We start from the raw sequence: 72,089 nt of genomic DNA, 5'->3' as shown, positions 1-72,089 counted from the left end.
TCATCACCCAGAGACTCCCTACACTATGGAACAGAATCCCAGTCCATGTGAGGCAGAGCCCCTCACTGACTCTGTTCAAGAGAAATCTTGACGAGTGGATGGGTGATCGTAGGTTTACCCCGGGAATCATCTCTGTATCACTGCTGGACAGAGGCACAGCAAACTAATGGGTATAGTATTCTCATCCTAAGGGGTGGTGAAAGCCACACACACTCTGGATAGGCTTATAAATGCCCTAGGGCAGATAGCCTAGTATGAACCTATGAACCTATGAACCTAAGTGAGCAGAGGTAAGGAAGCTTCTTGATTAGTAAACTAAGTGAGCAGGGGAAGGACGCTGCATGATTAGTAAACTAAGTGAGCAGAAGTAAGGACGCTGCTTATTTGGTTGGATGTTTAATTCAATAAGTGGGAAATGCAAGTGAGCGGTGGGATGCTGCTTGATTAGTAAACTAAGTGAGCAGGGGAGGGACGCTGCTTGATTAGTAAACTAAGTGAGCAGGGGAAGGACACTGCTTGATTAGTAAACTAAGTGAGCAGGGGAAGGACGCTGCTTGATTAGTAAACTAAGTGAGCAGGGGAAGGACGCTGCTTGATTAGTAAACTAAGTGAGCAGGGGAAGGATGCTGCTTGATTAGTAAACTAAGTGAGCAGAGGTAAGGACACTGCTTATTTGGTTGGATGTTTAATTCAATAAGTGGGAAATGCAAGTGAGCAGTGGGATGCTGCTTGATAAGTAAAAGAAGTGAGTGGGGTAAGGATGCTGCTTATTTGCTCAGGGTGAGTGAAGTCATGCTGCCCTAGTCTACAGTTATATGGATGGTTATGCTGTGATTAATAAATTGAAATACTGGTCAATAGTTATGTTTATGGAAGTTTAATAAAGGTTGCCAAACATCATTTGGTGCAGAGTGCTTATTGAAGAGGACTGGGGCAATATTAATTCAACAATATTAGTAAGAAAATTATTTACAGTGTTGTATGTTTAGGGAAACCGATTGCTTCGGAAACTAATAGAAAATGAAACATAGTGGATGTTTTTTGTGTTCCTAAGAAAATAACTGTTACTCCATGGCAAGTTCTGCAGTCCTTAATGTGCTGTGATCAAGGGGTTAAAAGGGTTACATTACTACTAGATAATTCTGTCAAACTGAAGTCTAAACCAGAAAATTAATAGATTATATGGAGCCAAAACAGTCAATATGTAAAACTCATTGGAGTGATTCATTCAGTGGGAAAAACTGCAGAAGTAATGTGGTATGCTTGAAAGGGAAATGGTTTGCATGTAAAAAATCAAAAACAACAACAAAAATGATTAACATCAGAAACTAGGAACACAAGGTCAGAAGGATATATTTCCATAAAAACAAGATACTTAAGACAAGAGACAAAAATATAAGAAATGGAAACAAGGTCCACCTTTAACATTGAAAAATAAAATAATCAAGCTGAACAGACAAATCAAACATAATGTGAGACAATAGCAAGAAAAAGTTGAAGAAAATGTGTATAAAGTTATTGAGTATAATAGGAAACCATTTTAAAGATACATAGAATATGTTAGAAGTAAAAATATACAAACCAATAAATTGCATGTAGATTCTAAAATTTATTCTCAAATATAAGAGTTTATAGATATGTTTAGAAGATCTTAGGCAAAAAAGTTTGGCTCCACAAATGGGACGATAAATTGTAGTAACATCCAGTTAACATCAGATACTGAAATTAGTTTAGATTATGTTAAAAATAATGCAAATTAAACCCAAACAAAGCACAGATTGGATACAAATAGTAATACTGACCTGAGAATACTTTGTCATGAGTATACAGTACCATTATATCTGTTTTTCACTAGGTTATTTAACTACGGGGAGATTCTCCTAGATTGGACACCTGTACTTGTTAAACCTGTCCTAAAGGAAAAGGGGAATAGAACAAACCCAGCGTCATACAGGCCCATATGTTTTCTTGTTGAGAAAAAATAATGGAAAATGTTATTTTAGATACATTTTAGTCAGAATTGGAAAGGAGTGGGTTTGAAACCATATAGCAGCATGCATATGTTGACATTCAGTAGCCGCTTGTATTGTAGTTAAATGTATTCCAAGCAGTAGAAGATCCAGGACTGAGCCCTGTTGAACACTGCTGCTTACAGATCAGTTATTGGAGGTGAATGTCCCTGTGTTGAGTATGTGCCACTTAGTGACCCCTACAATGACAGTAACATGGATGCCTAAGTGCATGCTTTGTAAATGTTGCCTGAGCAAGGGATATTGTCAGATGTCTTGGTTCAGTCTAAGGGGTTGTATGCCCTGATGTCCCCTCACCCAGGTCCATGGTGACTGCCTCAGAAATGTCCACTACATGTAACAGTCATGATCCCTCTGTCACACATCCAAACTGTGTACAGTCAACTGTGTGTAAAACATATATATGTGTGCTGATCATCTCCATGATGATTTACCTCTGGGCATACAGATATGGATACTTAGACAAATAACTCTATAGTTATATTGGTTAGTGGATGCACCACCTCTGTGGAAGGGTATAACAGTTGCCGTTTTCCACTCAGCTTGGGTGCAGCCAGTGGTTTCACTATGACTGTAAAGTTTTCCCAATGGAGTTAGTAATCCTTATCAGATCCCATGTAGGATGCAGCCTGGAATGTTAGCATGTATAATAGATGGTGTGTATCCTCCATTGAGAAGCCAGTTATGAACTCCTCGGTAAATATAAGTTATGTGACAGGTTGCATGAATTTCATGTATTGCATGTGGTGGGGACAAGGGAGTGTAGTTGATGTAGAAAGTGTGGGATTACAGGTTAGCTATGAGTGTAGACCCATTATATGTGGCATCATTATGTATGACTTTACCAACAATCTTGGCCTTTAATTTGAGGTTACACATGTAACTACACTGCAGGTTGTGGTTCTGCTTTGTGTGTGTGGCTAATATTGTCACATACCATGCTACACAACATCACAACAACACTATATGCTTCTTTTAGCTGAGGAGGTTGTGCCTCCATTTTAGGGGGGCACACTCACTCCAACGGTCACACAGCAATGTCCACCTCTTATTGTACAGCCTGCTAAAGACAGTTGTCTACCAGTCAGGTTTGCTATGCCATGAGGAGCCTGTGTCCTGTCATGTACAGCTAAGTTCATGCAGTTGTAATGCTGCAGGCATAATGCATGGGTATAGAGCTCTGCATACTTGCCTGTCCCATCTGAGGGGAGAGGTGCAGTCAAGTTATGTAAACCATCCCACAGGAGATAATAAATGGATTTGTTGAAAATTATGACTGTATTGTCTGCAAGGGGGGATACTGCTGGTAGTTTTAATGAAACTTATCTGTGGCCAGATCCCACATTGGGGGGGGGGGCTGTAATGGTCACCCATACTGGTAAACACATGATCCAATACATTGGTTCCCCATGTGGGAATGTCACAGCACTGCTCCAGGGAATTGTAGTTAAGGACTTGGACAAACCTTTGGACAAGTGAGCTGCAGCACAACTAATCAACACAGTTAGTAGTCACATAATGCCACCCCAAACCATGGTGTAATGATATATCTTGATAAACACATACATACAAATATGCACAATTTGTGTTTGGATTCATGGATCTGTTCCTGTAGCTGGCTATTGTTTCATTATGTGCCCATCCAGTACTGGGTGGTATCTGCTGTGTTCTCCAGGAATCACAGTGTTTTACAAAATCTAGATGTTTATCTATCCTTAATGAATATGTATACATGACCTACATTACCTAGAATATTGTCATTTTGATCTCTGAAGATGTGGATGGATGTGTAGTCTGGTATGGCTGTGGTGCTGTCCACAGCCTTTAACCAGATGTTCTTGACTACAGACATGTCTGCATAATCCAGGGTGGGGACACCATCCACAGTGTGGTGTTCAGTGTTGCAATACTCGGTCTGTAGCAGCATAACCATGATGTCATATACAGAAGATGTTCTCATTGCCAACATTACCCTCAACAGTCCATCTAACATGCACTGTGGGGGTGTCAGCAGCCTTGGGTGGTATGCCACATCAAAGGAGTGAGAGATGAAGACCATCGCTGGTGAAGCATTGATGTCTGTTGAGCAAGGCATCCCAGGCAGACATGCAGTCGATCGCTTTACAGTGACAGCACACTCTAATGCAATTGCTGACTTCTATCACTGTCTGTGTGTATGGAACTATCATCCTAAATGAGGGTCAACTGCAGCTGAAAGCTATGCGCATACCTGCAAGAGACACAGTCTGGCTAAGCTCAGTCATGTGTCTGCATAAAGGCTAGAGACATATGTTCCCAGTCGTACACATGTGCAGGAACTATGTTGTCAACATTATGTTAACTGATATTCTGTGATTTGCGGCAATGTGTTGTAAGGCCTATTGTGTCAACCCAGAGACAACTTTCTGTGATCTTTCCCATATGTAGCCACTTGACACAGACATCAATGTGTTTCATGAGGAAACCACCTATGACAAAGAGGTGTGATGTGTTTTGCCTCAGGTGTTTGACCAGTGAGAGATTAGTGCATGCAATATTATTGTACAGTGCACTCCAGATGAAAGGTTCTCTGAGGTATCTGTGTCTGGCAATGTGTCTGGTAAAGAGCTGCACACATGTAGGAGTGCATGATGTGGGTGTAGGTGGTGCAGGATGTGAACTGTGAATGTTGGCATATGCTCATTGCCATATGTAATGACTGCTGTTGGAAACACCATGATAGCAGGGTTTGAAATGCAGTCACACTGTTTATTTTGCTCCAGGCCAAATCATGCTTACTGACTGTAACTGGCAGAGTCCATTGACTGTTACACTATGCAATGGATGATAGAAATATGACTCACTCCACCTACCATGGCCTGACAAGGTTGTTGTGTCTTTCAGCTTTTCCTGGTTAGGGGACGCCACAGTGGAACTCTGGTCCGCTAATGATTGGCAGTGGATTTTTACGTGTCGAGTTGCCAGCCTGATGCACAACCTTCAACGAAGGTACGTCCACTCACGCATGTCTCCACACAGAAGACACTGTAGCTGAGAATCGAACAGGACAATGTCTTACTGTGAGTATTAGATCAACAAGCCTTACTGGAAACTGTGTAGGTTATCTACAGAGTGTTATGTCAGCTGGTGGATAGGCAAGTGTCTGACAGTCATAATCTGGGAAGATAGCATTGGGAGACCTATGCTGCAATGACACCAGACACCAGTGGATTTCACCAGTCATCATTAATGGCATACCTCTTCTAGCCATTCCCTCTCTGCAGTCACAGCCACTGTCAGTGACTTCTGACTGATTACATTAGCAGGTGATTGTGAATTAGGAGTTGTCACTGAATCCCACACAGAAACAACAGTTATCCAGGATGACCTAAAACACACATTCAGTTGTTGTCTGAGCCACTGACAAATACTAAATGCCAATGACTGCACAATACTATCCTTTAGGAATTCATCTGCCCCTGGAAAATATTGTAGTGTCCACACACTTCACAAAGTTGAGCCATTACTCATGCAGTTATGGAAACAGAAAGTAATGTAGCCTTTGACTTTCATTGGTCGGTAAGATGTGAGGTTCCATTCAATTTTGTACAACCTATACAGAAAGGTATGCCATGTAAATCCCAGACTGTCATTGTTATACTGAATGTGGCACTCATCACACCTATCATTGTGTACAATGGCACCCTTGCTACATCACTACACAGGCATATCTTACAACTGTAGCAGGCACACAGGTTCCATGGTACACCAGTACACAGTGTAGATACCATGTCCTATGGAGTCTGTGTCAAGACTGTACATGTGTAGTCTGCCTCCTAAATGCATTTGAGGGGATGTGTGTGGCTGCTATAGAGGGAGGTGTCAGATCCCGTGTATCCATGACAGGACTAGCACATGTCTTACCTGTTCCACACACCTACAACATCATTGTGGTATAAATAGTACATGTTGGAGAGACAGGCATGTAACACAAAGAGTACACCCTATAGGAAACAGCCCCCCCATGCATGTGAAGCACACATCTGGTGTGACACACATGTTTGGGTTACACAATGGGATGCAGAACAAGACAATCATAAGTGGTGTTGGACAAATGTCTGTACTGGACACAGGAAATTTATAGATCGGTCATCTCCACCACCACGGGTTGTAGATGTGTTGCCTCCCAAAACTCTGGTGACACTCAAGGGTATCAGACCTTTTCACAGATTAGGGATAAAAGAGTAGGCTGAATGGTGCCATTGTCCTTGTTAGCCTGTTATAGACATATGAACCAATGGAGCCATGCACCTATAGTGCTGTACCTTGCTGAAGACATATTTCTGCTGTGCTGACTTTCCATCCTGTGCTGTGAAATGTATGGCTTTATTGCCACTACGTATCCATAAGTTTTCCCAACAGAGTCATGAAACAGAAACATAAACTGGTCCGTAGCACACCTTTCATTGTGTAAGTATACAGCCATTACAACATCATACAACATAAGGTACACAAAGTAATGTGGCGTGCTCATGACAAATGTCAGTATACAGTATCTGTCAGTAACCACTACAAGTGGCATGGCAAAACAACAATGCATTACACAAGTACATGTTAATTTACATAGTAACCCTGTGCATCAGACACATAGCTTCTTTTCCCTGCATTGATGGTGAGGATGACAGAGATGTGGCACAGGTATCACCACTTACACATGTTTTTGTGTGGGGCTGCAGGAGGCCTAGGCTGACCCAAAGGTTTGACAGCATGTGTGTGAGTCAGGAAGGGAAGCATGTCAGATGGACAATGGAAAGGTGTCATGTGTGTCTGTAGGTGACCTTCATTTGACAGTGGTGTGTGAGTGTCTGCATGTACACAGTCAAGCTCAGTGCTAGCCCTACATGTGTGTATGTTGGACAGCTTTGAACCATGCATGGGAAAGCTGACAGTTCACTGTCTCTGACCCTGAACATGGGAACTGGCTTCGCCAGGAGTTGCACTACCACCTCCAGGCCCAATGTCAGAAGCGGTGCTAGTATCTGATAGTGACTGCTGCCTGCTGGGACCATGTCCTCCATGGGAATACTCAGGACCACAATCCCATGGCTGCCATGTCTTGGGGTAGACAGCACACTCCTCTGTGTATCATTGAATTTACTGCCACTATGGGAGCATGATTGTGCACAACCACGTGGCCTGTCAGAAGATGAAGTTGCTGACCTATGTCCACAAGTCCAACACTCAACTCCAACCACATGTTCCAGCACAGAAACTGTGCATTCCAAGACAGACACTGTCTCAGCCCACTTTCTGTCCACTGCATCAGTGAACCAATCCAGGGTGTCATCAATGCGGTGGAGGCAGTCACAAATGTCAGACTGTGCTGCATCCATAACCCTAAGCATACATCTGGAGTTCCATTCAGAATGTGCCTGTGTCTCCATGATGGCCTGAATCATGCACTGAATGACCCGTGATCTGACACCTGCAACAGGTGGTGGGCAGACAGCAGGCTTCCTACAAGCCCCCTAGCAATCCACCTGTGTGGAACCTTGCAAGCTCTCTAGCTATGGCCAATGTGTACACTCATTGGATCCATAGTTGCCACACTTTCCTGTTCAATGTCCACACCCTCTGAACATCCAATATCTGTGGCATCCTGGTACTAGGTATGTGTGGGCATACTGACTGTGTGCAGTGACAATGAGGGCAGAAGAGGAATGTCAACCTCTGGGACAGATTTAGCCCCCAAAACCCCCATCTGTGCCCTCACTGTGGCCATCAACATCAGACTCTGAGGACACAATTGACATCAGCTTGTGTAGAGGACAGACACCAACCCCCCCCGGTCACCTGTGATAAGAAAGAAAAAAGTAGTACATTAATACCTGCACTATTATGTCTTGCAGTACTATGTTGCAATACATGTAAAGATCTATACATTTTCGTCACTATAACTGACCTGTTGAAAACCCGTTCGTATGTAGTAAGACATGAGGACATCACTCTTCTCACTAGCAGCTGTAATTACTTCTAAATAAGAGAAGCTCTTTACACAGCAATTTCATCAGCAACAATGAGATACACTGTTGACGTTTGTGAAGACTCTGCACAGTTGACACATATGACACTCTGTAATGTCCTGACAATACTGTCACATCTGTCAGTATGGTCACACCTACAAGGCATAGGTATGAGTCTAACGTGTGCAGTCAGAAAATATCTGTGCAGTGACAATCATGTAATCCAGACAGCAGGCCTGGGATGATGCTTTAGAGAATACATTGCTGTAAATGTAGATATGTAACAAAGCAGTATCATGCTTACCAGGAGCAGGACCACAGCCTTGTCCAGTACCTGACAGACCTGTGAAAACTTCAGAGAGAGGTAATGTCAGTACCACTGTATGTTCCACCGCCACAAGATAACATGTCCATGTATTTCACATTTACAGTAGTTACTGTGTTAGTTGCTATATTGGTCAAAATCTGAGCATGACAGTCAAACTGCAATTAAACCCTTCTCTCCCCAAACGATAAAGACCTGACACACACATAAAATTATGTACACCTGACATACTAAATGCTACAGTATTGTAGTGCTGATCAAACTAAGCTTACCTGCACACTCCTCTGCTATAGAAACTGTGGCACCCACATCCACGATGGATGCCTGGGAGCTGTTGTGTGAGCCTAGATACACTAGGAATTCCTCAGTGTCTGGGAGTGGTTGGTCCACTGCAGTCTCTCCAGTGGTAATGCCACGATCCCTGGCTACATTTGCTGCTCTTCTGTATGCCTAATTGATCATGCCCATTGTGTGGTGTCGAACCTGCTTATATGTCTTACTCTGATAACCTGTGGCATTCACATCATAGACAAGGTCAGCCCGCAATGTCTCCTGCTGTTCCCTGTTGTGTCTCCCCTGGACAGTAGGAGATCATGGTGTTGACTGAGGCCTTCCAGTATTATCTCATTCTCTGCATCCATGAAAGATGCATAGTGTCTTGGATACATATTTCCTGAAAGACAACAACATGTGAACATGTCAGGATCACATATATGGAAATGCACTATGAAGAGACACAACAAGGACAGAATGCTGGCAGTATCCACTGCATGATCACACATGTCATATTCCACAGTGTGAAAACATACTAAGCATGCGGATGCAACTAAGATACTAGCAATAGTCAGGTATTCCAATGTGTGCCATGACAGATACTGCTGTATGATCATCCAGCTGACAGTGGAGTCTATTGTAATGTATCCCAAAGGGCCACTCCTCCTGATAATATGTCAAAACCACTGTGCCAGACAAATAGCAATGTGTTATTACAACCACTATAAAGGGGCAATCCCATGAGCCCAATATGCCGCATTGGCAATAAACATTCCATCCTTGATGTTCTGCACATCCTCTGTATGTGTAACAAATCTGGAGATCATTGACATGTCATTATCACAGTTCTAAGAAATGCTTAATGCTGTAATCCCTATTCCCCATAAGTATATTCCCACATCTGCATCCTGCTGTAAACAAAAAGGTTACATACCTGATGGAGTGCAATACTCCTCTGTTGATATGTGGTGATATTTAAGTTTTTGCAAACCTGTCGTCTGTGTGAGAAAAGTCTCATACAGAATGGTTCCCTATAACCAGTTGTTCGCCTTTTTAACATGCTTGTCATCAGCAGGTGATTGCCTCTTAACCAGTCTGTGGTTCTGAAATGCTAATTGAAGCAAATGCAGCTGATTTGCACTATCATCAGCCAATGACATACAACCACTGTAGAAAATATAAGGCCTTTATGTAGATTAGGGCCCTTTTCTGATATGTTGTGCTGAACATTACTGGGGTGATGAGAGTACATTGTCGCAGAGGGTAGGTCTGCAGCAGACACCTTTACGTAGAGATGGGTGTGCTATAGGCTGCAGCCACTGCTGCAGGTAATAAGCACAGGCAGAGAGTGTGAACACTTTGGAGGACAACAAGCTGTAGGAGTAACTGTGTGAGATGTGTCAGCCTTGTTGTAGAGGCAGAGCCAGAGTGAGGCTACCCTTTCCACTCCAATTAAGGCATGTCTTTAAGGTAAGTATGTTAGGCAGTGGTATCAGTAACAGAGTACTCGGCAGCATATTTTTTGTGTCCTTGAGCAACATGGGGGATAAATATAAGAATACATACACCATTTGGGCAACTGTCAGGCCATGTGTTACAGTCTGGTAATAATTTGGAGTATGTAAGAGGGCAGGCCTTGTTACAAGCAGGGCTTCCAATGTGTATGTTACTTGTGCAGCTGTTCTAATCTGCACTGTGAATTTGAAAGGATATTAGTGATCCTCATTTGCAGTGCCTCAGTTGAAATTCTCTGTGAATGCATATTAATGCATGACGTAACACTTTATGCACTTATAGTTTTGCCACAGGAATATGTGGTGTGTTCATATCTGCAGGACTGTGACTTCCGTCAGTGAAAAGCAGACATTTCATTTGAAATGCATTATGTGGATAAAGAGGGCATGACTCAGTCATTCATTCCTGGCTTCACAATAATATATTTTAATGGCTACACACCATTGCATTTGAACCCAGGAATGTGTGTGTGTGGCACAATGTACTGTTTGCAACACAGTTAACAGATTGAGCTACTGAGTCACTTGCACAGTAGGTATATTAGTAAGCCATAAGTGCACACATACAGGCTGTGACATAAGTTTTTTACATCCATCACTATGTGCATGGCTTTATATGGATGTATTTCTGCATCAAGGTCCCAGTTGAACATGTATTTTGCCATTAATGGCTTAGCAGGTATATTTATAAATGTTGCTGATAAAAGGGCACATTTACCTGCTATCACAGACCTCACTTACATCCAATATTATGTGTTTGGCTTTCAAGTGGTGTAGTCTTGCACCAGAGTCCAGGCTACACTCCCATTTTTTCATTACTTTTTAATGAAGTTTATGTGACACAGAGTGATCTGCAGCTCCACTGAAACATGCTTAATGACTGTAGCTTGCAAGTACTATGTTTTGTTTAAGCCACCTGTTTTAATTAACACCTATGTGGCATGGTAGATTAATACAGTGGTCTGCAGGTGCGATGGTCTTGGGCCCAAAATAGAGAATAGGTGTTTAGTTTGTATGTGTTTATTATAATTTAACAACACATATATCAATAGAGTTCCATTTAGCTGAGCTTAGTGAAGCTGCATGACATGGAGCGTCGCACAGCATCTCGCAAAAAAATATAAAGAAACAAAAAATGGGTATATAGGAAAGTGAGGAAATGGGCTGCAAGCAGCGGTAAAAACATAGTGAAAAGCAGGTAGGGCTGTGGAGGAAGGGTATAGGAAAGAACCATAGTTACTGATTTCTTGTACAGCAACAACTGTCCAATATGATGGAATTTGTATATGACTTTGTAGTCTGACCCCCAGAGAAAGGGGTGAGGACAACATAACTGTGTTGTCAAGCCACCTAGACCAAATTACGTGTGTTCAGTGTATATGTGTGTGAAAAAGAGAGCCATGTATGGGATGATTTTTTTTTTTTTTTTTTTGGGACAGGTGCCCATTATTTTTAAGGTGAGAGTGAAGTGTTGGGAAAGGGACATAGGTATGTGTAGGGAGGTAAGTTGGGTAGGTGAGGAAGCTTTTGCAGACAGACAAGACAGCAGGCAGGGGTGGTGTGTGACACATGAGGGAGGTGAACACCTTGGATGCGGAGGGTGTTGTGGAATCTCAGTACCATGTGCCTCCACAAGGTAGCAGCATGACACACATCTCCATCCATGGGACTGTCGGCACTGCTCTGTCACTGCCCTGAGGGTGGCAGTGGTGGAGGCTAGTCTCATGGGCAAGCCTGCCCCACCAGGGTGGCCAGCATGATCCAGCACACCAAAACCAGCAGTTCATCACAGGTGACAACTCCACCTTCACCACTACTCTCAGTGGGGGGGCCCAGCCCTGTCTTGTGGAACTACCCAACGCCACAGGTAGTGCAGTGGCAGCAGAGGGGACACCACCAGTCTGGGTCCCAGATTTGTTGGGACCAGGGGCCATGGCTGGAGGAAGCAAAGTTGGCAGATCAACCAGGACTGGCCTACTTTGATGCACTGTGGTATATTAGTTATGACAGTAAGTTAAGGTTACTAATAACCAAACCAATGTTAGTATTAACAGAATGGAACATAATATTTATTAATCTAAAAACATATTAAGGTATATTATGTGTAACACAACATTAAGTAACATAACAGTCAATATGTTAACAGCAAGCCAGTTTGAATTAAACCATAAGACCAACAAAACAGTTAGTTTAACAAAATATGTTAATATTGAATCATAAGAATAAATAATGATAAATTAAAGTTTAAAGAATATTATTAGTTTAACAAAATATATTAATATTAAATCATAATAATGAATAATAATAATAAATTAAACATTAGTGACAACACGGATGATATCCCTGAAAGCACTGATAATATATACTCTACAGGTGTGTGGTGTCAGTTTGGGCACGGTGACTACAATTCTTCTATAGCTGATGTAGCATGTACATACCTGTCAAGCTGATAGCATGGGGCAGTATGGGCCAAGCACTAACAAATGGATGTACACATCTACACAGAACAATTTCACATAATGTGGACTTATATAACTACCAAGGTGTTCTGTTAATGGATCTGGCAATACATTGCATTCCAGGTAATCATTTATCTGGTAATCATGTGACAGACAGATTAGGCAGTTCTAATTACATTACAAAAAATTGTGACACTTGAGAGGCATGTTTGTGTACATTAAAACTTCACCTCCCTCTCACTTTCAAAAGGGCCCACAACAATACCAAAAAAGTGTAGTGTCCCGGAAATCACAGAAGCACAGGTGAAAACAGCCCTTTCAAAAGCCAAAAACACAGCATCAATGGGGCCAGATGGTGTCAAAGGCTGCATCTTGCACAAACTACAGAACGAATTAACCCCCCCCACCTAAACACGCTGTTCAATCTCAGCCTCTCCACAGGCTACGTGCCCATAGAATGGCACACAGCAATGGTTATTCCGCTCCACAAAGGAGGAGCCACAACTGACCCTGGTAACTATCGCCCCATAAGCCTGACTAGCCTGGTCTGCAAGGCTATGGAGCACATCATCACGGAACTCATTAACAAAGACATTGGGAACCTCCAAACACTTGATCCGACCCAGTTTGGCTTTGTTAAGGGCAGATCATGCCTATTAAACCTGGTTGACTTCTTCGAGACAGTTACCAAGGCCATAGATGAGGGAAAGGTGGTTCACACAGCCTACCTTGATTTCACCAAGGAGTTTGACACCATTCCTCACTCAGGTATTATAGAAAAACTCACCAGTGTGAACATCAACCCCTACATTACAAGATGGGTTGCCAACTGGCTTACAGACAGAACTCACACTGTACGAATAGCGGGCTCCAGGTCTGACTCTAAACCAGTCACAAGTGGTGTCCCGCAAGGCTCAGTTCTGGGACCCCTACTGTTCGGCATATATTTCTCAGAAATACAGGCAAACACAGGAGGACTATGGCTAACCAAGTTCGCTGATGACTGCAAACTGGGAGCCATACATGACTCTCCGGCTGACACGGACATCCTCCAAAAAGGCCTTTCTGAGACAGACACCTGGTGTCAAAGTCATGGCCTCAAGCTAAATGTCAAAAAATGCATAGTCATCCCATTTGGGAAAAACAAAACACCCACAAATTACCATGTAGGCAGCAGCCCCCTTAATACAGAAGAGGTAATAAGAGATCTGGGGACCCAGGTAGATAGTAATCTCTCCTTTGACAATCATATTGCCATAGTAGTTAGGAAATCCTTCTATGTGGCCCATCTAATTACTAAGGGGTTTGCATCTAGAAATAAAGAGGTTATAGTGCCCCTCTACTCATCACTCATCAGACCCATCATAGAGTACAATGCCTCATTTGGGATGTACCTCACAAGACACTTCCAACAGCTTGAAAGACCACAAAAGCACCTCACCAAGAGGATTACTGGCCTCAAACATATGTCCTATTCAGCCCAACTGAAAAAACTCTGGCTGTACTCAGTGGCATATTGCTTACTCAGAGGTGATCTCTGCCTGACTTACAAAGCCATGTCCAACTCAGTATTGATGGACATGCTCCACCTAAAGAAATCCAAGTCACTCCGAGCCATGCTCTCTAGTGAGCTAAACCTCACCACAACAATAAATAGAACATGCATTGAGGGATAGATTCCTGTCACAGAGACTCCCCATGCTTTGGAACAAAATTCTTAACTACATTAGGCAGAGACCCTCACTAACACTCTTCAAGAGAAGCCTTGACGAGTGGATGTGTAACAGAAAGTAAACTCCTAGGATCACTTCATTGGCTCTGCTTGACAGAGGCTCAGTTAATTAATCAATGGGGGGCGAAAGCTGACACACTCTGGCTAGGCTTATAAATGCCCTCGGGCAGATAGCCTAGTACCTACCTATGAACCTATGAACCTATAAATAAACTAGACAGCCGTCATGTCTTAATTGGCTGGCGTGAGAGTAGAACCCAATAGCTCTAACTGCAGGGGACATCTGCAAATAATGTAACAATTGACTGCAGCAACTTAGAACAGACATGCAATGAATACAGCCCTACTGCAAATATTAAGACATATTTATTTAAGAAACCACTATGCTGCTTAACACTTTATTGGTATTGGTGATGATTCTCTGTGAACTCTACACACAGTATCTGCTCATAACATGAGCTAGCTCACCCATATACCTTTTTATTCCTAGACTGGAAGAAAATTAGAACATTATGTGACTGAAATTGGCCTGGAAACAACCTTGAACAATACTATGAGTTGAGCAATACATTTTTCAGGACATTCCTTTTGCATTCTAGAGCTATTACATTTTTACACTTGACTGCAGTGACAGTAGAACACACATGCAATGAATACAGCCGTACTGCAAATATTAAAATAGATTTATGTGGGAATCCACAATGCTGTCTAACACTTTACTGGTATTGCTGATAATTCTCTGTGAAGTCCACACAGAATATCTGCTCATAAAGTGGGCTACCACACCCATAGGATCATAGGAGGTTACTAGGCTAATGGCCCTGGGGTCATTACAAGCCTAGCCGAGAGTTTATTCCCAAAAAAGAAACCTCAGTCAGCACCTGTCACCCTGTCAATCAGGGAGAAAGGTGGAACACCTGGAACAGATTTGTGGTTTCCCATCCACTCATTAAGGTTATACTTGAAGAGGGTCAGCAAGGTACTCTGTTTGACATGCATGGGAAATCTATTCCAGAAAAGGGGCAGCCTCTGGGAGGCAAACCTGTCTCTTTAGCAGGTTTTGTTGATGTCGCATACTAGATTTAGGCATATTGAGCGGGTAATGCGTGAGGAGTTAGACTTACAGATATGGAGCATCTCTAGTAGGGCGGGGTTTGATATTGCCTTGCAGGCGAGACACAGATCACCTCTGAGCAATCTGTATGATACCCATTAAAGTGATAGTGATTTGAGCCTGTCTGCATAGGACAGGTGTTGGAGACCATGGAGTCTCTTTGTGAGGTATTTCTGTGGCCTTTCCAGTTGGTGCAGGTGTTAGGAGAGGTACATACCAAACAGGATCTCATACTCAATTATAAGTCTAATGAGGGGGGAGGAGTACAGAGAGGTAATAACCTCCTTTTTTCTGTTTGCAATCCCTTAACTTATGAGATGAACCAAGTAAAAGGATTTTCTGACCACTACTGTCACATGATGGTTGAAAGTGAGATTGTTGTCAACCTGAGTACCCAGGTCTCTCACCACAGGTTGTGTGTTTAGGGGATTGCAGTTGATATGGTAATCAGTAGGGGCTGTGTTTTTGCCGAATGATATCATAATACATTTTTTTTGCGTTTAACTTAAGGCCATGACTTTGGCACCAGTTATTTGTAGCTGTGAGACCCTATTGCAGTATGTTAACATCATTTGGGGAGTCAGTGGCAACACCCAACTTACAGTTATCCACAAACTTGGTCATCCTCAGGCCCTTGGTCTTTATCTGGACCTCTGGGAAGTAGATGCCAAATAGTAGGGGGTCCCAGGACAGATCCCTGGGGAATACCACTAGTGACATGTCTGCTGTCAGAGATGGTGACACCTATTTTGACCTTGTGGGTCCTATCTGTGAGCCAGTTGGCCACCCATCTGATGAGATAGGTATTACCACCAAGCTGTGTTAGCTTTTCAATGATGCCTGAGTGGGAGATTGTGTCAAAGGCCTTGGCCAGGTCAAGGTAAGCTGTATGTATTGACTTTCCCTCATCCAGGGCTTTGGTGACAGTCTCAAAGAAGTCAACTAGGTTCAGTAGGTAAGATCTGCTCCTGACAAATCTGAATTGGGTGGGATTGAGTGTTTGGAGATTGACTATGTCCTTGTTTATGAGATCCATAATAGTAATACGCTCCATGGCTTTACAGATCAGACTTGTCAAGCTAATGGGGTGATAGTTTCCTTATCAGTGGTGGTTCTCCACTCTGCTGGAATGAAACCTGTAATTAGGCTGTGGTTGAATAGAGTGCTCAGTGGCAAAGCTAGTTCTTGCGGGAGATGGTGCAGAATGCAGCCTGGGATATTATCAGGTCCCATGGAAGCTGTGTTCTTTGCCTTGGATAAGGCCTTTAACACTTAATCTATGGAGATGTGAGGTGTGGAACAAGTATCAGGGATGTCGACTGGGCCTTTGGGGGGCAATAAGGGGGTGAAGGTTGTGCTGAACCTATCAGCTAGTAGGTTGGCTAAGTCTGCAGTATCAGTGTAAGTGGTACCATTAAGTACTAATTTGGAACAAACTTGGGCTTTGCCATGGCGGTTCCTAACATAACTGAAGAAGGACTTGTGGTTTCCTTTTGTTTCAGAGGATAGTTTCAACTCATAATTGGCTCTAGAGTTTTTCACTAGTGATCTATTTTGCTTGTTGAGGCAGAGGAGGGAGCTTTTTCCAATGTGAAATTTGTTCATTTTTTTCACTTGGACAACAGTTTCTTCCTTTTGTTGTAAAGCCTGTTGATAGAGGATGTCCACCAGACAGGTCTGTGTTTCCTTGAGGAGCAGGTTTTAGTTCTGTTGCATATGGCTGAGTCCATGAGTTGTACAGGTGCTTGTATACTGTACTGGCGTACTGTTCAGCATAGTTGCCTGCATCCTCAGAGTGGGGCGGTGGTATGAAGCTGCTGATACCCTCCCTTAGGAGGGTGCAGTCAGCTTCTTGAGAAGTTTTGTAGCCTGGTTACAGCTGGGGAGGGGTTAGGTAGGATAGAAACTTCGAATGAGACAGACTGATGATCTGATCTCACTGGGGAAGAACATACAATGAGAGTGGTGCAGTGGTGGTCACCCATGTTGGTGAGAACCAAGTCCAGTATGTTATCTATCTCCTCTTGTGGGGGATGAGACCATCTGGTTGAGTGCGTTAGAGTTGATGAAGTCAAGGAATTTTTGGGTGAGTGCATTAGAGCAGGAATAGTTCACCCACTCTATGGTGGGGTAGTTGAAGTCACCAAGGATCAGGGTGTTAGAGGGTACCTTGATGGAGTCAAGTAGGTCAAGGCAGGAGGAGTGGGTGCCCTGAGACATGGATGGGTGTCTTGTCTTGGCTATAACTTGGATCAGTGTCTTGTCAACTGTCATTTGCACCTGGAGCAATTCCAGTGTGTGTCATGCTGGTAAACCAGTCTGGAGGTGTGCCTGTCTTTAATGAAGACAGAGACTCCACCACCCTTAGTCTTTCTAACCTTATTTTGGGGTTGGAAAGTGTGGAATGAGATATAGCCTGGTAAGGCAGTGGTGCCCTATTCAGCCCTGAACCAAGTTTCCATGACTGCACAGACATCCGCATCTTCTAGTGTGAGGAGAACCTCCAGTGAGTGCATTTTCAGATTAAGACTCCTCGCATTGAGAAGCATGACCTTAAATTTGCTTTTTTGATGGATCTTTCATGTTGGAAGGTTAGTCTTTGGGACATAGCCTAAAAAAGGCACAATGGGGATGGCAAGAGCCTTGGCCAAGATCCAGAACCCCAGGGGTGACTGGTGGAGGCTATCTCTAGCAAAGCAATGAGACCTGTCAACCATGTCATCCCAGGCAGACAGATACTGGTTCCCCTTGGAAAGACACCAGAAACTAAGCCAATTGTTGAAGTCAATCATTTTTTGTTCCTGGAGTGGGAGGAACAGAGAGCATTATATGACTGAAATTGGCCTGGAGACAGCCTTGAACAATACTATGAGTTGAGCAATACATTTTTCAAGCCATTAGTTTTGCATTCTACAGCTATTACAGTTTTACACTTGACTGCAGCACCCCGCCATAGACATCCAATGCATACAGCTCTAGTGCAATTATGTTATGACACCACAATCCTGCTTTACACCTATTTGTTTACTGTTATTGTCATTGTTTATTGTTTATTGCAATACAGTTATTGTTCATTTATTGCACTACAGCTCTAATCACCCATTTATTGCACTACAGTTTTTATTTTTCATTCTTTATTACAGTACATTTTTTAGTCTTTATTGCTTATTGCACTACAGTTAGCATAATATATCCATACTTACCACACTCACAGCACAACCTGTCCAGGCATGCAGCATGGGACAAAATGCTTCAAGTCCTCTCAGCTGCAGCTGTTGGGAGAGAAGCATACCATTATGTGTTGCAGTTTTGCACACATTCAGCTTGCATTTTATTAAAATAGTGGAAGATATACTTACATATCTGTCGGGCATGCCCATCCCAGACTTCTTGGATCCAGGTGTCCAAAGTTTCCCTCTTTCTATGCTTCAGGTTACTGTAGTGGTTATGACACCACTCACCAGTGCAGGGGGTACCAGTAGCACTAGTAAGTTCCCTGGCCAACTGATCCCAGGCCTCAGTCTTACATTCTGAGGCCTAGTAACCTCCATGCAACAGACTAGGTTCATAGTTGCATATCAGGAGCCCAACACAAACCCTGGTTTCCTGCACACCCCATCTCTGCACACAAAAGCATGCACCTTCTCTAACACCACTTGGCATACCGACAGTTAGAAAAACTCCAACAGATGGTGGAGACTTCCTGCCTATTAGCCTTAATATAGGCTGTTTTCCCACCGTTACACATTATTGAGCAACATTCAAAAAAGCGCGGTGTTGCTTAGCATCACTCAAACCAGCTAAATGCAGCTGGGCATCATGAAAACTCACACAAGTATGATTTTAGTGAAGGTTAGCAATGCGCAAAAAGTGGTAGATGTTCGTATGTTTAAGCAGTGTTTAGCACCATGGAGCACTGCCAGATATAACAATTTTGTTTTTAAGTTCAATGAAAAATTAAATTAAATTACAGACATGGTATGACTGCTACAGACTCGAACCCAAGACCTACTAAGCATTAGGCTGTAACTTTACCCATTTAGCTACTTGGATATTATGAAAGCTAGTATACCTTCACATATACTACTAAGCTACCTGTTAGCATTGTTAAGCACCCTGCAGTGCCACACAAACAGGCATAAATATAACCAGAAATAAATAATTAATTATATCTGGTTTCTCTTTTTAGATGTCTGGCAGGTGTCAGCTATGTATGTATAAACGTAGCTCAGCTTTGCTGCGCTCCTTGCCACACCAAGCAAGCGGCAATTAAAAATAAATAAATAAATAAAACACAAAACCAAAAACCCAAATATGATAATTAATTACATCTGGTTTCTATTTTGAGATGCGTAGAGCTGTCAGTTGACTATAATTAAACACAGCTTGGCATTACTACGCTCCATGCTGCACAAACAAGCAAGAAAAAAAATATATATAAAAAAAAAAAAATTACACATTTAAAAAAATTAACAGAATTTCAACAGTAGCGGGGAACATTACGGGGAGCCTCACCTTGTACATAACATCTGACCTTGCATCCACAACCATGGGATAGCCTCTACACTTCTGCCTACATGGATACAATATCCCTGTTCATATGCTCTCCCTCGGCAGTGCACCATGATTAATATGCATGGCGTGCTGCTGAGGGGGAACCGTGGTCATGTACATGGGTATATTCCATGTAGACTTTATTAAATCCTGGGATGTATCTAAGATTATACTTCCAATTACAGAATGTGATTTATTTACATTTAGGCTGGGATTCAGTATTAGTGAATATGAGCAAGTCACATAGAGGCAATGTTTACACTGCAAATAGTTAGACCTAACACATTACACAGTAGCGGCATGTTTAACTTATTATAGTTTTATTTATTTATTCACTTGTTTCCTTGTTTGTTAGTTTGGTTATATGTTTATTTTTAAGGTCTAAGTTATCTGGTAATGCTGCTTTCTACTGATTTATTTTCATTTAATTTATTTTTTTTTTCATTTAATTTAGTTTTCTTCTGTTCATTTTGACAAATATGTCATCAACATCAAACATGCAGCAAAACAAAAACTGTTTCAAAGATTACACTTCCAATTTACAGAATTTGATTTCTTTACACTTAAGCTGGGATTCAGAAAGACTTACAATGAGGGTAATGCTTGAATATGTTCATTTTTCCCCTTGTAGTAAGTCTTTCACAGACTCCAACCGTGAAGGTTTGGCATAAGGGCAACCTCAGCATGGAGACCAGTCTTGCTGGCAGAGATGTGTGCTAATTTGCAATCCAGAGGAGGGGCTAGTACTAATTAATTAATTAATTCCCTCAGAAATGCCATCTGCTCCAGATTTATCCTGGAAAGTGTTTCAGAGAATTGATTGGCTGCATAAATGTCCACTGTCAGAAGAAAACAGTAAATGGTCTCAGAGACAGCAGTCAGAGCAGAGACATTCACTCCATATAGCAGTCATAGTGCATGTCAGTTCACTGAAGATGCGGGGTTGGGGAAAAGTTTAATTTGTGTCTGTACATAATAGATGGTTGTATGCATGCATGTGTGTTTGCAGTGGCATGAATGAAGCTGCATGAATGTGTATATGTGTGTGTGTGTGTGTGTGTGTGTGTGTGTGTGTGTGTGTGTGTGTCTGTGCTTGTCTGAAGTGGGGGCTGGTGGAATCAAAAGCCTTGATATGTGTGTGTGTGTATATATATATATATATATATATATATATATATATATATATATATATATATATATATATATGGGTCTACTTGAGATTACCGAAATCTAAGTAGACCGACTTTTAAAATACCGAGCCAAAAAGCTCGACGTGCCTAATGAGCAACACGTCAGAATGCTGACTTTCTAATGCTCGACGGTCCAACTTGAGCAGAACAGGAAATCTGCTCTTGTGAACGTTGTAGTGTGATCTCGGAGCTGGTATCTATAAGTTGCAGGGGGTTTGGAGGGCTGCAGGGGGGCATGAAATGTGAAGGTATGTATGTTAAGGTTTTTTATTTGTAGTGTATGTTTTGTCTTAGTGGTAAGGGTTTAGATTAGTTTAGATGGAGGGCGGGGTGTGGGTGACAGGGACTAGGTAGTTTTATTTGGAATGTTGTGTTTTTTTTCTTCTGTATGTTTTCTGTATGTTTTAGGGAGGTGTGTCAGGATTTTGTAATGTTGGGATTGCATGTGTCGGGTATGTGTGGTGTTGGTTTTGTGTAGTGTCGGTGTTGTCAGCCCAGTGTTTTAAAAGTCAGTCTACTGAAATTTCGGTAATCTCAAGTAAACCCATATATATATATATATATATATATATATATATATATATATATATATATATATATATATTTATATACATATATGCATACATACATATACACACACACACACACACACACACACACACACACACACACACACACACACACACACACACACACGCACACACATATGTATAAGTTGGACCAAACATATGGATGAAAGAGTGAGTGTTTCCATGTGTTTGATCAACTGTTGGATGTGTATATCAATGTGAATGTGTATGCTAGTGTAGTGAGGTGCCTTTAACAGTGTGATGCATGAGCCACCAGGAAACACACTACCTCCATCACATTTAACAATGTGATAGTTAATATGCAGTTCAGAGACATGCTAATGAACCAGTTATGAGGTGTTTCTCACTGAAGCTACTGATCTCTGAATCATAGGTTCATACTGTAATCGCCTTCTCTTCGGTTATCTTTCACATGAACAACTTTTTAAACTCAACACTTCTAGTTTTTTTGCTCTTTGTAACATAATAATATTTGTAATCATATTTTTCTCAATCATAGAATTTATGTACCTGCAGGATAGAATTCCTGTAAGTGGTGAGAGCTTTTTTTCTATTCTAAGGTTAATCAAAATTTTCACTTGTCTTATCTTTTTAATTTTATAACCATCTCTCTAATTCCTTGAACTCACTCCTATAAACTCACTCAAGCCTGAAACAACTTTTTTGCTCACTTCAGGTTCACACCCATGCTGACTTACAGCATCCAGAAGTTTTTTGGGTCTGGCTTCTTTAACAAAGTGACTTATCAGCAACTAATAGGCAGTATTATAAAGGGCAAGGAGTTATTAACAAAATGGCATTATTTTTTTTATTTTTTTTTTTTTATTTATCATTTGTTGACCGGGAAAGATGCATGTCTTTGGAAGGGCATTAAAACTGGTAGTCTAGGATGTCCTGCAATTCAATTTTGTTTTCCACTAAGTATTCATATTTTCAGATTTAAGTTCATGTTTTCATAACTGAGAAACCTACAACCTACATGTTAGTGAGGTGTGTGACACTGTCAGCCCAGCTATTTGAAATGTTGTAAATAATCATATGTCATTTGTGAATATTAATATGATTCATATGCTTGTCTTACAAATGTAAGAGAACTATATGGTATGTATATATTAAACTACAGGTGCAGAAGTGTGTGTTGAACAGGGTTTGTACAGTACTGAGCTTCAAGGATGTGTCCACAGTGTACCCTAGTGGAAAAGAACAGAAATGTATATAAACTATAAACCTGTGCAATTGAATGTTTTAATAGTAGAAGCTGGAACATACAGAGTTAACTTGCAAAACTTCAGTAAAATAAGTTGAAATTAAAGTGTTTTAAAATTGTGTTATCTCTCAGTTTCAGTTCAATAGCAGACACGATATCTAGAGCTAAAAGGTTTTGTATTGTCTTGAAACAGAAATAATTACTAGGTTTTAAATGTAAACACATTTTATTGTTTTATATCTTCCATGTTCTGCAAACTTCTGAGAGATATGTGCTTCTCACACAGAGAAGTTAAAATTCTGTTAGTATCTGTTTATCCTGGGAACTGAAGTCAGGTGAAAAAGAGTGAGGTCATCCAAGCTAACACAGCAGTAATGTTAATTATTAATTTAAGAAATCTCTCAATGAGAGACTGGGTATTTTATATTTTGTCTTTGACCTGGAAATATCCATCATCATCACCAAAGTAATTTATTTATTTATTTATTTATTCCAGTTTGGTGACCGGGGAAGTCCACTGGGCCAAAGAGCCCATTTTCAGTGGAGACCCGGGGAGAAAAGCTCATAATACAATGTTACAAGACATAATGATAACATTTTAAGAAGTACAAATAAAATTTAAAGATAAAATTGATTTACATACAGAAGGTTGAATTTTTTAAATCATAGGTAGTATGCATTCAAGTAGGTAGTCCTTCAATTCAGTAACATTTAAAGTTAAGGAAATAGTTCAGGAGGATGATAGGCAATTTGCATAGGGTTGGGGGTAGTTGTTAGTTACATTAGCAATGTGTGACTAAGAGAGTAATATGGAAGGTATGAAGGTTAGCCAGGAGAGAAGGAAGAGGGGAGCTTGGGGGGTATAGAGTGAAGTGTGCAGTTACATTTTTGGTGAGTATGCAGGTAGGAGAGGAGTTGAGTTTTGAAGGAGTGTAGGTTGTCACAGGTCCTCAGGGCAAATGGAAGGGCATTCCATTTTTTAGCGAGGGAAAAGGAGAGTAAGAGCTGACCAGCTGGGAGTTTGGGTTTGTGGATGGAAATAAGGTTTTGGTTAGAAGATCTACGGGGTCTGGGGGGGGTGTAAGTTTGGAGAATATTGGATAGTATGGGGCAGAGGGTGGGTTGAAAGTTTAATTTGTGGGCTGAGACAATTTGGAGGTTGTCTAGTTGATTGGGGAGTTCAAGCCAATTTAGAGTTTGTAGTGAAGTGCAGTGATGAGAGAGGGAATTTGCCTTGGTAGCAAATTTGGAAATTATATTGTAGCATACTTCCAGTTTGGAGGTTAGGGTAGAAGACAGATTTGTAAGCAGAGGGGCACCATATAGACAAGATGGGAGGAGATATGTAGTGGCTAAAGGTATGTTGAGTAGAGGGGGAGAGGAACTGATTATTTCTGTATAATAGGCCAAGTTTTATATGGGTTTTTTTTATGTTAAGTTGGATATGGGTATTGAATTTTAAGTGTTCATCGATTGTGACCCCTAGGAGTTTAGCGGAGGGAACGGTGTTAATGTTGGAGTTGATAAGGCAATAAATTTGAAATTAATTTTTTCAGTGGTGGTGGATTTTGAGTGGGTGAAAAGAAGAATCTTAGTTTTGTTAGCGTTAAGTGAGAGGTGATTTTCGTGCATCCATTTTTCTGTGGTTGTGAAGGCGGTTTGAGTTAAAGATTGGAGTTCTTTAAAGCTGAAAGTAGAGCAGATCAAAGTAGAGTCATCTGCGTATTGGACAATTTTGGTATTGGGAATAGCTTTGTGGAAATCATTAATGAAGATGTTAAAGAGGGCCAAGTATGGAGCCTTGGGGAACTCCTGTGGGGGTAGGAAGGAAGATGGAGGAGGTTTGGCCCCATTTCATGGCTTGGGACCTGTCAGAAAGGTAGCTGAAAAAACAGGATAGAGTTTTTGGGGAGATGTTGAGGTTAGATATATGGTTTAGTAGATGGGAGTGGGAGATGGTATCGAAAGCTTTAGATAGATCTAAGAAAACAGATGAAACTAAGTTACCAGACTCTCGGGCTGAATTGACAAAGTGTAAGAAGGAGAGAAGGGCTGTGTTTGTATTATGTCCAGGGCAGAAACCGTGTTGGGTAGGAGAGAGCAGTTGGTGTTTGATTAGGAATGGCATGAGCTGCAGGTGGATGCATTTTTCAAGGATTTTTGAGATAGGAGAGAGGATGGCTATGGGACAGAAGTTACAGAAGTTACAATGTTTGCCACCTTTGTGGAGTGGGAGAATAAAAGCAGAGCGCCATAGTTTGGGTACATAAGACTCAAGAAGAGATCTATTTATCAGGATGCTAATAGGGAGAGCAATACTGTCAGAGGCAATTTTTAAGAAGGAGGAGGGGATGTTATCAGGGGCATTGGTGCAATGTTTGAGTTTGGAGAGAAGTTTTTTATAAAGTGGGTGGTTACGGGTTTGAGTTTAAAGATAGGGGAAGAGGGAGGAGAGGATGTGAAGACTTGAGAAGAGGGGGGTGGGGGATGTTGTTGGGGAAGGCTTTGGTTAGTTCAGCAATAGAAGAGGTGAAGAAGGAGTTGAATAGATTGGCAATTTCATGGTCAGATTTGCTAGTATTAGGGCAAGAGTTCTTTGTTCTACAAGGCTTAAGAAGCTTATTTTAGATATAGATAGGAATATAGTAAAGATCAGTTTAAATGTTTTCTGTATTTATTTGAGACTGTCCTGCAATGTTGTTTTAAAATATTTCCTGTAATTTTAAACTCTGAAGTAACTGTGTTTGTTTTCTGAGTATTGTCTTGTTTTTTATTATTTATTATTAAATATATTTAAATCTATCTTTGTAGCTGATATTTGTGAGAAATATTTAAGCACTTGCATATGTATTTGGTGACACTGTACAGGCCACTCCTAAATAGCCTTGCTTGGTCAGCCTACCAATTGGATTAATAGTAACATTACACAGTAGGATTGGTCACCCTTTGTAAAGGCCTTATAGGAGCTGATAAGTAAGGGTGGCTGGTAGCAATTGGTATTACATTATAGTCTGGGCAAAAGAGGGCATAGCTAGTAAGCCTGCGCCACTCTTTTCCGTGTGTGTGTGTGTGTGTGTGTGTGTGTGTGTGTGTGTGTGTGTGTGTGTGTGTGTGTGTATATCAATCAAATCTCAAAGTTTGTGTATGTGTGTCTGTGTGTGTGTCAGCTACTTGGGCAGGGACATAAAGTACTCATTGGACAGAGAAGATGCTGGAGGTCTTAGCTTGGCTACTCGGCTGAGATCTTAGCCCTATAGCTGTGCCAGTGAGGAGTCTAATTGGGGATCTGCAGAAAGAGGGAGAATCCATCCCCAGACTGACTGTGATCTCTGTGTGCTCTTAAGAGAAATTGCACTTTATTGTTTGTGTACTTGTAATCCTCCCATTGTGTACGTCCTTCACTGTTGACAGTGGTGAGGATTGAGACTCCGTGATTACTGGGCCAGTGCAGGGGCATCACAAGATGTACAGTGTGAAACACCAATGTGTGAGACTGGACAATTCACTGTGAGTGCTAGTTTATATCATACTATACTAGAAATATTGCTGTAATTATGAAAATAAGCAATATTTTCACAAGTAAATCGTGTCTTTCGGCTTTTCCCGGTTAGGGGTCACCACAGTGGAACTCCGGTCTGCTAATGATTGGCAGTAGATTTTTACATGCTGGCTTGCCAGGCCTGATGCACAACCTTCAACGAAGAAATGCCCATTCACGCATGTCGCCACACAGAAGACGCTCTAACTGAGAATTGAACGGGCAACGTCTAACTGTGAGGCGACAATGCTATCGCAGCACCACCACCGCAGTACAAACCATTGCATGTTATTAAATGAACCTTAGATGTTGTTAAAGGCAACTGCCTTTGATATTTGCAATGTAAGTTGCACATCTTCAGAGATATCCAGTATTATATATTTTGATAATTATATATTTAAACACATTGTCATATTTCTGTATATATCTCAATAAACATGCACTTACAGAGGAATTTCTTGTTTTTATGTGAAAGCTTATGTCTGGCTTACAAAAATGTTCTAACAATATATGTCTAGGTTATATGATTTTCAAGATCTGAAAATTTGTCTGTGACAGTTTACAAAAAATAATGTGGGGTTTATGTGCGTTATAATATATTACATTATTTATGGAAAAGACTATTAATGTACAGACTGTTATCACTGTAAAATACTTCTTACTGATAGCATTGCTATTTGTACTGTTTTAATAGCTTTTATTATGCACATTGTTTGCATTTGATTATCTTATGCATTTTAAGTTTATTTTTTTCAGAAAATGCTCTGAAATGTAAGATGTGTGCAGGCTGCTAAAGATGTTACATTCCACAGCATGTATTTGTTAATGAGTTAAAAAGTGTATTCCTTAAAAACAAGTGATCAAAATATTGTAGGCAAAAATTGTCAAAAAATGCCAACCACACACCTGATACAAAAAAAAAATTAATAAAAATAGATATTCAAAGACAATTATTTTTGCAGAGGGGCAAGCTTCTCTGCATCCACCACATACCCTGCTAATTAAATATACCACCTCTAAGACTCCACACAGCAGTGGAGAAAGGGACAAACTTGCTTTCTCCAGTATTGCCCGATGTCAGACAAACACGGCAAGACTGACAAATTTACCATACAATCAACAGCAATTTGATATAAAAGACAAAGGTAATTTATGTACTAAGTCATATTTCATTTCATTTTTTGGTAAAGGTAGAATTTGTTTCTTAGAGACTGATTTATGTAGCATTACTTGTTCCTAATGGATATTCATTGCATTTCAGTATGACGTGTAATTTCTCTGTTTTTGTTCTTATTGTATGTATGAATGGTACTGAGGAGTTACTAATGAGCAAAAGGAGAGAGAGAGAGAGACAGAGAGAGCGATGGAGATAGAGACTGGTGGGAAAGGCTGATGGTGCACAGAGTGATGATAAACTGTTTAATTATGAGCAAATAATGCACAGAGTTGTGGTAAAAATATCTACATTGTACCAGAAATCTTTATCATACATTATTGATATATATTATTAGAAAAAAATAATTTCAGGCTGTGGAAGGTAATGAAGACAGACCAGACTTCCCAATTACTAACAGCAGTCCCATAGGATCCTTTGGTAATCAAATCAGTCTCAGAGATATGGTGTCTCTATTGTGCCTTGTGTCTTTGTTATTGACTGATTTCAGTTAGCTGTGCCAGGTGGACCTCAGGTGAGAAGTGCATCCTCCCTAGCTGCCTAAACCACCTTTGCTGATTGTCAGACCACAGAAGCAGTATTTATATTATGAGATTTGAAGAGAGCATTCTTAGCTTAGTGTTTGTTGTCCTAGAAACATAGCTATAGTTGTTAAATTGTTAGAGAAGGTAAATCACTGTTAAACTTGGAGTTCAACTATGTCTGGGTTTCTTATATGTTGAATTCCAGTTGGCTGCTTACTGTTTCATGCCTGCTATATACTGTTCTCCTTTGAGTGCCATTGCACTCTTTTTGGATGAGCTGCACATCTGAGCAGTTACTTTAACTTGTTGTGACTTACTTATAACAGATTTGATGTTTTCTCAGTTCCTCAACACTAAGGACGTACTTACCTTTATTTTATTGTTGAATAATAACAGAAAACAACTATGTTTGCAGTATTCAGTACATTTTGCTGACTTTAAGATAGATTATTAATCTCGTGCTCTTGGACCATCTTTGAACAAAGCTGTATTTATTATGTTTACAAGTTATCCAAAAATTGGATCACAGACTGTCTTCCCTATCCATGTGTCCATCCAAGCCTTGAACATATCAATACTTTTTGACTTCCCATCTTCATTAAGAACAAAATTATAAATGTCTGGTATGGTCTGCATAATAAACCTAATTCTCAATGCTGATTTATTCATTTTCATTTTAAAATTTGAGTTAGAATACCTATGAGCAGATGAACTATATCTTAATTCCAAATTAAGCAATGCTTGCTTCACTTCATCCTTATACGTGATATATGCTAGTATTCACCACTAGCCAGTAGTATCTATATTAAATTGAATAAAGTTGAAGCCTCTTACATCTTTCAATATTACTCAGATTTTTCATTGTATAAATGCTTCTAGTAAACCTCCTTTGTACATGTCCTAATTTGTTGTCTTTTTATGTATTCAAAATTAATGTTTATGGCCAGCGAACAGTCTATTATTCATTTTTATATAATATAGTAATTTCCTTTGATAACATTCTGAAATATTTTTCTTAAATATCCCAATATATCTAGTAAACCTACTTTGTCCATGTTCTAATTTTTAAGCCTGTCTTTTTTCTTTATACAAAATTAAGTATTATAGTCAGGAAAAAGTCTAATATACCTTATCTATAATTCAGTGATTCCTTTTTGATAACATAGTAAAATATTTTTCCGCAAACATCTCAATGGCCTCATAGCTATATTTCTATTGATATTAAATGTTTGTCAAACTGCAATTTATTTCCTAAGTTAATATTCAAATCAAGTATTTTATCAACAAACAACAAGGGGCGACATCAAAAGCTATTGGTTGACTAGGTACGTTTTAAGCAAAATACATAGCATGACACTTACTATTATTACATTTTTAGCTATTTTCTTAGTTATAATATCTATATATAGCCTGATGTTGATAAAAATAAAAAGGAAGAGGCACTTTGCAGTCATCAGCAAATTGACTTGATATATGTTGGCAAAGTTGTCAGCACTAAATTAAACAAAAAAAGGCCCTAGTACTAACCCCTTGTGTTGCTCTTAAGTTTGATAATACACTATTAGAATGGATGCCATTCACCATGACCTGTTGGGTTTTACCAGTAAGCCAGTTTTCAATCTACTTTGTACTATAGTAGTTTACACCATTTATCTTTAAAGTGCTTTATTATATCTTACTGACAATAGTATCAAGGGCCTTACTTAAATCTAAATCCAATTTCCTACTGTTTATCCCATATCCATGGCTAAGCTTGCAGGTTCATAAAAAATAATTATGATAGTATGTGTTGATCGACCTTTTTAAAACCATGCTGATTTATAATCAAACTGAATCTTGTATTATTGGGCTGTGACAACAATTGCAATAAACATTTTTCTAAAATGGCTGTCAAGCTTATCTGTCTATAGTTTTGAGGCAGTGACCTGTTGCTCTTCTTTAAAAAGGGAGTTATAATGGAAGTCTTCCATATATCGAGAACAAAGTTATTTCTAAGAATAGTGCTAATCATTCTGCTTAAAGTATTAACCGGTGAGGTTCTGATCTTAGTTAATAAAGTGCCAGGTAGCTCATCAATACCCATACCTGTATCTTTTCTGACTCTGTCAATAGAAAGCCTCACCATTTCCTCAACAATTATTGGGCACCCTTCTAATATTACTTTACAATCTAAATAATATAGATCTTGGGCGAATACAATATTTCAATAATTAGTGAATAATTTGTCAAACTCATTTGCTATAATTGTTTGATTATCATTTACATTAATCTCCAAAGTCTTAATAGTATATTTAGTATTGTTTTATTTGTAATATATTTATACTATAGTATTTTTTTTGCATTATTTTGAGCCAGAATAATTTCAAAATTAAACTTCCTTTAAAATATTGAAATGTTTATTAAATTTATTTCTTCTTTTTCAATAATTCCTTAATAATTGGACTCATTTTTTTTCTTCTTATATAACTTTATCAACTTATTATTCTACCAATATAGAATCTTACATTTTGGAACATCACCAATACATAACAATTCATCTTCCTTATCAAAGATGTAAACAAAGTTTTCAAAACAGTGTAACCAGAGTCTACATTAGTTAAGTTTTAAACCAGCCAATGAAGAGACAGTAACTTTATCATTACATGAATCAGTGATACATCTCCTAACAGACTTACACACAGAATCTGATAAAACGAGAATCTCATATTTACTGTTATTTGAATTATAAACACTGTTATTTTCCTCCAAGAGTCCTATGCTATCATCTATTCTATCTTGCTTGCATTCACAGAATTTATATATTCTCCTTATCAATCCCCTCAGTGATTGTCACAGTGTCATCTTCAATTGAAAAGACATTTACTAAGGTAGTGTTACAAACATGTTTCTTCCTCATACACTCTTAATCCCTAACATTCCTGTATCACATTCAGCATTAAAGTGGCACACCCATTTTGTGCTTTCATTAGGGGTTAAGTTGTCATTATCTAACTCCACAGATGATAAAATAGACTTTTACGGTCCCAGTACTACATCAGCCCTTTCCTCTATTCATCTAGTACATATAATCCTGTTCTCATCTGTCAACTTATTTTAAGGTAAAAAAAAAGTTATTACCACTGCTCTGTCTATCCCTTTTGTTTTAAATTGTACTATTAAAGTTTGTAATAACTTCCAGGTACAAAGTAAGGATTACATCGTTTAATAGAAATTGGTCTGCTCCTTTCTGGCTTAATAAACTTACATTACTAACTTAATCAGTAAAGTCTAAACCAGCTATTGAGCCTTCTTTTGTTTTACATAGTGTTAGAATCCATTAATTTCTCGCTCCTCTTTTCTTCCCTTTTAGTTATGGTCCCACTCTTCCTTTTCCTTCCATTTCTATATGACTTGGTAATGTTCCTTGTATGTTCAACAGTTCCTTTACTCCTTACTGCCTTTCTTGAGGTTACATTTTAGTAACATTAACAAATATACCAGAAGAGTCTTTCTCTAACAACTGGCATAGTCCTTCCCTACCTTCTACAAAAACTTCCATAAATTGGAAATAATTATGAGAAAAGTACCATTATTAACCTGATTACTACCACCTAATAATTTCCCTTCAATAATTTTATTAATTTTCTCTACTGCTTTACAATTGAGACAGTGGTCACCTTCAGTTAACTGCTTAACCTTGTAAAATGTACCACAAACTTTACTCTCACTTAAATACTTGTATGTCATTAAATTTTCTAGGGCATATCATATTTACATCATCCATCATGAAATGTGTTATTAGAATCTATCTTCTTAACAACAAATTCTAAGTATGCTAAGATTATTATCTCAATAAGCTTTCTTTCTTTTTCATTTCTTTCATACAGAATTGACAGAAAAGCACAGTCCTATTGTAGAACAGGGATATTTACAACTGCACCCTTCCCTACAGATCTTACCTACAGGGACTTGAGGGAAGTGTAGTCAACACAGAGCAGTTTCAAACTACTACCCTTATGAGATAAGATAAATTGCTACTGGTCTGCAGGTTTGGTCACTGATGCCTTTCTTATGCCTTTCTTATATATTGAATTATGATTTCTTACAAGTTGCCTTCAAAGTTGCTGTATGTTGCTGTGCATTGTGTGCCAATGTGTTCAGCTGTCTTTTGCAAACATCATAGTAGTTGACACTGATCAATAACAATCAGATACATTGCATTCTAAGGGAATTATGAAATTGTTTTGTTTCAACTACTGGCTAGTGTGTTCATTTATCATTGAGCATTATAGGCATGACTGCGCAAAACTGTTTCTAGTTGCCCAAGTGTGCTCTGTGCAAAAGTCCAATGCACAGTAGTCCACTGTTATTACTGTAGTTATTCTTCCTGTGTTACTCTCTAACACTTATTGTCATCAATTTAGTCTTGCTTGCTGCTCATACTGTTTGTAGGTTTATTTATTTATTTAATACTGGCATTGCTTCTCTGTTGGTTATCAGGATCTCCCCCACTTAAGTTCTTGTCTTGCTTGCTTAAATTTCTTGAAGACTTATTATATACTAATGCCACTGCTACAACCTGGGTTATGTTGAACTCTTGAGCTGAATTCTGGCAGTTATCTTAGAGGACTAATGGTCTGACTTGTTCACAAACTGCTTCCTGTGCCAAGGTTACATGGTTTGAAACTGTTCACTTTCATTTGCCTACTGTGTGACCATGAGCAAGTCACTTAAGCAAACAGTGCATTAGGGCAGTTGGTAATTTGGCCTAGACTCCTTAATGGTCTCCTTGACTGAATGCTTAATAACAAGCTATTATCCAGCTGTAGACAGATCTTCAGTCTATACATTACCACACTTATCCCTTCTAGCACTTGGACCTACCTGGCAGAAATGGATGACAACAGAGTTGCCTCCTTTTTAAATGTTTTTAACTTTATTAACTCCATACAGTATATTGCATGTATGTGCAATCCTCGTGCATTTGGCACCTTATCTCATCTTTTTTGCCTTTCTGCCTTCCTTTGTCAATTGCATGGGGTTTAGATACTACCTTTATAGTATGCTTAGACCTTGCTCTCCCACTTTATTTACTTTCTGCACATGTCTCACTGACTAAAGATTCTTGCACCAGTTTCCTGCAACTCCCTTCCATCCTTCCTGTCATTTTACAGTTCTTTCTAATTCTCTGTTCTATGACCTATGATCTTGTCCCTTCTTTGCATTAACACTTCATAGATCTGTTTGATCCCCTGCCTCCATATCCTCTTCCATTTCCATCAGGGGGGCAGCCTCTCTCCTTCTGCCCTCCCTTCCTGTCTGTTCCTTTCTGTTGTTGCCTTTGCTGTATTCTTTTTCTAGGTCCCACTGAGTACCAATTAATTCCATCACTGGGCCAGAGGTATTCTGTATTTCTGTATTAACACCACCATTGTTTTAAGCCTTCCCTCACCATCTTTTTGTCTAGATACCAAATCTTTCTTTTGAGATATTCAAATTCTCCTTCAGATGTCTTCATTTTTCTTGCTAGTCATTACTTCCCCACCCTTCTGTTCCCATAGTTTTTGAGGTTCCTTCACACTATTCATACATCCCACTTCTTTTAGTGTTGCTTCATTTGTGTTCTTCTGTAAGCCTTTCTCCCTCGCCCTCTCCATTACTGTCATTTTCTTATCCTCCTTCTGTTCTGTTTCTATACAGTGAATGATGGTACATATTAGTGCATGCATCAGGATATGCACTGACAGAAAACATATCAGTGCATATGTCTGGATATGTGGGACTGCCATATAACATATCAGTGCATATGTCTGGATATGTAGGACTGACAGATAACATATCAGTGCATGCATCAGGATATGCACTGACAGATAACATATCAGTGCATGCATCAGGATATGCACTGACAGATAACATATCAGTGCATATGTCTGGATATGTGGGGCTGAAATGTAACATAGCAGTGCATATGTCTGGATATGTAGGACTGACATATAACATATGAGTGCATATGTCTGGATATGTGGCACTGACAGATAACATATCAGTGCATATGTCTGGATATGTAGGACTGACAGATAATATAGCAGTGCATATGTCTGGATATGTAGGGCTGTTATATAACATATCAGTGCATATGTCTGGATATATAGGACTGACATATAACATATCAGTGGGTATGCCCGGATATGTAGGACTGACATATAACATATCAGTGCATATGTCTGGATATGTGGGACTGACATATAACATATCAGTGCATATGTCTGGAAATGTGGGACTGAAATATAACATATCAGTGCATATGTCTGGATATGTAGGACTGACATATAACATATCAGTGCATATGTCTGGATATGTAGGACTGACATACATCAGTGCACATGTCTGGATATGTGAGACTGACATATAACATATCAGTGCATATGTCTGGATATGTAGGACTGACATATAATATATCGGTACATACGTCTGGATATGTAGGACTGAAATACAACATAGCAGTGCATATGTCTGGAAATGTGGGACTGAAATATAACATAGCAGTGCATATGTTGGGATATGTGGGACTGACATAACATATCAGTGGGTATGTCTGGATATGTGGGACTGAAATATAACATATCAGTGCATATGTCTGGATACGTGGGACTGACATATAACATATCAGTAGGTATGTCTGTATATGTGGGACTGAAATATAACATAGCAGTGCATATATCTGCATAGGTGGGACTGTCATTTAACATATCAGTGCATATGTCTGGATATGTTTGACCCCCAGTCCCCCCATTTCTTATTCTTTCTGATTTGTGCTTTGATCATTCTTCTCCCCTTGCTTTTATTGACCGCCTTGCTTTTATTGACCGAGTACTCTGTATTTTTGCAGTCATAGCCTTTTTTTATTTGTTTGTCGAAGAGTATAGTGTCATCATCCTCTCTGTATTAATTTTCTCAAGCAAGGTATAAGTATTCTCCTCTTCTCTCTGGACAGGATTCCTTATGGTTTTTTTCCAGCCCCCTCTAGGTTTTTGCCTACTGCCTCTCTCACTGGTTTCCCAATGTAGAGCACTAGATACCTAGAAATCCTGCCTCATTTATCAGACCTATTCCCATTTCCCACCTTTCTTTTTCCTAATTTTACCACCACTGTAATTTTGCACACCCTGGAGGGCATTATTGCCCTTAGAAAATGGGCTGTCTGTAAATTTTTTATATTTTACTTACTTATTTTTAAGTACTATATTATTTTTTATATATTTTTGATGCAAAATAGTTCCTCTGCCTAATGTTTAAAACTTGCTGTAGTACATAAAATCCAAAACCAAACAACATTGAGGATGCAAACACAGCAGTAGATCAAAAATATTTAATCCAATAAAATGAGTGGCATGGCACCTAAATAAAACTATGAACCTGAAAAAGGTACCAGCACAATGAAACAATGAAGCCACAGAACAAGCCGAGGACACAAAATTTTATTGAACACTAATTTTGACACGTTTTGAAATAACTATCCATTAACGTAATAAGTTTGCATTTTTGTTTAGAAATACTTCTTCAGAAGACACTCTCAGCATGTTCAATAAAGGCATTAGGTAGGCAGCAGTGTTCATACACTTATAGGTTGATACATATGGCATAGTAACTGTATTACAGTGTATTAGCCTGTCTGTTTTGCAATAGCAGCAGATGTATGGTTATTTGCACTATGCTAACCATGCCAGTGTGGCCTACAGCAAAAACTCACCACATTTTGCAATAACATTTGAATGCCATTTAGCATTACATAGTACACATGCTTGTTGCCAGACACTGTACAAATGTCGAAGGCTAGGCTATAACTGATAAAACACTAAGGGTTAGACAGATACATAAGTACCACATACACAAGAAAAAATATGTATAAAAACAGACAGTAAGAGTTTCATACTGCTGGATTAGAACCCTTGACAAGATGCAAAAAATTATGTTTGTAGAGTTGATCATTTGCTCAACATACCATAAAAGAAATTCCATTTCACGCATGTAAATATCACACAATTGAAGGGACAGTGATAACCTACTGAGCGAATGGAAGAGATGTATGTATTAGCCTTCAACAAAGTAATGACAATTTGAAAATGCCATAAGATGAACTTTACATCCAATAGCCTAATGAACAGTCAACAGTAAAAAACAGGAGAGACAGAACATGTAAAGTAATTTGAAGTGCATTCCCATGTAAGAAGCAGTAAATGTATTTCATATGATAGACTTTCTTGCACAGAGTAATACACATCTGAGCATGATACATACATACTTCACAACACATATTACCCTAAACAAATAGTTGGGCTATGTTGGGTGTTAAGATGATTTTAGCTAAAGTACTGTGCCCATCATAGATATGAAAGTGCATTTTTAATTAATTATTATAACTGCCATGCTTAAACAATTACACAATCAACTGGGCTTAATCTGTAAGTCATTAATGAAATATTGTACCTAGAAAAGTCTAGGTATGCAAGCATTATTGACACATTCCCTGCAATCTACCTACTTATGATAGTCATTTCTATGTAGTGTTACCTTTCTAATCAAATTATTAGAAATGACATTCTGACACCCTTTGTAAAAATAAGTATTAGCTGAAATTGACCCCTTGATCACCGGTCTTCCATCTATAACTCACAGCACTTACACATTGTGCCACAGAGACAGTTAAACAGCTGGTGGATGTTCTCCACTCAGTACTCTTCAGTCTCTTTTAAATCTATTCTGCATAACACAACCACTGCAGAGAAAAGAGTCTATGGAGTATTGTTAGTTGTTGTAGTCAGAGCAATCATTAACACTAGGTGGCCATTAGCAGATAACAATTGTCATTGCTCCTCCTTGCAGTCCTATGGTGCGTGCAAGCAATTGTGAAGCTCATTAGATGATGTTTACCTCCCATACACCACGTGAGAATTTTGGTAATTAGGAATGCTAATGATTTAACATGTAATTTGCATCTTTGCAGTGCTCAGAGGGCTGAATCTATACTGTATAAAGGTAATCATGTAGCTAGGAAACACGGAGTAGAGATTGTTTTATTCAGACAGATCATTACTGGCATTTACTTGGAGGAGAATATTCTACAAATTGTAGAATTTGTTCCTATGATATGTTTATCCTCTTCATAAACTGTTTACATTTTTATATTGGAATGTACTTCATCTGTATGGATTCATTGTGTTGGCACAGTACAGGTATGTCAGTTTTTTTCTCTACTTTCACAATTGTTTAATGACTGCTATGGTTACATCACAATACTGTGTTATCATTTGCTCCTGGAATTTCACAAGTTAGTACAGACAAGTATATTGTATTTATTATCAACTTGAAGGAGTTGTACATGTGTAGCTAACAGAAGTGTTAAGCCTCTCAGATATCCCAGGGTGACCTCCACAACAGTGGACAGACCAATGATAATAGATTGCCATTTCTAATTTCTATTTATTTATAATATTGCTTTCCACTAGTCAATTACAGTCAATCCTTTAATACAGATATGTTAACAGAATGGATGCAATGCTAATGTATTACAATTTTTTGGAAGGACTCCCTTAAATTTGATGATAGGTGCACGGATTTTATTTGAGGAGAATAATTTCTCTATATGCTACAAATGTGTTCTGTCTTTTTTTACCATGTCATACAGGATTATGGTACCCTGTCCATCTGTTCCATGCTGCCACCGTTCAGTGATGCAGAGAACGATATTGTCATTCAAGCCTTATGCTAGCATGGACCCTTCCTGCTTGACAGAACAGAGGTGATATGTCTGCCAGAAAAAAAAATATGGTACAGGTGGTTGATGACATATACACAGTTGGCATCTGTGCCAGAAACTATAATCAGGTCTGGCACTGTGCCACTGATAAGATTACAGTGGCCTGCAAGAAGACAGTAGAAGCCGCACTTATAAAGAAGGTTGTGGGGGTGGTCCTGCTACTATACCACCAATCACTGAAACTTAGAAGTTGCTGTTCACCGTTAGAAATCCCAATAGCTCAGCAGAGGATTTACTTAGACTCCCTGATGTTGGTTCTGATGTGGATGGCAGGCTAAGTGTATCTCAAGAACAGCTTCCAGGTATGATCTATATATTAATATATATATATATATATATATATATATATATATATATATATATATATATATATATATATACATAAGGCATTTATTTATGTGTCAGTACTTGTATACTTCTGGTATATCTGGACACATAGAGATGTGTTACTTATTGTGGAGGGGGGGGGCAGTTTGAGATATCTCTTAAAGGGCAGCATCTGGAGTATCAGCTGCATATGGAAAACTCAAACTTAGGGTCTTTAGAAAATCATGTTATAGACCCGCTTTTCTTTACAGGGATAGCATGCATGATCCTAAAGTTTTTAGTAATATTGTTAAAGGGCAAGCTTTGAGGATGTTGAGGCTTTGTTCTGAAGATGGCTCACTCAAGAAAGAATTGACTACTTTAAAAGATAGTTTTTTGAGTAGAGGCTACCATGTAAGAGAATTGGATGCTATATATTCTACAACTGACAAACTTAGATATACTAGGGGTAAAACCTAATATTCTGAAAGGGGTGAAAGTGTTACTGATAGGACGAATTCTGAGTTGAAATTGTCAGTTACATTACCCTATAGTAAGAAACCTTTAGTAGTTCAACAGGTTATATTGAACAATTGGAATATGCTTTTAGTCGACGATAGAACTAAAGCTATTGTGGGAAATTGTCCAACATATACCTATAGGAACATGAAGAACCTTAAACAGCAGCTTTGGTTTCCGAATTTAAGTCCCTTTAATAGGACAGTTTTAACAAGTTTAGATTTTGGCACAAGGAAGTGTGGCACTTGTCCACAGTGCCAGACCACTGATGAGTCTAGATACTTTAGACATCCCAATATGGGTAAACTGTGGGAAATCCACTGCAGCTCTAACTGTGATACTAAAAATGTTGTCTATGTGGCTTATTGTCAGATTTGTTTTAATTTTTATGTGGGCAAGACATGGAACATGTATAAGTTGATTGACAAAGGTTACACTATAAGTAGAGCAATGGATTCAAATGAGACTGATGGAGGACAAGTCTTCAGGCCTGTTATGGTTGGGGGGGGGGGGTTAGTTCAGCCTTAAACAAGTATAATAAGGAATATTGAGTTATGTGAAGAAATGACGAACATTTTGGAGATTGATGCCTAATGCTATAACAGGTCTTAAATTGCTATGGTACAAATGGTAGAATAAAATAGATTACTCACATTTTACATCACAGGATCTTATTGGATACCCAGATGTGACATAAGGAGTAGATGCATTGTTTACAGAATTTCCTGCAGAAGAGTTTTGGAGGATACAGTGGAATCTAGAAAATGAAATTAATTATTAGATAATTAATTATTTGATATATATATATATATATATATATATATATATATATATATATATATATATATATATATATATATATATATGATTTATAGTACATCTTTGATGAAATGAAGCACATTTTATGTTTTGCATAACTTCATTTTGCTAGCTTGTTTACAATACTTCTATATGTCAATAAATGTTTGTGTTACTGTGCATTATTTGTAATATAGATAGAACGTCATCTCTCTTATGTATTATAATAAAATGTACATAAAGATTTAGTAGTTCAGTAATGGAGCAAGAGAAAATAATACTTATCCTATCACTACTACTACTACTAACAGCCATTTGCTTGCCAGATAGGCCCACTGAACACACAGTCCCTTTTCAGGGGAGATGTGGGAGCAATGTCTGGTTATGTGAGTTCCTCAGAGTCACGCAGTAGGCAAATGAATACTGTGGTAATCAAACCCTGGACTGCTGCAGGGTTTAGGTCTAGCAGGACACTGTTTTAAACCTCTGAGACAAAATGCTGAAAAATGGCAATGTTTCACAGCAGTTTTTACATTACACATTTCTAATTTGAATACATTTGTAATGCAGTTGCTGGAATTGTTATGTTCATTTCATTTTCCCCTAATGCAATGTGGAAGTGTTTCTAGCTATGTTCTCTACTGCTTTGTTTGAATTAAATCACATTCTAAGAACTGATTGCCATTGTTATTTGCCATATCATATCTGAAAAACAGTCACTTTAACCTTATTTAAATAGAGAAATGGTTAATAAATATTTCATTGTGAATGGATATGACTGTTTAGGTCTTGGAAAAAAGCATGTCTTGATGTTAAAACAATCTTTGGAAGTAAGGACAAATTATAAGTAAAATTTAGTGAGCAGATACTTTATATGTTTACGCAGCAGCTTTTATCAGTTCAAGGAGATACATCTTTATTCCAGGATAGATCTGTGACCTTCAAATCACACTTTTTAAAGAAATGTTTTTACAAACTTAACATATTTACAATATATACACAGAAACAAAGAAAGATATTCAACATCACACACTGCTATATAATGTTAAGAATGCATTGAATTATCAAGCTAATCTTATATAACTAACACATTAAGAGTCTTGAAATGTTGATAGCAACATTTCAAGGTTATCCCAACCACGAAAATACTTAGTATGATTTATAGATCTTATTCTGATTACTTATTTTTCAGTTTTACATAGTATCACTGTTAAATTTATTTTTGTAATGTAGGAACTGAATTTGATTTCCAGTTGTTTGTAATAACTTTCTGTCTGCTGCCAGGAGACTCCAGAACAACTTTTGTTGTTTGGCTTTTACAAATAAAGGAAGTGTAACATTCATTATTATTGATCTAGTTAAAGAACAATTATCAGACCATAACCCCTTAATTTTTCACACTCTATTAATGTGTGTCCAATCAGCTTTTCTTCTTTGCTACATCTCCAACAGATTGAAGAAGTCATTTTACCAAACATAGAGATTTTATAGGGAGCAAAAACATTCTGTGTATATATATTTCCACATAAAAAACTTTCCAGTATAAACCTGAAGAAGTTTGAATAACTGATTTAAGTAACAAAGTTTTGCTCTTGTCATCTATTGAGTCACTCAATCCACTACTATATCAAAAGTTCTCAATTTTTGCATCAAAATTATAGGTTCATAGGTTCATACTAGGCCCTCTGCCCTAGGGCATTTATAAGCCTAGCCAGAATGTGTTTGGCTTTCGCCACCCATTTTAAATTTATTTTGCTATGCCCTTTTTCGAGGTTAGTATACTGTGCCACTGTCTAACAGTGACACAGAAGTGATACCCGGGGTAAACCTATGATCTCCCATCTACTCATCAAGATTCCTCTTGAAGAGAGTCAATGAGGGACTCTGCCTAACCTGGACTGGGATTTTATTCCAGAGTGAAGGGAGCCTCTGGGTTATGAATCTGCCCCTCCAGCATGTCCTATTTATTTCAGTGCTGAGGTTCAAGTCTCTCGAGTATGTAGCTCGATGGAATTTGGATTTTCTGAGGTGCAGCATGTCCATTAATTCTGGGTTGGACATGGCTTTATACGTCAGGCACAGATCGCTCCTGAACAGGTGCTATGCCACTGAGTAGAGCTGGAGTTTCTTTAACCAGGCAGCATATGGTATCTGTTTGAGCCCTTCGATCCTCTTGGTGAGGTACTTTTGGGGTCTTTCCAGTTGCTGCAGGTGTCTGGTAAGGTACATCCCAAAAGGGGCGTTGTACGCAATTATGGGCCTGATGAGGGATGAGGGATGAGTAAAGAGGCACGATGACTTCCCCTGATCTAGATGTGAATCCCTTCATGATTAGGTGGGCTATATAAAATGTTTTTCTAACCATTTTGGCCGCGTGGTTGTCAAATGAGAGACTGCTATCAACTTGGGTCCCCAGGTCCCTAACTGCTTCTTCTGTACTTAATGGATTACCACCTATGTGGTAATTTGTAGGCACTTTGTTTTTGCCAAAGGGGATGACTATACACTTTTTGGCGTTTAGCTTGAGGCCATGGCTCTGGCACTAGTTGTCTGTTTCTATGAGGCCCTTTTGGAGGATGCTTGTGTCGGCTGGAGAGTAGATTATGGCGCCCAGTTTGCAGTCATCTGCGAACTTGGTCAGCCACAGTCCTTCCGTGTTGGTCTGTACCTCTGAGAAATATATACCGAACAAGAGAGGTCCCAGGACTGAGCCTTGTGGGATGCCACTTGTAACTGGTTTGGAGTCTGACATGGCTCCAGCAATTCTAACCATGTAGGTTCTGTCCTTGAGCCAGTTTGCAGCCCATCTAGTGACATAGGGGTTTATATTTAAGCTGGTGAGCTTATCTATATTGCCCGAGTGGGGTATTCTATCGAAGGCTTTTGCAAGGTCCAGGTAGGCTGTGTGGACCACCTTCCTCTAATCAATGGCCTTGGTGACTGTTTCAAAGAAATCAACCAGGTTTAAGAGGCAGAATCTGCCCTTAACAAAGCTGAACTGGGTAGGATCCAGTGTCTGTAGGTCCACAATATCTTTATTTATGAGGTCCATGATGATCCTTTCCATAGCTTTGCAGACCAAGCTAGTCAGGCTTATGGGGCGATAGTTTCCAGGATCCGTTGAGGCACCACCTTTGTGGAGAGGGACCACTGTTGCTGTACGCCACTCTTTGGGTACATATCCTGTAGTAAGGCTGAGATTGAACAGTAGTTTTATGTTTGTGTTTAGCTCTTCTTGGAGTTCATGTAGGATGCAGCCCGGGACACCGTCTGGTCCTATTGATGTTGTGTTTTTTGCTTTGGAGAGGGCGACTCTTACCTGAGCATCTGAGATGTCAGGGGGGCAGCACTCTGCTGGAATAGATATTTGCCCTTTTGGTGGGGAGGGGGGGGAGTTTGTGCTGAACCTGTTAGCTAGGATGTTGGCAATGTCTGTGAGTTCTGTGTATTTTTTGTCATTTTGGACTAATTCTGAGCATATCTGGGAATTCCCACCCAGGTTCCTAACATAACTAAAGAAAGCCTTGTGATTATCCTTAGTGTCCTGTGCAATTTTTCTCTCGAAGCTGGCCTTAGACGATTTTATGAGTGCCCGTAGTTTTTTGCTAATACTGATCAGAGATGCCTTCCCTTTTTGGGATTTTGCTCTATCATTTAGTAGCTTCCTCCTTCTATTGTATAGTTTGTTTATGGCTGGGGTCCACCAGACATTACGTCTGCCTTTGGAGGATTGGGTCTTGGTTTTATTTGGGATTGCATGATCCATGCATTCCTGAACGTGTTCATAGAATGCGTTTATAAAGGATTCTGTGGTCTGGGCCGTATTTTCCACAGGCCCGGGGGCTTTGAAGGATTCCACCTCAGTTTTGAGGAGTGTGAAATTTGCTTTAGAGAAGTTTTTCACTGTTGTTTTCTGGGCGGGATTTGGGGTTGGGATGTGAATATCCAGTGAGATTAGTTTATGGTCTGATCTTACCAGTGAGGGATACACTTCTGGTCTAGAGCATAGAGTCCCCATGTTGGTGATGATCAGGTCCAGTATGTTTTCCCCTCTTGTGGGAGTGGTAACAAGTTGTTCCATAGCATTTGAGTTTATAAATTCTAGGAACCTTTGGGCTAGGGTGTTGGAGCTAGAGTAATGCTCCCAGTCTATGTTTGGGAAGTTGAAGTCGCCCAATATAATGGTGTTTGGAGAGACCTTCATATTTTCCAGTGTTCTCAGGAAGGCCGAGTGGGGTTCCTGGGTTTGGTAGGGTGGTCTGTAGCAGGCTATAAACTGGAAGGCAGTTTTACCCACTGTTAGTTGCACATGGATAGTCTCTGATGCTTCGTGCTGTGCCACCAACCTGGAGGTGTGGGTATCTTTGACGAATATTGATACTCCCCCTCCTTTTGTGGTTCAGTCCAAGTTTTGGGGCCGAAAAGCATGGTATGAGGTATAACCTGGTCATGCTGGGGTGCTCTTGAGAGCCTTGAACCAGGTTTCTGTTACTACACAGATATCGTTGTTCTCCATGCTAAGGAGAGTTTCAAATGCGTGCATCTTGAGGTTTAGTCTTCTGGCATTGAGTAGCATTGCTCTTAGTTTCTTATCCCTTGTGATATCTATGGTGGTGGGTTTGTCTTTTGAGCCTCGCCTAAAAAAGGCACTATAGGGGTAGGAAGAGCCTTTGCCAATATCCAAAAGCCCAGGGGTGACAGGTGCAAGCTGTCTCTAGCGAAGCATCGTGGCTTGTTGAGCATGTCATCCCATGCATTGGATCCCCTTTGAATGACACCAATACTTAAGCCAATTGTTGAAATTGATCATCTTGTCTTCATATTGTGGCATCATTCTTGGTGAGGGTAAGATGCTACTCAAGGTCAGGGTCATACCGGCCTGGGCCACATGCTCAGAGAGCTCCTCTATGTCTCTTTTCATGTAGTCCAGGGAGGTACGTCTCAGGTCATTCACATCAGCATGGACAATGACTGAGTCATATTTGTACTTGCCTTGGAGTGACCTGAGTGCTTGTGTTATGTGGCGGATCCTAGCTCCCGACAGGCAGCTCACCGTGACCTTCTCCTTGTTCAGCCTGGTGAGCGGGACGTCAGTGTGCCTGATGATAGAGTCACCTATTACAAGTGTATCAAGTGTGTTGTTTAGCCTTAAGGGCTGTGACTGTTCGGCACACTGGCTTTGTGAGCTATGTGTTGCATGTGTTTTGTGGTAGCAGTTGCTTGGGTGTCTGCTTTGGAGGTCTCTGCTGCTTAGGCAGATTTTTATTTAGAGCCTCTGAGTATGTTTTTGTGTGTTTATGTGTTTGGTTTGCTGTCGTGGTAGGTCTATGTGAGACTGGAATTGTAGTGAGTGTGATTTACTTCTCCTCCTGACTGGTTATGCCAGTACTGAGTTGAGAGAACTTAGCCTCCAGTTTGGCTATATGGATGCATCTCTCACATGTGTTGGAATTTGTTGGGAGGAGGAGAGGGTTGTCTGTGTACATGAGGCAGTTGTAACATTGCCTCAAGATTCCCAGATTCACCAGCTGGACCAGAGAGGAGATTGACAACTGACCTTTGGGCATGCTAGAATAGTATTGGGAATTCCTTTATAATTGAAAAAAAGGGCCAATGGGGAACAAGGTACTCAAGGGGAGTTTGTGAGGGTGTAGTGCTTTTAATTTTTTAGTGTTGACATATAATTGCTTTAGTGAGCAAGTGTCAGGTAACTTAAATGCAATGTATTACAGGTAACTTAAATGCAAAAATGACAAACAGTAACTTTCTTTTAAGTGAAACAAGGAAATAAGTACAGTAAGCAATGCAGATATCACTAGGGAGCCACAGAAGCACTGAAAAGCCGTGTTTTAGGTGGCATTAGCGTTTCAGGGAAATAACAAGCAAACAAACAAAAAGCATACAAACAAAGCTAGATTCAGCAACTTAGAAGGATGTAAGCTACCTGTCCTGCCACCACAGTGCAGGCCACAAACCATCCTAATGTAAAACCACTGGTCTGAAGCCCAAGTGCTTAATCCAAAAGACTTAGAATGATAGCTACACTTTAATCAAGTTTCTACCAAGCAGTAGTAAATACAATTGAATACTTTAAAGAATGCCTGGATTAGTGCTCAAGTTATACAAACAAAGCTAGATTCAGCAGACTTGGATCTAGTCTACGCTACAGCAAACAAGGTGTACCAATTTCAGTAAGAAGCAGTTCAAATATGTAGGCACTATACGCCTTTAACCAGAAATTCCCAGCTCAGAAGGGCAGAGTCCAGCCTCTCCTCCCACAAGAGTGCAGACCACGAACCCTTTTAATGTAAAATAACTGGCCTGAAGCCCAAGTGCTTAAACCAGAATTAATACACTTTTAGAATAACAGACACTGAGCCCTCAATCAGCAGTTCCCAACTTAGAAGGATGTAAGCTGCCTGTTCTGCCACTACAGTGCAGACCACAAACCTTCTTAATGTAAAACAACTGGTCTGAAGCCCAAGTGCTTAAACTAAAAGGCTTAGAATGAGTTACACCAAGCAGTAATAAATACAACTGAGTACTTATATAATTAACTTATATAACTTCAACAAGCTTTCTTTGTAGGTCAATTTGCCTTCAATTATATCATTCCTATACTCATATAATGGGGGAATAGTGTTCTATTCCTCTTCACTCATATTGTCTACAAATTCATTTAATTTCTTACTGATGGATAATATTAGCTGGTTAACACATTCATCCAATTTATATTTTTTCATTAAATATTCTAATGACTTAGCTTTTTCTTTTTTCAGTACAATCAGACCATAATGCTAATCCATTCTTTTTTAATAAATTCATTTTAACATTGCTCAGAGTTTCCTTAATTCTAGGAATGTGTGCAATGGGAAAGCACAACAATTTCAATATTGATATTAAAGGAGATGTAAAAACACATTTTTAACTGTTTTAAGAATGTATTTCACATATGCAAAGTATAAAGATTTTCCATCTAAGATAAATTTTATTAACCAGATGAAAGTATCTTTACATATTTCTAATTGTCATGTTTGATAAACTTCAGAATTTAGTAAAATCTACTTCTGAATGGTTTTCCATTGACTAGTGCAAGTTTAGTCTATCCATAATATTTTACAGTTAAAATGTGTAGCAAGAGGATAAGAGTCTACATGTGGGAAGCTAATACCACCATACTCCTATAATCCTACATGATTTCTACAAGCAATTCTCAGCTTTTTATGATACCATAAGAATGAAATTAACATTTTTTTATTTTCTTTAAAAGCTTTTTGTCAGGTATTAAAACTATTTAATGTAATATATACATCATCTTTCATAATATAACCATTTTAATAAGTACTAACCTATCCTTGGATGTAAAAGGAAATCATTCCATTGTTTTAATAAGAAGTAACACTTCTTCAAATATTTTTCAAAATTATTATTAATCTTACTCACATCTTAACAGATTTTTATTCCTAAATATGTTAGTTATTTTCCTTCCCAATTATATTTATGTTTATCATTAAACTTACTAGCTAGTAATTGATCGAACACTAAAGTTTGCATTTTATTATTAACTTTCAGCAGAGATACTGCTTGAAATGTTTACATTTTCTTATCTATTTCTTCAACAGAATCAGTTAAATCTCCTATAGTTAATAAAATATCAACTGCAAAAATCTGTATTTAGATTGACAATCGTTGTTAATTGAAAATCCATCAATGGTTTCATTGCTTCTTATACTGTTAGCTAACTGTTCAATAACTAATGCAAATAGTAGAGGGGGCAAGGGACACCCTTGCTTTGTGTCTTTGTTTAAAGTGAATCCATGAGAAATGTATACAGGTTTTTTTTATATTCTAGTACTTCTTCTGGAAATGCAAATGTTTCTAAAGTTTTAAACAAATAGTTCCAATCTATAGAATCAAAACCTGTCTTGATATCTAAGCTAATTAAGTCCAAATTCTTATTCACTCCTTTTCCTAAATGTAAGTTAGTTGCTACCATTTTTATATTATCATACATCATACTGTTGACTATAAATCCTGTTTGATCTTTATTAATTTATCTAGTAAATCTCTTAATCTTGAGGAATCAAATATTTTATAGTCTATATTTAATAATGAAATAGGTCTATATGAAGAAACTAAGTGTTGCTGGCCAGAAAACTATGTAAAGCAGCACAAAGACATATAAAACATGTAGGCAATATTTATCTATGAACAATCTTGCTCTGCAGAATTGCACAGACCACCACAATATTCACCAGGGCTAAAATGAATGCAGTGACTGCAGCAATGACACGTTACATAAAAGTGTACTCAGTGCATTGTAGACTACATTTTTTTGGTATATTGAAATAAAGGTTTTGTGATGATCATCAAGGGTACATAGAATGCAGTATAAATACACTAATATAGGGAAGTGTACACATTGAAAGGGTCACAGACATGAATGGTAGGAATGAAGAAAGAGGAATAGGACATGTATAACATGGTAATGTACACCAAATAAGGGCATTTCAATGTATGTACATTCCAAAGACTAGTCATTAGCATGAAAATTAATCACATATGTGCATATTGCAGTACATACTGCTGTTTACACTTCCTGTGTGAGCATATTCATATCATCACACATTATAGTATACTACGTGACTGTCACACATGGTTACATATCAATGAAGATGATTGTCTTTGATATAGACATCCTGATATGACCACTGGAGAAGACATTTAGCAATGATGGTATATACAGTAGGGGCATGTGTATATAGTGAAGGTATGCAAAATGAGTATCTTGAATATCACTGAAATGCCAGCATAGCTCTCAAAAAATCAAGGACACATAGCAACATGGAGTCATGGACAACAGTAAACATATGCAGGCACAATCATGGACAATTTTAGAATAATACCATCATTAATCTGTGACACTGACATAAAATATACAGTTGTAAGTTATTATACAAGTTCTGCATGAGCACACTTGTACAACTAAAATGTAATGACGTGTCAGTGATCTAAAAGGGGAATCCAGCATACCTTCCTCAAAAATTACCACTTTTTGGAGTTATTAAGTGGGACAGTGTTACACTTGTAGCTTAAATTAGGAACAATTTTAGCCAGTTGAGAGGTTTGCATGGCACATAATGTCAGGCTAAAGCATAATAGCAGACTAAAATCCCTCCCTCTAGATGAGGCAGTGGAGCACTTCAATTCAATATTTTTTAATATACTAAGCCTCACTCCTCTTCGACTAAAATGAATCAACATGAATCATGCCCTATTTCTGACTAAAGCAAATAAAGAAATGATGAAATCCAGAGACAAGAGCTAGAAACAATGGTTAGCTAACAAAACCCTCTAGACCTGCAGAAATTCAAACAACTTTAAAACCAGATAAAAAGACTAGTCAGCAATGATAAGAAAAAACGCTATATGACATTTTCAGAATGAATACAAGTCAAACTTAAAGGAATTCTGGAATTCTGCTACATCGTTACTAAATCCAGATACAAAGAGTAACTCACACCCTCATCTTGACAAAACTCCACTAGAAATAGCAACCCTCTTTAATTCTCACTTTATTAATGCTATAGCACACATCACTGCTTCCTTTCCCCAGTCTCATAACCCCACAAACCCTGCTACTCCTTCTAAAGTACCCAGCCACACTACTTCCACTATACCCTTCCACTCTAACAAATCTCTACCTACTTTCATGCTTACACTCATCCCAACCACCACAGTAAAAAGACTACTGCTTAAGCTCAAACTATGCACCAATGGTCCTGACAACCTACCTATACAATTCTTAAAGTCAGCAGCTGAATTTATTGCTTACCCTAAAGACATCCTTCTAAACAGATCTGTCCAAGAATGGTATGTCCCTACAATCTGGAAAAAAGCATATATTCTTCCTCTTCATAAAGGAGGCAATAATACTGATATCTCAAACTCCAACCTATTGCCATTTTGTCTTCAGTCTCTAAGATCTTAGAAAAGTGTATACACACTCAATTCATACACTTTCTACTTCACAACCAAATTCTACCTCCCACACAGCATGGCTTTACACCAGGCCACAGCACCACAACTGCCCTCATATCCTTCAAGGACACAATCAACAGAGCTCTTGACTCAGACAAAATTGGCTCCTCTTTATTTTTAGACCTTTCAAAAGCTTTTGATACTGTCTCTCACTCCCTTCTTCTAAACCAACTATCTAAAACTGCCACTGTCAAATGGCAAAATTATTTTTCCCATATCTCAATGCCCCTACTGGAGTTTCCCAAGATTCTATACTGAGATCGGTATTATTCAGCATTTTTATTAATACTTTACACTCCTCTCAAGGTCAAGGTTCACTTATTCAATATGCTGATGACTCTACAATTATATGCTCTTCTAATTCAATACCCAGACTACAAAAACTAATCCAGTCAGGGTTCACTACAACTGAGACATGAAGGTATTGCAATCGCCTTTCCCTCAACCCTACCAAATCCAAACTCATGTTCTTCACAACTAAGTAGTCTATCTCCCTTAACAAAGCCCAGTTCACTATACTCTCACAAAGTAATACAGTCATTGAGGTCATTACACAGACAAAGCTGCTAGAAGTGTTTATAGATGAACACCTGAAGTTTGACATACACCACAGCATCAACAAGACCCACCAAAAGCTTAAAGTCATCTATAGGCACAAAAACGTCCTTAGCCCCCCACTAAACCAATCCTTGCTTCTACTTACCTACTACCTTACCTACTCTATGGTGCACCTCTACTTCTAATTTCACATCCTTTCTAAAAGCTAAACTAGAAAATGGTTACAACAAAGTTGCTAAATTTAAAGAAATAAAGTCCAAACCACCACACTGGTAATAAAATCGATTCTTTTTACTTCCAACCACAACAGATAAGCGCTTTCGTCTAATAGATAGACTTCATCAGATGAAGTCTATGTATTAGACGAAAGCGCTTATCTGTTGTGGTTGGAAGTAAAAAGAATTGATTTTATTACCAGTGTGGTGGTTTGGACTTTATTTCTTTACTACTTGGTTTGGTATCAGTTCCATTTTCTGAAAGTTGCTAAATTTGCCAAACATTTCACCCACCACTGACTGCTCTTCACTATATCAACTGGCTTGATCTGCCTCACTACCTCTCCTAGGTGCAGCTGACTACAGCCCACAATATAATCTTTAAACCATCAGACTGCCCCACCCTCAGCCATATTATCAGTTCCTACCAACCAAATAGGGATCTCAGATCTGGGAATCAGCACATCTTGCTAGTTCGCAAACCACTCCTGTCTGCTGGACAACTTCTATACTCTTGCTCTGTATCCAAGGCCTGGAATGCCCTACCTTTGACTATTAGAAGCACCAAAATCCTGACAAAAGAACAAAGGATCATTTGTTGTTACATAAAGTCATAATGCAGAACTGTATAAAAAACACTATAAAAGACTATAAAAAAGCATTTGACAGTATCCTACATTCATAGATAAGAGTGCTTAAAAATCTATAATATACACCTACACTGACTGATTACATTATAGTGACCATGAAACAGTGGAAAACCACTATGCAGTTAAGCCATGATAAAGGACAATTTATTATTCCAGGGATAAAAATGTAAAGGGGGATATTCCAGGGTGATTCTCTGTCACCACTGCTCTATTGTCTTGTTGTTAACTCATTAAGTTGTCTACTTAACAGATTAGGTCATGGCTACAATTTGACTCCCAGAAAACAACAAAGTGTGAAGACAATAATAATAATAATTACTATAATAATAATTACAATGGTCTCGGACATATGCATTTTGAAGTTTTGAAACTTCAATAAACTGAAGTAGATCCATATATTTAGAGAGGCAGCAAGATCTCTGTCTTTGTACCTTACTAGTTTACAGTTTTACTAACCTAACCTTCTCATCATTCTGTCTATGTCTACCTTTCAACACCTGCCCTCTTCCCACTGTTTGGGAGGACTTGTTTATTTTTATGTTTATATCCTAGCATAATAGTTTACATTTCTATACTTTTCTATGTACTGACTGTTATATTCAACCGTCCTTTTTTTTTCTTACCTAATGCATGTCTCATCTAACTGGTGTGTCAGACCAGATCTACTTTAAATTCTTGAAAAGGCAAAATGATGAATTGCAAAATGGTGAGATGGAAATGATGAAAGTTTACTTTCACAAATATCCAGATCATTGTAAGTTTTTGCCACAAAAGGAGTCAGTTACCCAGTGTGGTGAACTTTGGCCTTTTCTCCACTGCAGTGGAATTTTGGAGTTGGCATATATAGTTGGGGGTATGTGGTAGGCAAAGCCTCCCACGTGGAACGGTGTGGTGGGCAAAGCACCCCACCTGGGTGGGTTTTATTTGCTCCTTTTTTTTTTTTTTTTTTTTTAATTTTGTTGGCTGATTGTTTACTTACCAAAGGAAAAATTATGATGATCTAAGTGTGCATGAATATAAACTTTCATTGTTTCCCTCTTTCCCTCTTACAGTTTTGCAGCTCAGTATTATGGTGATTTGTTGTTTTGACATATATCTGTCAGATCATATTTGCTCCTTAATTTTGGACTAAAAATAAAGTGAAATAACCCTTTTAGCTATGTTGATGAATGACACTTGCTAGGAAGGAAGAATTCTTATTGGAAACGTCTGCAAAGCTGTGGAAGTCAGACTAGAAGAACTGGTTCTGGCTTCAGCTGATTGCCATAGATAAAGATTATCTCCTTTGGTTTACTGTCTCTATTGCTGATATTTAAAATGAATGCCTCCTGTCTTGTATCTGCTGAAGAATCTTTAACTTTTAAACTATTGTTGCCTGTCTTTGCTGTCCAGTTGTTCTTTTTCTCATATCTTTGTCCTTGTGTTTCTTCATATCCCCACCCACATTCATACTTTCTGGTGGTTTTTACTATGTTGCTTTGAGAAGTATGCCAAGTTCCTATTCCTTTTTTTTTTTTTTTTTTTTTTTGTAAATTACACCATCATCTGCAACTAATAAGCTTGCTTTTTTTAACTGGGTGAGTCCCACATACACACTAGTACTGCTTTTGAGAAAAGACTACTTTGAGATGCAGTATGCAAGTGAGACTTATTTATAACTTGCTTCTAGCTAGATCTGTCCGACCCCCTATATACCCTTTTTGTCTACTTCTGATTTATGTGAGGTACTTAAAACTATCTCATAGTGAAAAGTGAATGCAGTTCCCTAACCTCATAGTTTAGGGTACAGAATGAAGTTTGACAGTGTTGTGTAGCAGTAAACCTAGTTGGTGAGAGCACAAACAAGACTCTAACACTGTATCATCATTGGTCATTGTCCCATACAAAATAACAGCAACGTGAAGCAGGATTTGAAGTAAAATGCCTGTATAAAACTGCAGAACAGACTGCTTCAGGGGAATGACAAAGGAAGGAAAGCACATTAGTGTTTGTTACTGAAAAATCCAAGGCTTGTAATGAATACAGAATGTTGGAGATGGCTACAACAAGCCTGCATACCCTTGCCTTGCATCATCTGTGACAAGACTGTAGATGACCAAACAGGCTGTGGGCTGATTCTTATCTTGGGATTGGTGCTAATGTTTTGTTTCTTGTGAGGGAAGAAGCAAAGGAGCATTGTATCTCAGCAGGGTGAAGCTGTGGTGAGACCAGCAGTAGAAGTAGCATTAGCCAATCACATGGCTTCTCTCTTTTCATCATTCTTGACAAGCCAATTCTTTCTTTTCAGTAAATACTGCTTGATTTGTCCATAATTTCTAATAGCAATTTATTATGTAACCATGGATCTTATTTCCATGGGCATGTATGGGAGAGTGGTTTTAATTCTAGTGGCACTTTAACCATAAAGAAATATAAATAAACAAATACATGAATATTATGAGTGATGTAGCTGTAGCTTTAAGCTGGCTTGTATGAAAATGTGTCCCGCTGTTATAACTCCCAAAATTAGACTGACATTTGAAAAGTTGTGCTGTTGTCAAACTAAATAAATTGGACCTTTACTTTCAGGACCAAATGCATGACACACATAATCAATCCATCAATGAATGAAGGTGATGCTGAGTACAGCTAACAAAACTAGCAGAAACACAATATTTTTTTTATTAAGCAGTTTATTACCATAGGGTCCTTGATTGCAACATTCCTGGAATACTTAGGAAAATGTGAAAAGCAGTACCAGTACTAGACCAGGAAAAAAACTTCTGCATGAATTGGATGAGAGGAGTTATATACACAAACAGCAGGTAAAATGTGGCTGACGTGCATGAAATAAAGGGGTCAAAATGAAGTTGCAGTTCCTGTGTAACACCACCCCAAAAAAATAAAGTGGAAAATGTGCTTTATAAAATATAGTGAAGAGCCTCATTCAAACTATTAAGTGCTTTATGAATATAGTATAGTTGTCATCACTTTTCAGTAGGTAGAGAAAATATATGAGCTGGTAGTCTTATATTTGTGCTGTGCCTTTTGATCATTGTACAAGGGGAAATACAGAGGTGTGTAAGAAAATATGAAAGGATCATCTGTGTTTGGTAGTCATGTTGTACTTGTCTCATTGGCATTGTATTGTGTTCATTGGCAAACAAATCATTGTACTGACCGTGCTTAATGTTTGTTAGTGCTAAGGGATATTTTGAAAGAATGTGTATGGCAGAAGAGATACAGAAGTTCCAAAAAAAAACATTTGAAAACAAAAGCTTGGTGTTAAACTATGGACAGCCATCTATTATTCATCAGTTACCTGCCAATTTATACCCGACCATAAGTTCTTTACATTGTGCTGATTGAGGTGCAAAATTACTGGCTGACAATATCACGATATGTCTAACAGAAACCAAGTCATCTGCAAGAAAATAAATAGTCATTTTATAGTCTAACAACTGTATAGTTTGCCTTTGGTGGAGTAAATTATTACTGGGTGGTATGAAGACTAACCAACATTGTTAACAGTAAGCATTAACAAAGTAGCTATGCATATAATTTTACATGTCTTGATTACATGAACTTCTTGGCCAAATATTAAACTGTGGAAACAATGCACGGGGAAAAGCATACACAAGTAGCACTGAAAATGTGAATGAGGCAGTAGCCTGACAATGCAATGAAGCAAGAAAAGACAGCACTGAGAGGAAGCCTTTTAAAAATTACACTGGTGTGTGATGGAATTATGACTCAGAGAAACAGTACTGAAAAGGTTAACATGCAACAAAAAAGCTATGAATGTGTTTGTTGACTTCAGTAAGCACAATGCCACAGAGTATTGTGACATTCTTGGTCATTATTGCAAAAACGGACTAAAAGAATAAGAACATAGGCTCATACACAGTTGCTATGTATGCAGTCCAGGAGAACTTTAAGTAAGATGTGCAATATTCCCAAAAGCCACACATCATGGCCTGGTTAAGTGACTTGCAGAAAGTAACACAGGGAAATTAGGAAGGAAAATTTGACATTCTGTAGTCTTGACAGTGTAAATAGAAGCTTAGTCCTTTGTGCTTACTGCCTGACATCACAAGTTCACTTAGTAGAACTGAAATGGGATGCTGCATTCCTCAATTAACTGAAGGTTGTAACCCTCCCGAGTTATTTTTCCCTGCAAACTGCTCTCATTTCTTTCTTAGTCTTGGAGGGAACATAGTATAAGTAATACTGTGTCATTATGAAGGGATCAGTTTTGCTGAATAGTGTTTCCTTTGCACATTAACAAATCAGTATATGAGTGGAATAACATTATAAGAGAAAAAATGCATGAAGACAGCAGTGCCACAAAGAAAAAATACTGATGCTGGGGCAAGGAATTGAGAATCGGTTAATATTTTGCCGTGGAATTGGAGAACAGCTTAGTACGTTCAAAAAGAATACATTAGTTACATGACTAATGCAAGTGATATAATATTTCCTAAAATATTCAGTACCCCCCCCCCAAAAAAAAAAATCATTGCACTGCAGGAACTGTGGAATATAGTTATTTTTCAGTACATTCTTTTACTGTGCCAATATCAGGGTGTCAGGTTTGCAAAATAATGTTTTGTTATAATTTAACAAATCTGGAGATGACTAGAATGACATGAAAGTACAGAAAAACATGCCACAAGACAAATGCTCCTCAGAAAAAAAAGTTATCCAAACCTAAGTTACAGTAATATTGTGTTCTAGACATAATAGGGAGTAAATCAAGTGTCACAAGTAATAAAACAAACAAGAATAGTCAGGCATTTTCTACAACTTGCAGCCAGAAATAAAGAGACAAATAATTAAATAAACCTTCCTACTGCAGGCAGAGGGGAATAACTTATATCGGAATTCCCTTCCTTTCCATTATGAGCTGTCAGTTGCACTTGATTCTGCAAGTGTCTCAGTGCATTGACAGTTTTAATACTTCTGCAGTTGTGAGCATTTGTGGGGAGGACTGTCAATTCATTTTGGACTACAAAAGAATACTGAACAAAGGCCTACAATTTAGCTACTTTTCTGGTTGTAGTTGGATGACTTCTAAGTATTGTGTAAAACAAGCTCTGAGCCAAACATAAATGAGGTGATTAGAGACAGAAAAGAAGCAGTCTTGTTACAGAAGGTTTAGCTGATAACAGTGACTCACACAAATCCCATTATATGTCAATGGCATGGGAATTCACAGTTACTTCCTTATGTCTGGCATGAATCATATAAAGCAGACGAAGTGCATTATGGGAAAAAAGTGTGTATCGTATACTCTTTTTTATCTGATGTCTACATTTACTGGACAAAAGCATTTATCTTATTGATTAAAGCCATTTGCTGGTTCCACCTGGGGCGGCCATGGTGGTACAGTGGTTAGCATTGCTGCCTCACAGCAAGAGGTTCTCTGGTTCAATCCACGGCTGGGGTATCTTCTGTGCGAAGTCTGCATGTCCTCCCTGTGGTCGCGTGAGTTTGCTCTGGTTTCCTCCCACATCCCAAAGACATGCTGTAGGTATATTGGACATTCTAAATTGGCCCTAGGTGTGAGTGTGTGTGTGCTTTCTGTGGAATATTCTGCGCTGGGCTGGCAACTCAACACAGTAAAACTCCACGGCCAATCATGAGTGGGAAGATGATCTGCTGTGGAAAAGCCAGAAGAAGAAGATCATTATGCAAAACAGAAAGGGTTGAGGAAGAACAAAATCACATTGATATATCAAGCCCCATTGGCAGCCATGTTGTGGAAAACTGGTTAAAATTTGATATAAAGCACTTAGAGTGGTTTTAATGTATTAAATAGAGCAGGAAACAAAGATAGACTGAAAAAAAAAGATTTGTAGTTATAAGATGGTGTTTTCCTTTAATATTTGTGCCATCACTGAAGTCTGTTTTTTCCTTGCCACAGGGGTCTTTATAGACGATGACATAATCATTATATGTTACAGGTAATGTACACTGTTATGAGACTGGCATGCAAAATGCGGACTCCAGATTTTCTAATTTGCTTGTAATGTGCAGATATGCTTTAAAATACAGCTTCCTAAACTAGATGCAATAAGCTGTCATGAATGCATGTTGCAGAAGTCTGACATACATGCACCCTTTTCTCAATATGTTATGTACATTATACACTTTCAGTGAATCACGCATATATTTTGTGAACAGCATGGATGCAAGTGTAGATGTATGTGTGCTCACATTGTAATTAATTGATTTCCACAGTAAGACATGAACAAGACAATCTCAATTGTTTATTGTCAGTATAAAGGCATAACTAATGTACCAATGCAGTTGTGTTATTCATTTATGTAGTGCAGATCATATTAGGACCTATTTCTGACATATCTCATTTTCAAATGCATTGGAGCAGGCCACACATGAGTTATGGTTAAATATCTGTTCAGTTAATAACAAGCCTCTACCCTTTGGATGTGTTTTTAAATGACTTTTGATGAAATGAAGAATAACTGGGCAATAAGCAGATTAACATATGCCAAACACCTCTATCTATAGCGCACCGACGAGTAACTGGTTTGCGCACACAATGACAAAGTATCTGCGCATGCGAGACTCACATCTAAATGACTACAACTTGAACTTCAGAATAGGTTATGTATATGTTCTATTGCTGAAATAGCTGATGGATACTATTATGTTGATACTGTAGCTTTTACTGTAAATGTGGTATAATTATTAGGGCATTAAAAGCTGTTGCTATTGCTTTCCGCATTTGTGCAGAGTTTAACAATGAGCAAACATGGTTCTGTGCTTAAATAGGAAATAGTCATATTTCCATTAGTTTACCTTCCTTTATGTAAACACGAAACACGCTGAATAAAATGGCACAGCCATCAGAACTCTGGACAGTACTGAGTGTAAAAAATAAACTTGTTTCCTAGCATTAAATATAGCAGTAGATGTAAGAGCACTGAGCTTCATTTCAGAGCACATATAAGAGAAGGTTTGAATCCCACTCATTCTGTTTTTTTTTTAACAAATGGTAACAGGATGACATTACACAATGTATTTATTTATTTATTTATTTATTTATGCATTTATTTATTTGAAAAACCAAACCCAACGTGAGCAAGAAGCCAAAATACAGTCAGACAAAATATATCCCAAGCAGAGGCAGGAAATTCAAAATCCCAACAGTAAAATAAAGTCAGCAACTCAAAATAAAATCCAAGAACTTTTATTAACAGGAGACCAGCTGTGCCAGTTCCTATGCAAACCTGGTCATGGTTCACTGGGAGCAACAGTTTATGACAGCTTTGTATGGTGACCATGTATGTTTTTATCGCCTGTTTCTGGATGATATTTTTGTTGCATGGCATGGTGATGAACTTAACTTGAGAGAGTTCTTGGATAAGGTTTACCTAGGTAATAGTTTTCTATGGTTTACCATGAATTTTTCTTCACATTCTATAAACTATCTTAACACTGTGATTTACAAGAAGGATACTGTCTTCTATACTAGACTACATCGAAAGGAGTGTTATGTTCCATCATTTTTGCACAGCGATAGCATGCATCCCAGTAGCAACTTTAAGCAGCATTGCATGAAAATAATCAATCTAGTGTGGCCAATCACTCATCAGTTTTTGCCATAAGACATGAAGAGCCATTTACCATCACTCAGCATTGGCGCATGACACCAAACTCCATGTAAATGCAAAGGACAAAAAGTGAAGGCTTCAGCAGGGGGCAATTCTGCCATAGGTGTGTGGTGTGTGATTCTATTATTTTACCACATTAAAGGTGTGAAAATGGGGTAGATAGGAGGGAGAGTAGTGAAATGGGTGTAAGCAGGGGGAAGAACAAAAGGGAAGCAATATAGGAGTCTGTAGGAAAGAACCATAGCTATCCACTTCTTCAGTAGTGTAATATGAACATGTGTATAAAATCGGATGAATTTGGACTGTCACCACAACACAGATCATGGACAACAATACAATCATGTTGTATAACCAATTGGACCAAATCAAGTGTGTTAAGAAGGCACATGGGCAGAGTGGAAGTCTATGTACTGGAAAAATTCTGTTTTTAGAAACACAGGTGCCCATTTTTTTTGTTTTTATTTAAAAAAGAGGAATGCTGGGGAAGGGACATAATGTCAGGGTCAAGTAGGTAGGATAGCTGAGAATGCAGGTGCAGACAATCAGGAAAAACAAGAGAGAAACAGGGATGTTGAAGGGTGCAAAAGTTTGGCGGACACCATGACTGGGGATAGGGAGGGGAGATACATGCCCATCAACCACGGGGACAGTGAGAATCTGGTCCTCACCTTCAGAACTGTCATCACTGTCACCTTCCTTGGCTTCTTGTTGGATTGATTATGTTTTTTTTTTCTGCATTCCCACAAGCAACTTCCCCAGATGGCTGAGACAAGCACTAATGTTACTTTCTAACAGGAAAAACACACAGCAAACCCTGTTGATTCCAATAAAGGCTGTCCCTCTGTTAAGTTCCTCTGTTCAGGGGAATGTAAAATATCAATATTTCCAGTAAGCACACAGAAGAGTGTGAGAAATGTTGGTTGAGTTTGTTTTTTTATCATCTGATGAATTTAAACATGTCTTGGAAAATATGGAGATGGTATTGAAATACAATAACATTTACTTTCAAGGAGAATTGTATCACCAAATAGATGGGGTTGCCATGGGGTCGGCCAGTGCCCCCATACATGCCAACATCATTTTGTTGCATTGGGAGCAACACTTTGTTTTTAATTCTATTTCACACACATTTTGGGGTATTACCAATTTTTGGATGATATATTTATTTTATGGGAAGGAACTGAAGAATTGATTCCAGACTTCATGGATTACTTGAATCAGAGTACTGGGTTTTACAATTCACATATGATTTGGGGTAGATGAGACACATTATTTGGATGTGAGGTTACAAAAGGATTATGTAAAAGAAATGCCAGTAAATGACTGGAGCTTCAAAAAAGTCAGAAGTCAAAAATATGTTTACGCGTTTCGTTCACTTTTAATTCACCATGAACTTCTTCAGAATAGCCATTACAGACTCAATTACCGTATAAATACCATTTTGATAAAGAACATGTGACCGTACCAACCAATACGAATTTACGAACATTTTGTATATAAAAAAAAATTCCCTTATAATGAAAATGCCTTATAATAAAATACTTTGCCTATGAAACAAAAAAAATTTATATAGAAATACTTTATAAAAATACTATATAAAAAGGCTAATTTCCACATTCACACTTTACAAGTACAAATTTATAATCTTTGTGCTTGTAAAAAGCACTTAATGTTAATAACATCATTTAGCCCTGGATGCTCATCTGCATTTAGCAGAATCTGCCACAAAGCTTCTTTACACTCCAGTTTAACCTTAAAATTTCCAGAAAACTGTGCATCATTGACTTTTTCGAGTACTGAAAAATTGAACTTTTTAAAGTTTACACAGGACACAACGTGTCTTGCAAGTGCATTAGACATGTCTTTCTTTTTAATAGCTAAGTTGTGTTCATAAATGCGTTTATTCAGGGTCCTGATAGTTTTACCTATATAAAAGTGTTCACATGTGTCACATAGACCAATGTAAACCACATTTTGAGTCTTGCAGGTGTAATGCCCTCTACAACAAATTACTTTTTTCAAATGTTTCAAAAAAATAGTGTTGCAACCAGATATATACCTGCATTGCTTACAACAATTACATGGAAATGTGCCATAATTGGATACTTCAAAACTAATCTGCTTGCAACTTTCTACCATACTCTTAATATTGATAGTTTTTTTTATAAGTAAATAGTGGAGTCTTACCAATGATAGAACTCAAGTCATTGTTACCCAATACCACTTTCCAGTTGTTGAATATAATTTTCTTAATAAAACCCATCTCATTAAAAAAGGGAATTTTTTTTATATACAAAATGTTCGTAAATTAGTATTGGTTGGTAAGGTCACATGTTCTTTATCAAAATGGTATTTATACAGTAATTGAGTCTGTAATGGCTATTCTAAAGAAGTTCATGGTGAATTAAAAGTGAACGAAACGCGTAAACATATTTTTGACTTCTGACTTTTTTGAAGTTCCGGTCATTTACTGGCATTTCTTTTACTTGGTTTTTGTGTGTGTGGTACAAAAGGATTATATTAAGAAAGTCTACAGGTCTGGTATATACAGAAAAGAAGTAACTCTAACTCATACTTGCATTATGAGAGTGACCACCCATACAATTTTAAAAAGAATATTATAAAGGGACAAATGGTTAGAACAGCAAGAATGACATTGGACAAAGCAGATTTTATGAAGGAAATTGAGTATGTTCACAATATGTTTGGTGAAAGAGGGTATCTGGACAATTTGATTAATGTTGTGGAAGGATGGGGATCAATTTATCTACACCTATTGACCAGTGGAGAAATAATTAGTGCCAATTGAATATTCAGAAGCACTGAACAAATTACATCACAACTTCCATACCTGACATAACACACTGCACTAACATTGATTGGGTCAAAAAATGTATAAATGATACATGGGATATGTTCAGAAGAATGCCTATGAGGGTGGAACTGTTTCAATAACCCCTGAGATATAGTTTTAAAAGGAATTTTAATTTAAAGAATATACTGGAAAAGAAAAAGGAAGTTTACAGAGGGGGGCATGTGCAAAACTTGGCACCTTTAAGTGTGGTAGGTGATCTCAGTGTCACTTTGTAGCGGGAACAAAAGACTTGGATATACCCAGCATTGGTTAAAAAATTAAGGGTTATACTAAAGGGGTGGTGTACTTAGTGTATTGCAAAGTTTGTTGGGCATATTATATTGGAAATACAGTGCATAACTTAAGGTTAGGCATATATGAGCATATACATGATATTAATAGGAAGAACAAGAATAATGCCCTTTAAAGACATTTGTTAACTTGTAAGAAGGTGGATTACAAATTCTGGGTTCTGGAGGAAGTAAAACAGAGTGAGAGGGGGCTGATTGGGAGACCCGATTAGAATTTCAGGAAATGATCTGGCAGCTAAAGTTGGATGCATGCAACAGTCCAGGTTTGAACGACCACATATCCATCACCCCTGCTTTAAAAGTACTGGAATCCAACCTCAAAAGATCGGACCCCTAAAGTAACATATATAGTAGTTAAGGAACAATGAATAAGTATTGAAATAGCATAAAATAATTATTATAGTTATAACAACTTATGTCACTACGGTGGTGGTGCTGCGGTAGCGTTGTCGCCTCACAGTAAGACGTCCTGTTCGATTCTCAACTAGAGCATCTTCTGTGCGGAGACATGCATGAATGGGCATACCTTCATTGAAGGTTTTGCATCAGGGCCAGCAACTCGGCACGTAAAAATCTACTGCCAATCATTAACGGACCGGAGTTCCACTGTGGCGACTCCTAACCGGGAAAAGCCAAAAGACACAACATTATAGGTATAACAACCTGCATATGAATGTTTTCTTCACAGCATTTTTTATCAATACCAATACATATTTTTAGCAAAACATTTTAATATTATGTACATTTCTTAAAGGAAGATATACATATACATATGTTGTTTTTTAATTATATTTACAATATATTATACTTATATTTTTCACATATTTCCATAGTCATTAATATTTATTTCACAAAGTATTTATTTCCCAGGATCTTGGAACTGTTTCCTCTTAACAACAATTTGTATTTCACTTCAGTCTGCACACTAAAAGAAATGTTATATTTATACTTGTATATTTTTACTATTTTAGAACATTTAATAAATATTCATATTTATATCTATATTTATATTTATATATTCATGGTATTAAGCATTGTCAAAATGTGCTTGGGCCTTCAAGAGTTAATTTATTCTTGTGAATTAATTGGTTAACCAATGAAAAGCAATGTGGCTTGTTATAAAATGTGTATAGCTATCCTGAATGATGATTCTGATGAAGTCTCCTGAGTGGAGATGAAAGCGCTCAATTTATTTTGTTTTTTATTTTTAGTTTTATTTTAATTGTTTGTGTGAATAAATTCTTTCACCTTGTTGGAACTCTCCTGTGTGCTTACTGGAAATATTGGTATTTTACATTCCCCTGAATAGAGGAACTTAACGGAGGAACAGCCTTTATTGGAATCAACAGGGGTTGCTGTGTGTTTTTCGTTTTGGTATTCCATGCTTGTGCACTTGTGATTCCTAGTTACTTTCTAACACCTCACTCACCATGCCTGGCAGATCCTGGTGGGTGACATAATCCCCAGCTCCACCAATACTCCCAGAGGGTACCAATGCACCAGCTGCTGGGGTAATGTTACCTGATCTTGAATGCCCAGGTAGTGCAGGGGAATCGGGGGCAGTATTACCAGGTTGTGTCCCAAATGTGCTGGGTGTTGGTGCAGAAGCCAGTTGAGGGTTGACAGGCTGTGTCACAGAAGTTGGCTGACCTCCCTGTGCTGGAAATCAGTTTTTCTTTTTTTTGTGGACAGAAAATTATGACATCAGTGTGATCATGCATATAAAAAATAAAAAGGAGAGATAAGGGGTGGGGTAAGAGCAAAAAGTATAATTAGAACTATTATATGTCACATACAAAAATTTTAAATATATTGTTACTTTTGCGTTAGCTATAGTTTTTCAAAATCAAAAACAGGATTGAGAATTGTACCAAATAATCCTTGCAATATGCATATACTGCATATGTGCTTTTAAAGATAATATAGATTAATTTAATAACATAGCATTTGTGCCAATTTTGATGAAATTAAATATTACTTTTTTTTTTTATTATAATGCAGTTGTTACTTGTGGAATTTAAACCCACCAAATCTGGATACAGTATTACACTTGCCTCCTACAATTACCTTGGCCAAAAGACTAAAGCATGCATGCTTGCTTAATTTGCTAGTAATGTATGGAAGAACAATAATTTCATAAAATAATGTTCATTTGTGCTGCATATACTGTATACCCCTTGCTTCTCTGAGTCTAAGCATTCAGCAAGTGCCTCCCTGTTCACTGCTATCTCTTGGGCAGCCAAAAATAAAGAAGGAGATATAAAGAGAAGAACATTATGCATCTCAATCTGGCTATCTGCAGCTTTCTATATTATTTAAAGTATCTTTATCTGTATACTTAAAACTACAGTGGTGGTGCTGTGGTAGCATTGTTGCCTCACAGTAAGACGTTGTCCTGTTCAATTCTCAGCTAGAGCATCCTCTGTGTGGAGATATGCATGAATGGACGTACCTTCATTGAAGGTTGTGTGTCAGGACTGGCAACTTGGCATGTAAAAATCTACTGCCAGTCATTAGCAGACTGGAGTTCTGCTGTGGCGACCCCTAACCGGGAAAAGCCGAAAGACACAACATCTTTATCTGTATACTTACACAGCTGTGGGATATCAGCAGTTCTAAAGTCACGCAGCCACTTGTTGAGTTGTGCCTGTGTGCACAATTTCAAATCCTTGCAATGATACCTGCATTTCTCCCCAGTGCGTGGAATGCCTTTTGCAATGGAGACACCCATGATTAGACTGTTCCAAGCCTTAGATTTATATTGAAAACCAATATAGTCTCAGTGTAGCAGCCTCTGGCCGTGGCCCTTTATGAAGAGTGCAATGAATATTCTTGACTCCTCTACACCCCATCTTTGAGCCCTGAATTTGGCACCCTACTTCCTAGCACCTGCCATGTCTGCACAGGTACTCCAACAACAGTTATTTTCCCACCAATTTGTAACATCATGTTTTACAACCAGTGTACAAACCCACACAACCATGTTAACTGTGTTCGCATGATGGCACGCACACTGCAGCATTGTCAAACAGAGAGGAAGACTGTTTATGAAAAAGGAAGGGTAATGTGGCAGCTAAGATTAATTTATGGCTTGTCTGCTGCTATACCTGTTAAATTACTTCACTTTTAAGTCACAAATTGGAGGGTAGACATTTTATGACTTCATACATATTTTGTGGGGCCTTACATACCGATAAAAGTAATTTGTACAATGTAGGATTCAAACCTATGCAATATAGAGAATACACCTTCTTCCGCATAGCTGTTTTTTCTGCATTGCCACAGAAGAAGTACTTGTCAGATATGGTCATTAATTATATAACCACATTAAAAACTGAGTAGTGCTACACTTCAGGTTACCATCTATGTATATGACCTGACAAGGTCCTTTGTTATGACTTGACTTTTTAAGACATAAATTCGAGGGTATAAAGTTTATGATCTGACACATATTTTGTGGTGCTTTACACACTGATATAGACCACATCTTCTTCCACATAGGTGTTTTTTTCCTCAGTCTCACAGAAGAAGTGCTTGTAATACATGGTCATTAATTATATACCACATTAAAGAGTGAGTGGTGATACACTTCAGGTAATCATGTATGTGTGTGACCTGATAAGGTCTGGTTTATGTATTCTTAGGTGTGATGCAGCAGTAATGTGAGACTGTACACTGGAAATGCATATACTTGGATTGCTTTCAGAGTAGATTCTGAGTCAGGCCACACAATACGTCCTGTTTTACAGCTAGTCAGGATACCCTCAGTTACACATAAAATTCATAGGATATCAAATGCTATACATAGTTATTTTGCATAATTATCTTTATATTGTTAATTTTTATATAAATTACAGTGGAGCAGCATTAATAAAATTTGGAGTGCACTGTATTAAAACCCTGGCTGGGTCTAACTTGAAAGCATGAAAGCTGTCAAGAGTAAATAGATATACATCGACAAAGAGTGATGTTTAAAAGAGCGAAACACATATTTAGCAAAAAAGAAACAGCGAACATGTTTATTTAGCCAACAGCATGATCTGGGTTTGCTTTAAATAAATAAAGAAAAGTAAAACAAAACTGTTTTGAAGGGTATCGTACTTGCCCAAACACAATCTCAGTAACGTCTTATGTAGTCATTTGGGGATAAGGAAATATATCCTTTTCCCCACTGTAGTGCAATCTCGGAGTTGGTATATTTAAGTAGGGGGGTGTGGGGGCACAGGGGGGCTTACCCCCCTGCAAAACTGTGTTGTTTAATTTTATTTACTTAATTATAGCACACGCAGATCATGCTGTTGACTAAAGATACATGTTCAGTGTTTTTATTTTCAGTAAATACATGTTTCGCTCTTTTTATACATCGCTCTTTATGTGTCGATGTATATGTATTCGCTGATGAGAGGTTTTGTGTTCATAATATAGACTCCTCTGGCTTACCTGTATGGTAGCCATAAACTTACACATGCTGCTACAGGGAGAGCTAAGCAGCAGGTGTATTTTTTATACTCATTACTGCCCAGAGTGCTGACCGCTGCGCAACTCTGCTTAGTGGGTCTGCATGGAAGAAGGGAAACAATTAAAATGGTATCTGTTTTGCAAGTAACAATGTACCTTTTTGTCTGCAGGTGTTGTCTATGACTGCTGACCTCCACTCAACCCTGCTTAGCGTGTTTGTGTAAAGGGAGGCAAAACAAGTAATAATGTATGTTTTTTACAAGTAAGAATATATCTTTTTTTGTCTGTAGCAGTAAGCCATGCTTCTGCATAGGTGAGCAACATGCAAATGAGATAGGCAAAGGCATCAATACATTATTATTGAAAACTGGTTATTACCTTTTTTTTCTAAAAAAAGTGAGACTTGAATCAAGGTTTACCTATCTTACAGAGCTGTGTATCTCAACATGTTTACAAAATATGCTACACACAGTTGATTCACAGGTCTAATTTATGATGTCCTTATAATGCAAGTTGCTGACCACTGTGCAACAGCGCTATGCAGGTTTGCTGTTTTTACGGCAACTGCCATTACATTTAAAATATTTATATGTTTTACTGTGTTTGCACTAAGCCACACAGAGCACAAGTATTAATATTAATAAAAAAATTAAAAATCATTTTAACACGTTAGATATTTTTACACAGCTCTGGATCTGAGCTATCATATAAATGAAACTACAAATACAGTGTGAGTGTGTTATCTCTCCTTGCCACAGAAAATCTTTGCCTCAGGAAAACAAATCATGTGGATACAAGCAATGCTCATTCCCCCTACAGTATTAGCAAGACATATGTACTTATACACTCTCATTTGTTTGTGCATGGGTGTAGTATATATTTACTACAATGAATGATCACACAACCATTTATGAATATCTTTGCACCAATGCATCTCTGTCTTCTCTTTGTATTGTATTCATTCTTCTCTTAGCTTACTAAAGTGACTTCTACCTACATTGGGTGATATATCTAAGTTAGCAGCACCACAAAATGAAGAAACAAAAAGTAAAACCACCAACTGATGATCCAGCACCGTAGTTTATTAAAAAGAACACACTTTGCCGTCTCGGCTATACAAGCCTTCAAGGAGTATATCACTTGTAAACAGCAACCTGCCTAAATACACCTTTCAATTACATAATTATAATTAATAACACAATGAAACAATTATGTTAACAAGATTAAATAAAATATCTCCAATTAACTTCATTGCTTAACCCATTAGGAAATAAAGTGCCACATTTCAAAATATACATTGACTCCTTTGTCAATAATCTATTTTTGAAATCGTTCTCATTACTTTATACTTTAATTTGTTCTAAAATAGTACCCTGAAGGCCATCACTGTTGCCATCATAATTTTTGTTAAAATGTACAGCTATAGCACTTTCCTTTTTATTTCTAGCTATATCTCTGACATGTTCTTATATATTATATAGATATATAGCAAAGTTAGTCTGAATTGCTGTTGTGTCTTTCTTTTATTTCCCACTAATAATTCAACCAATAATTAAGCCATCAGCAACTGACAGTGTTGTAGTGTCTACACTATGTTTACATCTGCTGCAGAAAGTTAAATGTTTGGTATTCAGAAATTCTAATGAGTTCACACCTCATTTGCATGCTCAGGGGGCCTGAATCTACACTATAAAGAGGTAAGCTTGCTGCTAGGGAACTTGAAGGTAAGAAGATTTGTGTATTTGGACAAAGCAGAAGATTGCTATTCCTTTGAAGGTGATGTATCTGCAGGGAAAGAAGACTTCTAATTTTGATAAAGTATGCTTGCATTATTCAAGTACATTAGATATTTTGCAACATGTTACCATGCACTTTATATATTGAGATGAAAATTAACTTATCTGCATGCACTTCTTAAACTTCATTGTTGGCATAGGCATTTTGGGCAGGCATTTACATTTCTCAGATAACAGAATATATGTGTGTGAATGAGAAGGAGGTCAGTGGCATGGTGAGGATGCAGGTAGTAGAGATGACGAAGGTGGATGAGTTTAAATACTTGAGATCAACAGTTCAGAGTAATGGTGAGTGTGGAAGAGAGGTGAAGAAGAGAGTACGGCAGGATGGAATGGGTAGAGAAGAGAGTCCGGAGTGATTTGTGACAGACGAGTATGTGTAAGAGTGAAAGGGAAGGTGTACAAGATGGTAGTGAGACCAGCTATGTTATATGGGTTGGAGACAGTGGCATTGACAAAAAGGCATATGTCAGAGCTTGATGTGGCAGAGTTAAAGATGTTAAGATTTCCACTGGATGTGATGAGGGTGGACAGGATTAGGAATAAGTATATTAGAGGGTCAGCCCAGGTTGGAAGGTTTGGAGACAAAGCCAGAGAGGCAAGATTACATTGGTTTGGACATGTGCTGAGGAGGGATGCTGAGTATATTGGGAAAAAGATGATAAGGATGAAGCTGCCATGTAACAGGAAAAGAGGGAGGCCTAAGATAAGTTTTATGGATGTGGTGAGAGAGGATATGCAGGTGGTTGGTGTGACAGAGCAAGATGCGGAGGACAGGAAGAAATGGAAACAGGTTATCCACTGTGGCGACCCCTAAAGGGAACAGCTGAAAGAAGATGATTTACATTTCTCAGATAGACAGGTTATTAACTTTCATCACAAGTATTAATGTTAAAATTGTATTTTACAATCTTCTATCTTACTGAAGAGGAATGTTAATGTATGTGTCATTAGCACAGGTGTTATGCTTCTGAGGAGGCCCGGGTCCACCTCCAGGGGAGTGGTTGGTACAGTTACAGGTGACTGGTAATCATAAATTGACTGTTCTGTTGTAAATGTTTAGACATTCTGATAACTGTGTGGAAAGTATATATACCAATTTAATTCTGCGGTATTCCTTGGTTTGTACAAACCTTCATTTGTTCATTTTTTGGGGGTGGGGTAGCATCCTACTATTTGTGTGCTGCTAGAACAAAAGTTGTGTTTGAAGTGCTTTTTCTGTGGAAAATGTGTAAGCATCCTGATATTTCAATGGGAAACATCATACAAATAAGTGGCAGTCCTTGCTTTGGACAACCCTATTTTTTTGTGTGTGTGCGTGTGTGTGATGGGTAGGTGGGACAACCACACAACCTTCAGTTTTAATAACTGAAAAGTCTATTTCCAGTGCTTAATGTTGCCAAATGTGTATTACTTAGGTAACAATTTATATGTTGCATCCTTCCCTGTTTTATGTCACATAGGATTATGGCACCCAAGCTTACAAATCCATGTAAACTCCCTTCTGGTGACTCTTGAGAATTAATTCATAATGCAGGTGTTCAGGTGCTATGGTGTCTTTCTGCTTGAGAGAGGATGTGAGGATATGGCTGCCAGAATGCAGATTTGGAACCAATTAATAAATGATGTCATTGCAGTAGGGGTCATACCAGGAATTATGGTCTTTTCCATCATCAGGCTTCTGATATGATTGTATCATCCTGGAAGAGAGCAGCTGCAGTTGCATGAGAACAGCTGGCTACAGGGGGTGGTCCTGCTACTGAGCCACCACTGACACCAAATGAAGAGTTCCTGTCCACTGTCAGTGGAAGCTGCACACCAACATGACACTAATGTCAGTGTCGATGTGTCTTGGATTAGCTATGTTCCAGGAGCAGCTTCTAGATAATCTTACATGTGGCAAGTTTGAGATTTGCTTGTCATGGTAAAAATATAATTTTAGTACAACTGCCTGTGGAGATTTTTTCTGTACCTATTGTCAAGTTAATACACATATCCTGACAGTGTTAGTGGAGGACTCTTACCACCTGATGTTGGAGTATTGGTAGACTCTGATGATGATGGTGTCCAAACAGAGGCACAGTCAGGGGGTGCAGATGTTGAATCTGACACTGAGGTTGAGATTCAGTCCTCCCTGTATTTCCATCAGACAAAGTAGGCCTACCCATACTCATTCCACTGAGCTCTCAGATATTGGACAGGTGGAGGGTGATGCACTTGATCAAGGTAGTGTGGTTACTGAGGTTTCAGGGCCAGCTGACTGTGGCCATAGCCAAAGTGGGGGCAAAGTGCCACACAAGAGGGTCGTTAGGGGTGTTCAGAAGAGGACTGCTGTCAACTCTCCACCTGATGCTGATGTGTCATTATGTTCCACTCAGTGTATGTTTTGGGCCATCATGGAGGTGCAGGTATGTTCCTCTAGGGCCTCTGAGGACATGCTTAGGGGTGTAGATGTGGCAAGGGCTGGTGTGTGTGTCTGCCTCCACCATGTGGCCAGTTCAATGTATCAAATGAATGAAACACAATGGAACAGGCAATGTCTGTGATGGAACATCTGCTAGGAGGGGAACAGCATCCATGTGGCCATATGTCAGCAGCACCATTTGCTGTTAGGCAACATGGCTGTGCCTGATCCCACTCCTGTAGTGACACTAATTACTGTGATCTGTCAGTGGTTGAGGTGTCCACACTCAGACTTGGTAGGCCACAGGGTTATGGTCCTGAGTTTAGTCATGATGAGAGTTCTAGCAGATATCAGTCATGTTTGGGTATTACCAGCACTTATGACCATGGGCATGGACATGCCAGTGCAACTCCTGGCAGAGGCAGTTCTCACAGACTGGGGTGATGATGATGAACTCTTATCTCTACCATGCATGACTCACACCTGTCCAACATGCCAGGATGTAGAGCTAGCATGGTGTTTGGCTGGGTTCTTGCAGACACTCACACACATTTCACCTTGATTGCCATACATTGCCCGTACATACATACACACACATAACATGTGCATGATTCATTTGTGAGGCTTGCAGCTCATTCTTTCTAATTAGCCATTTGATGCTTTATCAAAATTTCTAATTGCCTGTCTCTCTTAGTCAAACACACACACACACACACACACACACACACACACACACACACACACACACACACACACACACACACACACACACACACACACACACACACACATTACTTTTGTGACAGCCTAGGCCTCCTGCCTCCACCAACACCCTGTGCCATATCCTTGATTCCATACTTTTTGGATCTAGGGATACACAGGTCATTTGTCTGATACTCAGGGTACATAGCTGACTGAGTGCTTAGTGTATATTTTGCTGATGATATTTTGAAAATTGTTTTTGTATTGTGTGTATCTTTGATGCGTGAGGTTGATTAGTTGATAAAAAGCAGACAGCTATTGACATAAGTCATTTCTGTATCATATTGATGACATTGCTGTAAAACTAACACACCTTATACTTAGTTACATTTGCAACTAATAGTAAGTAAGGATCTTCCAATTCATTTGGGATCTTACCCATTTATTTTCCTGTTTCAGGTTTGACACCTACCTTGATAGTCATGCAGTTACAAGTGTTTTAATTCAGGGTTGACTCTGTGTGATGCTAGCAGTACACAGCCATTACATGGGTAAGTAAAGGGTGTGAGCACTGCCTGGCATCAGTTTTACTGAATGTATGTGCATAGGGTGAAAGTGGCACTCCTTAGATGGTCAGCATGTGTGCTATCCATTGCCTCTTGGCCAGTTCAAGGGCATATGGTGCACATTTATATCTACCTGCACTCACAGCAGTCGGTGGTTCCCCCTCTGAGTCCTCACCTGTGAGTGGTTGTGGTGACTCTGCCATTGGTGCTTGAAAGTGTGTCCCTTCCTCTTGTTGTTCCTACTGAAGCTGTTTTTCTCAGGATAATATT

This window comes from Protopterus annectens, chromosome 2.part1, assembly GCF_019279795.1.
Source record: "Protopterus annectens isolate FY-2018-M chromosome 2.part1, PAN1.0, whole genome shotgun sequence".
In the NCBI taxonomy this organism is placed as follows: Eukaryota; Metazoa; Chordata; order Ceratodontiformes; family Protopteridae; genus Protopterus; species Protopterus annectens.
The sequence above is the reverse complement of the archived record's forward strand: the minus strand, read 5'-3'. Positions refer to the sequence as shown.